We start from the raw sequence: 72,089 nt of genomic DNA on the forward strand, positions 1-72,089 counted from the left end.
TTTCTCTAAACCACCATATCCATTTCATACTATCTGTATGGATTTCATAGAGTTGAATAAATGTGAAAATAAGAAGTATTGTCTTGTCATTGTAGATATGTTTTCTAGATGGGTGGAAGCCTTTCCGACTAAAAATCCAGATGCTATGACTGTGGCCAAAGTTCTTGTTAAAGAAATCATCCCTGGATTTGGCATTCTGGGAAGGATCTACAGTGACAATAGCACACACTTCGTAAATCAGACCATACAACAGTTAAGTAGACATTTGGGTATTTCTCTAAAAAATCATTGTGCGTATCACCCTCAATCTGCACGGCTAGTAGAGAGGCATAATGAGATTTTAAAAAGTAAGCTAAGAAAATTAATAACGAAAACACAGAGAAATTGGGTGTACTGTCTGCCCCTGGCACTATTGAGCATGAGAACTGTTCCAAATGCAAAAGGATTGACTTCCTTCGAAAAACTCTTTGGAAGGGCTTATTATATACCTCAGTGGAAATCTCTCATGCCTGCAGACCAGGAAGCTGTCATTGCATTAGCTGAGTATAAGCAAAATCTTTTAAATTCTAAACATTTGCTGCAGTTAACTTTTGTTTCAGATAAAGAACGAACCAGACCGTCAGAAGTGGCAGTGCCCCCTGGAGCATGGATCTGGCTGAAGATAATTAAGATAAAGAATTGGGCGTCTCCAAAGTGGGAAGGTCCATACCAAGTGCTTTTGTCAACACCCACTGCAGTCAAAATTGCAGAGCGTGCCTCCTGGATCCACCTGACACACTGTAAATTAGTAAAAAACTTTGAACTGGACAAAAATCTTGTTACATGCCAAGAGTAAAAATGATAGAGTCCAGAAGAAACAGGAATGCAGAACAACCCTTTCCTCAGAAGTATTGCATAATCATCCTGTTAACTGTACTAGTGACAATAATCTTTTTGTTGTGGCCTTTTCTTTTCCCAGCCACACAGACTGAACTGAATAAACATGAAGCGTTACTCATAGACTGGCACCCAAACTTCAACACTTACCAGGCAATCAAACATGTGTATGCTGAGACTTTCAATGTTTCAAATTGCTGGATTTGCAGATCTTTGCCGACAGCATACAGGGGGGTTATTAATGACTACAGTCCCCCTAGGGGTCAGTGAGACCTGGGAGAACTTGATTTGTGATACCTCAACCATTACAGCACAAAATAAAATAGCATTGCACTTGTCTGTTCCACAAAAGGGAACTGTGTGTTTTTATAAAAATGATACTGTTCAGGTGGGTTGGAGCAATTGCAATGTGACTGTTCCTTATAGATGTTACACTAAGGGTAACAATGTAGATCTTTATTGTAATACAAACTATGATTCATTTCTTGAATCGATGCACAAAACACTTGATGAAGTAAAACATAATTCTGTTCTTTATAAACAACTGTCTATAATTGATGGAAAAATGTTTCATGTAGGGCGAGTGTATATTCATAGCAAAGTTACTACTAAAGTAAAGGACTGTTATTTTGTGTGTGGCAGAAAGGCATACAAATGGTTACCTGAGAATTGGTCCGGCAGTTGTTTTTTGGGTTACCTGGTTCTGGCCATACAACAAACTGCAGTTTTACCTCAAGGAAAAATTTGGAATGTCCGAGAGGTCAACAAGAAACCTGCAGAAAGTCTGTAAATCCAGTAGGGCAAATCGATGTGCGTTGGAAAAACTATCAAGCTGTGGGCGATGGACTGACACACATGGACTTGAGTGATACTGTTATATGGTGGGCAGGCATATTACCAGCATATGGAGTGACGAAATCGATCTGGGAGCTGAGAAAACTGTCTAAACTTCTCGAAGTTATGAGTAATGCAACTTTTTACGCCCTTGAATTGGTGACTGATGAACTGAATGCCATGAGAACTGTAGTGTTACAAAACCGCATGGCTCTTGACTTCACCCTAGCGGCGAAAGGTGGTACTTGCGTTTTAATCCAAGAAGAATGCTGTTCGTATATTCCTGACCATAAACACGAGATAGACAATCACCTTGAGGTAATTCAGCAAGTGTCTGCCATGACCAAACCAGGCCCAAACCCACTGACGGACATTTTCCAGAAATGGTTTGGGGGGTGGGGTACCATCCTAGTGAACATCCTGATTGCCATTTGTGTAGGAATGCTCCTACTGGGAGTATGTGTTTGCTGTGGCATCCCCTGTATGAAAAGACTGATAAAATACTTTATGGATAGGTCAGTTTCTGAAACCTTATATCAAAGTACTGAGCTTGAAGAACTGTTAAAAGACTGAAAATGCTTTCATAAGTTTAAACTGAATGACTCTCTTGACTGCAAATCCTGAGTGGAAGAGGTTAGGAGAAGAAAACAAACTGTTTATGCTTATTTTGAAAGTAGAATAAAAGTATTAATAGGGGGGAAATGTTAGAAAAATATGTATTAATGTGTGTATTGGTAATATGCTTAGTGCATTTAGAGCTTGAAAAGGGTTAAGACATTTATTCTATTTCATATTGCATAAATCTGTACAAACTGCATATGCTTTCTGACCTTGTATTATTAGCTAAAATCTTGCTTGTGCCTTGGAAATTTACTGAGAAGCAGGTGATTTCTGCTTGCATTAGGAAAATAATGAATAGAACAATACTACTTGTATGAAACTTAGACAAGAAGTTCCGATTATGGTGTGAGAAAATACACAGCTGTAGAAGTTAGAGATAATTAGGACAAAGCCTGTTTGAAAATATGAACTGCAATCAGCATTTGCTTGTATCTGAATTAGAAGAGTACCTTGAAAAGTAACACTGTACAATAGAGGCTTGTAAACGGATTGATGGTCACCAAGGCCAGGTTGTTTTTTTCAAAAGTTTCTCACAAATCTAGTCATGTCAGCAGAAAATCTGAGTAACATCTGCTGTAGAACAATACTGAAAGTTGTGTTTGATTACGTCAGCTTAGAAGGCCATGTCTTGTAAAATAGTAAAAGAATGAACATACTTCCTGTTAATAGTTAGACAAATCCTTGTATTTGCATGTTTTTGTCTCCTTGCGGCGAGTAAATTAAAAGTGCCTTAACTGAACCTTACATGTATTGGTCTTTGATGTTTTTTCCTTTGACACCAACCCACCTCCATATCATTTCCTTTATACCTATCCACCTAATCCCTTCCTCCTCTAACTCCACCCGTTCCTGTCTGCTATAACATTCTAAACACTTTACTCTCCCCTAGTTATCACTTCATAGTTTAGTCTGCTGCAAATCCTCCTCCTTTCTATATATCCCCTTCTCCCCCTACAGGTTGTTTCACTTAAATTTTACTTCAACTCTCTAACAGGTCCAACAATGTACTTTTCCTAGTCACTTATCCACTCCTCACTCCATCCCAATCCTACTTCCCCACCTTAGGCCATGGCTTTTGCAACCCTCTCCATTTTCTTCTTGCCTCCATTACTTCTCCTTCTCAATCTTACATCTTGTACTATTCCATTACCACCTGTCCCTAGAGATCCCACTAATCACCATACTAACTGCTTCTCATCTCTGCAGTACTCTATTACAATCTCCTCCTCTATCTTTTTCATGAACATCCCTCTGCCTAAAATCAAACTTCCTCCCCCCTCACTCTCTAGCATCTAAAACCAAGACTAAGTACTTACAACCCATTTAATTTCGAACTTTACCAACTTCATGTAGCCCTGCTTCTATCGTGAGACATACATCCAAATCCTGGGCCCATCCATCACCCCACCATGCATAACTCTACCTTTCCCAACTTAATAAACTTATGCTATCCAAACAAACATATTTCCTTTTACTCTATGAATGCCTGTAGTAAGTGAAATCCATGCCTGGATAGCCTTCTACACCACTGATGTCATCACCCTAACAGAGACCTGGCTAAAACCCCAAACCTCTGCTAAAGACATTCTCCCCCCTCGTAATATACTCCGCATAGATCGCCAAAACAAAAAGTGGGTGGTGTTGCCATCCTCTACTCCAACCACCTCACCATTACAAGTATTATGAAACCTATCCCATCCTTTTCTTGTGCTGAACTACTTACAGCTAACCTTAAAATAAATGACCACTCCACTATCACAGTAGCAGCCATCTATATTCCTCCAGCAGACAACATTTCTCTGCTCAAAAGTATTCTTTCATACTTTTATCAACACATCCCCAATGAAACTATTCTCCTTGGGGATGTCAGCATTAACTGGTTAACTCTCAGTAATCCAAACTCAAATACTCATATTAATTTATATGGCTTTACACAGCTAATCTCCCAACCTACCCATACAAACAACTCTCATACATCTTGTACTCATTGACTGGGTACTTGTATCTAATCCTTCCAAATATCATAACCCTGAAACCCTACCAAACACCCTGAGCGATCACTGCCCTATAAAAGTGCTTAGGTTCACTCTCCATTATCAAACCTCCTAAATGTGTCACTTGTCGTAAAATCTCTAACTTCCATCAAGAAACCTTTAATGCCCTCCTCTCTAAAGTAAACTGGAAATTCCTTACCCAACTCCCACTAGAAGAAGCAGTCCTAGCTTTCAACTCCACCTTCCTTAGCATCTTAGACTCGCTTGCTTCCCCTTGGAAAGTCCGAATTAAGTCCACCATATCTCCATGGCTTTCAAAAGCCACTCATAACCTTATGATAACTAGAGACAAATTATGGAAAAAATGGTCCCAAACTAAGCTCTCTGCAGACTTACAAAAATGTAAAGAACTCAGAAATCTGACAAAAAAACACATAAACAAAGATAAAAAGTACTTCTATAACAAACCTCCCACAGCCCTAAAATCTAATCCTAAAAAATTCTGCAACTCTATTAACCAAATATTACATCCTGGTGATCTTAGCTCCTCCAATCCATGCTCAGACAAGACACCTGAATAAACTGCCACTATCTTCAATACCTGTTTTATCGATTCAATATCTAAGCTACTGACCCCTAACCCAAACTCCTCTACTACTAACATCTCCAACTTTTCGAAACCTATTTCTAATACTATCTCCTCAAATACCTTCTCCCTCAAACCTGTATCTACTAGCTACATCAAAACTCTACTCTCTAAACTAAAACCATGCTCAGCATCAGCTGAAAACATTCCTTCCACTTTTCTTATACTAGCAGCTGATTCTCTTGCTCTCCCTGTATCTATCCTGATTAATCACTCTGTCTCTGAATCTAAAGTCCCTTCCATCTGGAAACAATGCTACACTCTACCTATACACAAAGGAGGTAACTCCTCTGATATCTCCAACTTTAGATCTATTGCTATCCTCTCCCCCCTCTCTAAAGTACTAGAAAAATGTATTCAAAAACAAGTTATGCAGTATCTAATACAGGAAACTCTGCTTAAACCCACTCAACATGGCTTCAGACCCAAACATAGCACCACTACACCTCTATTATCCTTCCTCAACACAGTCTCTATAGCCATGGACGACCATAAACTTATTTCTTGCCTATTCATGTACTCTCAAAAGCTTTTGACACTGTCTTACACTCTCTTCTGCTGCACAAACTGCATAACCTCAACTTCTCCTCTGATACTGTTGCATGGTTCTCCAGCTACCTTACTGAAAGATCTCAGTTAGTGAGATGGCACTGTGCACTCTTCCTGTCACAATTGGTGTACCTCAAGGGTCTATCCTAGAGCCTTTACTTTTTAATATCTTTACTAATCAGCTCTATGCCTCCTGTCCTCAGTCATCTTTAGTGCAATACGTAGATGACTCTACAGTCATCACCACATCCAACTCTCCCTCTAAGCTCTTCTCAGCTACTCAAGCATCTTTTAACTTAGTTGAAACATGGCTCTCCAACAACCAGCTCATCCTTAACCTCTAAAAAAAAAAGCTGTTACTCTTCCTAGCTAAAATGTTCATAAATATTAAACCCTCCTTCTCCATACAGTCCCTTAATAACACTCCCATTCCGGTAGAATCCAGTACTAAGCTCTTAGGTGTAATCATCAATGATCAGCTTAAATCTGACTTGCATGTTAATAGCTGTATCAAAAAGATGCATTCAAAACTAGGGCTCTTTTACCGTAACAAAAAATTCCTTACCTCTGAAGCCAAGATTACTCTCTCTCTTACCTACCTTCTACCCAGCCTAATGTACAATTCTCAAATTCTCACAAATCTTAACTCAGCACTCCTGACCAAACTCGAATCTACCTACAACAAGGTAGCTAGATTTGCTGCCCAATAAACCTACAAATCCCATCACTGTCTCTCTCTAAAACACCTAAACTGGCTTGAATTACCCCACCAGCTTCTTCTCTCTCAGCTCCAGATCATCCATTGTATCCTATACCAGCCTTCCTACTGCCTAGCACTATCACCTCTCATCTCCCATTATTCTCCCTCCAGACCTCTCCGAAGCTTTAACCAAGACCTACTACAAATCTACAAACCCGAGTCTGAATTTGGACGCAACATGTACAGCTATCATCCCACTATTGCCTGTAATAGGCTCCCATTAGAAATCAGGACCCTTACACATCCTAAACAATTTAAGACAGCCACCAAAGAGCACTTTAAAAGTCATTGGTTCTGCCACTGCACTTTCTCTCTTTAAACATCCCCTACTTTTCATACCTTAATCTGCTTTCTGCCCTTAACTCACTCTTCTCACTAGCTCTCTCTAATCTTCCTTGACTACTCTTTCTACTGTCTTCTAAAACCTATTAAGCAAATTGCCTCAGAGAAACATTCTATTGTAATTGTCTTGTCTTCATGCATCTACATCGTGATAAAACTCTTTTTCTTTAACCACTTACCTCAAAAACTATACTCATCTTAATGGCATATTTCTTTTTGTACATCTTGAAATAGTTACGCTATACTCCTGATTATTGACACTGTATAACATTGTATTGCTACTTAATACCTTGTAATAATCCTGTAACATTGTTGTTTAATGTTAATTTATAATGAAAATTGTACAATATGTTGGAGCTTTTCTCCCCTGGCCTCTGCTGAAAAAGGACTATTCAACTCAGTCAGACAATCCCGGTCAACAAATGTAAAATAAATAAATAAAGAATTCTTACAGTAATTAGCCTGCTCACATGACTTTAATTGCTAGTTACTTTATTATGCAAGAAAGTAGCCTAGAGATTTAAATTGAGGGAAGTTATTTTTTCAGTGAAGGAGCATTGTTCAAATCCACTTAAAAGAATGGAAGCATGGAATGAGACTAAGTCCATTTGGGGTTAATACACAGCCTGTTGACTATATTTGTGATTTGTTTGTGAATATAAAAGCAGAATCTGGGAGAGGCCTACAGCCTTGGATGTTCATGAGGCCTGTGCGATGTCTACAGCTGGGGACTCTCTTTTTGGTTGTGAGACATTCTGTATCCTGGAAGGGATGTGCATACCTGATACTTTTATAAAGTTTTATTTTGAGATGATATTTATTTATTTGCATTTATTTACTGGGAAAGTTTGACAGGGCATGATAACCCATTTTCAGTGGGAGCATGGGGAGAAAAGCTAAATTTATTACAGTTATAAATAAAAGTGATCTTGATCAAATTGATGTGTCACAATACATTACAAAGTCAAATGGGCTAATATTTCAGTTGAGGAAGTTAAATAAAAAGGAGTTTTGTATGTGTCCTGCATCCAGTGTCTGCTTGCATCCTTCATTGTTGTTTTTATGGCTGGGACATTTGGGTGCAACTGTTCATTTCTAAAGTCCCCAACCTGTTATCAACAAGTTAGTGCCACTGCTCAAACATAAGAGAGAGAACATTTGTAGAGTGGAAGTAGTATTAACTTTTGTTCATTGAGAAAGTGCTGAGGAATGTTGCTTTTGTTGATCAGTATGTTCCTGTTTATGGCTGAGACATTGTTTTTTTTTTTCATTTGGATGACTACAGATGTGTTCCTGTCAACCAAACTCTTTGCTGTACTTCTGGCAATTTGCAGTCAGTTTACTACTGATACCAGTCACTGTGGGATTTGATATGGAATATGATATAGTAGTAAGAAGAGGTTTTTCCTTCATTTCATAAGGTGTGGGAGACTTGTGAAATGAAAGAGAGAATCCATTAGGGTTAGTTGTTATACAGCTAGACATACACATGTGTACCAAAAATGGAAAACAGTTACAAAACTCAGTGGCATAAAGCCATGTCCAACCCGGAATTAATGGACATGCTGCACCTCAGAAAATCCAATACCATCGAGCTGTCCTACCGAGACTTGAACCTCAGCACTGAAATAAATAGGACATGCTGGAGGGACAGATTCATAACCCAGAGGCTACCTTCACTCTGGAATAAAATCCCAGTCCAGGTTAGGCAGAGTCCCTCATTGACTCTCTTCAAGAGGAATCTTGATGAGTGGATGGGAGATCGTAGGTTTACCCCGGGTATCACATAGCAAAATAAATTTAAAATGGGTGGCGAAAGCCAAACACATTCTGGCTAGGCTTATAAATGCCCTAGGGCAGATAGCCTAGTATGAACCTATGAACCTATAAAAGTCTGTTACTAAGAAATTGAACAGATCAGTGCGTATACTGAAGTGTGTAACCTACCTTAGCATACAGGTTGAAACCAGCTCTGAAGAAACACTGTTAGATGCATTATTTCTAATATTTAATGGTACTAGCAAGGAAACAGAAGACCAATAGGCTGTATTTAAAGACTCATATGCCCATAAATAGTATGGGCTGGAGAGACAATCTAGTACCTTATTAGAAATGCTCACTCAGTTTTAGTGTAGTAACGCAGACTGACTCAGTAGCTACTCTTACTTTCAGTGCAGTACATAGAACAGTGAAACAGTTTCACTTAGTAGCAAATACATCCAACCATCCATAACCCTTTTTATCCTATTTTTGCACATGGGGTTGGGTGTTACTTGGGTTCATAGGTGTGTACAAGGCTAATGGCCCTGGGGCCTTTACAAGCCTAGCCATAGGATTACCCTGGTGTCATGCCACCCAACCTTAGTTCCCAGTGCCTCTGTCGAGTAGAGCCGCTGAAGTTATCCCTGGGGTGAATTTGCTATTTCCCATCCACTCATCAAGATTTCTCTTGAAGAGGGTCAGCGAGGTGCTCTGCTTGACATGTATGAGAAGTCTATTCCATAGCATGGGCAGTCTCTGGGTTATGAACCTGCCCTTCCAGTAAGTTCTGTTGATTGTGGTAATGACGTTGAGGTCTTTGGAGCATGTTGTGCGGAGCAATTAGGATTTTTTTAGATGTAGAATTTCTAACAGTGCTGGGTCAGACATGGCTTTGTAAGTCAAGCAGAGATCGCCTATAAGCAGGCGATATGAAACAGAGAATAGTTGGAGTTTTTTTAGTCTGTCCATACAGGACAAGTGTTTAAGGCCTAGGATCCTCTTTGTGAAGTAGTTTTGCCACCTCTCCAGTTGTTGCAGGTGTCTAGTGAGGTACATGCCAAATGGTGCATTGTACTCAATGATTGGCCTAATGAGGGAAGAGTAGAGGGAGACAATGACCCCTTTCTTCCTGGATGCAAAACCCTTAGTAATGAAATGTGCCACATAGAAGGACTTTCTGACAACAGTGGCAATGTGGTGATCAAAAGAGATGGCAATGTGGTAATCAAAAGAGAGGTTGCTGTCCACCTGTGTTCCCAGATCTCTTATAACACCTTCTGTGTTCAGTGGACTACAATCGATGTGGTAATTCATGGGAACTGGGTTTTTCCCAAAGGGGACAACGACACATTTTTTGGCATTGAGCTTAAGGCCATGGTTTTGACACCAGTCGTTGGTCTCAGTGAGGCCATTCTGTAGGATGTCAACATCACTTGGGAGTTAATAATAGCTCCCAACTTGCAATTGCCTACAAACTTTGTCAGCCAGAGTCTCTTCATGTTGGCCTGGACTTCAGAGAAGTACATACCAAACAGGATAGGACCCAGGACCAAACCCTGTGGGACTCCACTTGTGACTACTCAGCTACTTTCACACTGTGAGTTTTATCTGTGAGCCAATTTGCAACCCACGTAGTGATATAGGGGTTGATGCCTAGCTTAGTGAGTTTTTCTATGATTCCTGAGTGGGGAATGGTATCAAAGGCCTTGGCCAGATCATGGTAGGCTGTATGAACCACCTTCCCTTCATCCACAGCTCTGGTGATTGACTCAAAGAAATCGACCAAGTTGAGCAGGCATGATCTACCCTTCACAAAACCAAACTGTATAGGATCCAGAGTTTGGAGATTCCCTATATCCTTGTTTATTAGGTCCATGATGATGCACTCCATAGCTTTGCATATCAGACTCATCAGGCTAATGGGGCCAGTAGTTCCCAGGGTCTGTAGTCACTACTCCTTTGTGAAGAGGGATCAAGAGTTTGACTCTCTTGAACTACTCCATGTTCAATTAGCTATAGGCAAAATACCCTAGCACATCACTGCCAGCTATAGGTTCCCCACCATTAACCAAGAAAAGCACATTGCCTATCTGGACTTACTGGAGTCACTTGCCATACAGCCCAACACCTTATTCATGGGAGATTTCAGCTATCTTTCCATCGACTGGGTGACATACATGAGCATGAACATGCTCCCTCAGAGGTTCCAGGTCTTTGTTAATACAAATGCTCTGGAACAGATAGTCTGCACCTGCACATGGGCCTCAAATGTCCTAGACATAGTACTCACCAACATGGCAGGGGTCACTGCACTTCCCCCTGTGTGATGCCCTCCCTGATAAGGTCAGACCATAAATCAGTCTCATTCGAAGTACCTAATAAACCTGTCACCACCACAGGAGCAAAAAAAAAAAACTTTTCCAAAGCAAACTACAGCCTACTAAGTGATGGTATGCAATGTTTTATACCCCCTGCAATCACAGACAATGACTCCTATGCAGAGGTGTACACAAATGCCATGTATAAACACTTTAACAACTGCATAGACTCAAGTGTGCCTGACTGGATTAAAACCAGGTCCTCACGAAAAAAAATCGCCACCCTGGTGGACTTCAAGTATAAGCAGGTTGTATAACAAAAGGAAGAAACTGATGTCTAAGAACAAGAGGGAACAGACTGAGTAGAAGATGAATTCCCTCTGCAGCTTGAACAAGCAAGTCAGAAATCTTGTAAAGTCCTCTAAAGCTAATTATTAAGCTAAAATAGCATTCCCAGCTAAGGATAATCATAAGGCCTTCTTTAACGATGTCTGAAATTTAAAAGGGAATGCCCAGCTATGTGCCAAACTGGCAGTAGATGGTACCACTCATACTATACCAGAGGAAATTGCCAACCTGCTAGGTGACAAATTTGGTGACATCCCCTGTCCCCACCAGTCATAACTCAAAGAATACCTGACACCAGTCCTCTGCCTAGTATTTCTAGAGATCAGGTCATATCTGTGCTCTCCAAGGCCAATAATACGGCCTTAGTGAGACCAGATAACATCCCAGGTTTCTTATTACGCAGTCTAAAACAGGACCTAGTGGACCCACTTGGCATTCTCTTTAACCATAGCCTGAGAACTGGCTTTTTTCCAGTGGAGTGGAGAATAGCAACAATAATCCCCTTGCACAAAGGGGAGGCATCAACCGACCCAGGGAACTGTATACCTGTAAGTTTAACCAGCTTTATCTGCAAGGCCATGGAAAGAATTATAAAGGACCTTATCAACAAGGACATAGGTGACCTCCATACTCTAGACCCAGCCCAGTTTGGCTTTGTTAGGTGTAGATCATGCTTACTAAACCTAATAAACTTCTTTGAGAAAGCCACCAAAGCCCTGCATGAAGGTAAGACAATGCATGCTGCCTGTCTTGACCTAGCCAAGGTTTTTGACACAATCCACCACTCAGGTATCATTGAGAAACTTTCCCAGCTGGGGATTAACCCTTAGACAACTAGTTTGGGTTTGTGAAGGGCCAATTTTGTCTCCTGAACCTGATTGACTTCTTCAGATCAGTCTCTAGAGCCATGGACAAGGGTAAGACGGTCCACACAGCCTATCTGGACCTCGCCAAGGCCTTTGACACCATCCCCCCACTCTGGAATCATAGCTAAACATACTAAGCTGGGTATTAATCCCTACTTCACGCGATGGGTTGCCAAGTGGCTTACTGAAAGAACCCACACTATAAAAGTAGCTGACTCCAAATCTAGTTCCAGACAAGTGACAAGTGGAGTACCTCAGGGTTCAGTCCTGGGACCACTCTTGTTTGGCATCTACTTCTCTGAAGTACAGGCCAACACTAAGGGACACTGGCTAACAAAGTTCACAGATGACTGCAAACTGGGAGCCATTATTGAATCCCTAAATGATGTGGATACTCTACAAAAGGGCCATACAGAAACAGATGCTTGGTGCCAGAGCCATGGGCTCAAGCTCAGTGCCAAGAAATGTATAGTTATCCCTTTGGGGAAAATCACATACCCATGAATTACCACATATGTGGCAGTGCACTAAACATGGAAAGTGTGATAAGAGACTTGGGTACACACATGGACGGTGGTCTCACCTTCGATAACCACATCGCCACAACAGTCAGGAAATCCTTCTATGTGGCACACCGCATCACTAAGGGCTTTTATCCAGAAAAAAGGAGGTCATTGTCCCACTGTACTCATCCCTCATTAGACCCATTATAGAATACAAAGCCCCATTTGGTATGTACCTCTCAAAAAACATCTACAACAACTGGAAAGGCCACAGAAATGCCTCACTAAAAGAATCACAGGCCTAAAGCAGATGCCCTATGCTGACCGCCTTAAAAAACTCCAGCTATACTCTGTCGCATATTGTCTACTCAGAGGCGATCTCTGCTTAACATACAAGGCCATGTCAAACCCAGAGCTGTTGGACATGCTACACTTAAAGAAATCCCAATCCCGCAGAGCCACACGCTCCAGGGATCTAAACCTTGTCATCACAATAAACAAAACATGCTGGAGAGATAGGTTTCTGACCCAGAGACTCCCCAGACTCTAGAAAAGACTGCCCATACATGTCAAGCAGAGCACCTCTTTGGCCCTCTTCAAAAGGAACCTTGACGATTGGACGGGAGAAAGGAAATTCATCCCAGCAATCATGTCAGTCACCCTGCTAGACAGGGGTTCAGGGAAGTAAATAGTGTGGGAAGAAATAGCCAAGAAATTATTATGGCTAAGCTTGTATAGGCCCTAGAGCCAATAGCCTAGTACCAACCTATGAACCTATAAGATGGGTAGCCAAGTGGTGGGAAAGAGCACATGCTGTCAAAGTTGGTGACTCCACCTTTACCAGTAGACCAGTCACCAGTGGCATACCACAAGGATATGTGCTGGGCCCTTTACTGTTTGGAATCTGTTTCTCAGAAGTGCAGGCTAAAGTAGATGGCTTTTGGCTTACCAAGTTCTCTGATGTTGGCAAATTGGATGCAATCATTGAGTCCCCCAATGATATTAACATATTATGGGAGGAGTCAACACAGATAAATGACTGGTGCCAAAAGCATAGTCTAAAACTAAACACAAAATAGTGCATTATTATCCCCTTCAGCAAAGCAGAATTCCCTGCTTATTACAGTATTGACAGCACCACCCCCAAGTTCAAATCTGGGAACACAGGTAGATAGCAATCTGAAATTTGACCACCAAGTTTACACAGTGATAAGGAAAGCCTTCTGCATTGCACATCTCCTAAACAAGGGCATCGCATCCAGGTCTAAAGATGTTATAACTCCACTGTACGTGACCCTCATCAGACCATTAATCGAGTACAGCATCCTGTTCTGCATATATCTCACCAGACACCTGCAGCAGCTAGACAGACTACAGAGGTTTCTCACCAAAAAATACAGGGCCTCCAAACCATTATTTATGTGCATAGACTGAAAGCCCTGTCACTGCACTGTGTATCATACAGGCTGAAAGGCAACTTGTGCCTGGCCTACAGGGCAGTCTCTGACCCTGCTCTGATAGATATGCTGCACATCCGCAAGTCAAATGACACAGGAGTCTTTCTTTCTAGAGATCTTAACCTAGCCTATGGCATTAACAGAATATGCTTGAGAGACAGAAATATCTCCCAGAGATTGCCTCTACTCTGGAATAAACTTCCTATTCACATGAATCAGAGCTCCTTACTGATCTCTATTCAAACGCAACCTGGACAAATGGATGGGAGACCTATAATTCAATGATACCCATGTCCCTCATGGATAGGGGTAGTCAGTGTTTATCATGGACTCTCTCTGTGAATTATGTCCATCTAACCAAGGACAATTGAGGCAACTCGGGATTAACATGGCTCTAGGGCTGCTAGCCTAGTAACCTCCTATGAGCCTATGAAGAGTGGCAACCATCTAGATCCAAGGTGCAACATACTGGTGTAGTGGATAGAGTGGTCCCCTCACAGTAAGACTTCCTCTGGTTTGATTTTTGGCAGGGGTACTTTCTGTGCAGAGTCTGCATGTCCACCATGTTTATTTGGGTTTCCTCAGCATGCCCTGATTTCCTCCAACATTCCAAAGACATAGAGTAGGTGGCTTGGACATACTAAATTAGTCTCAGTTGTGTGTGTGCATATGTGTGATGGAAGAACAACTGCATTAGGGCTAGCCACCCAGTGGTGTAAACCTCGGCTGTCAGTAGCAAATAACACCTAAGAATGGTAAAAATGAAGACTGGAATACTGTCTGGATTCCTTGAAAATGCAGAAAGGGATTTTAAAGGGAGTAGAACTGCACCAGTAGAGAAGTTTATTCTAGAAGAAGAAAAAAATGTGTCTGTAAAAGTAATGGTTTGAGCATCAAATATTACAGTTTACAGAAGTAAAGCAGGACCTGTAGAAGAGAAAGACACTATTTTATTTTCTTCTTTAATAATAATCAAATGTTTGCTTAACCATGAGCCCAGTCCAAGCTTATACTTATGTTTGAGCTTGGGTTGAGACAACTCTTGCTCACGCACCCTTAGCTATAAGTAATGAAACAATGGTAGATTAAATGTGTTCTCAGATAATCGTTTTAGAGGGATATAGTGAAGAAAAAGTATATAAGAGGGTAGTTATCATCAATCCTCAAACAGAAGTGAAAGCAATTCAAAGAAGAAAAAGAAATAGAGGGAGAGCAAGAAAAAAGAAGATGGTAGTAAATACTGAGGGGCAAGGTAACCTTGAACAGAGCTCTAGTGAAATTCCTGTTGAGCTAAAACATAGGAGCCCTAGGTAGGTTATTAAAGGAAGGGAAACAGAGAGAGAACAAGGGAACTCTTAAGGAAAAAAAAAAAGAGTTCTACCTATCAAGTTAGTAAAGAGAAGGAAGTAATAAATAAATAATAGGTCGAATAAGGAGAAAGTAACAGTCAGCTGCCTGTCAGGTGCCAGGATCTATCACATGAACACATGCACTTAGGTCCATCAATAACAGATACAAATATGACTCTGTCATTGTACATGTGGGTGTGAATGATCTGAGACGTACATCCCTGAAGTACATGAAAAGAGACATGGAGGAGCTCTCGGATTATGTAGGCCAGGCAGGTATGACCCTAGCCCTGAGCAGCATCGTACCATCACCCAGAATGATACCACAGTACAAACAAAAATTGATTGATTTCAACAATTGGCTAAGTTTCTGCTGTCATTCTAAGGGGATCCAACATCTGTCTGCCTGGGATGACATGATTGACAGACCTCGATGCTTTGCCAGAGATGGCCTGCATCTGTCACCCCTGGGCTTCTGGATACTGGCCAAGCCTCTTTCCACAACTATAGTGCCTTTTTTTAGGTGGTGTTCCAAAGACAAAATTACCACCATAACAGCTACAGACAAATGCAATCTGAGAGTCATGCTGTTCAACGCTTGAAGTCTAAATCTCAAAATGCACTCACTCGAAGCACTCCTTAAAACGGAGAACATCGGCATTTGTGCTGTAACAGAGACCTGGTTCAAGGCAGCAGAAAGCACCCCTGCACTGCCAGGCTATAACTCATTCCACACCTTTCGGCCCCAGAACTTGGACTGAAGCTCCAAAGGTGGTGGTGTCTCCATATTCATAAAGGATGTGCACACCTCCAGACTGGTAGCCCAACATAGCACATCAGAGATACTTCAGGTGCAGCTAACATTGGGTAAGACAGCAATTCAGGCCTGCTATAGGTCCCCAACCATATCCCAAGACTCGCACTCCATGTTCCTAAGCACCCTGCAGAATATTAGGGTCCAGCCTAACACACTGTTACTAGGTGACTTCTACTACCCCTCTTATTATAATGAACTGAAAACAACACAGCAACTACAATAGTTCACTGTTTTGCTGTCATACATCCAAGACGGATACATTCTTGTTAAGCATATAAACAAATACTTGCTTGGCAAAGAAATTCTTGGCACATTTATCTGATGGTGTTAGCTTTCTGAGCTTCAGCAATCATGCTTTCAGGAAAGGTAACTGTGATCAATAGAGTGGATGAGCCTACCTCTCACCTACAAGAGAAACTACTGTATAAATATCTATAGAGAGTCACCCTTGTGATATCATAGATAATCCCATTCACTGCATTTCATGTGGAAACTGGACATTTTACACTCTGGTACAGTTGACTAGGCTAGTCTTGCAAATAAAGCTACTACCTATGAGGCTTTGAAAGAAAGCTTGCATTTTTAGCCGGTAAATTGTTTCACTCAGGAAGTATGTAAACCATCTAAATTAGTCCCCCAAGATACTTATGGTTCCATAATAGCACTTTATGTCACTGTCCTCAATCACTGAACTCAGTCTCAAGTACAAATTGGTGAAACATGTCTGAAAAGCTATATAGGTGTTGTTTTATGCCCCCTTAAATACAAAGATACAAGTTCCACAGTGTGAAAATAAATTTCTATGGGCAGCAAAGCAGGACTCTGGCAGTTGTTCCTGAAGTCCCTCACTGTATAATGTGGATGTCCAGGGGTCCCCCTTCATATCAAGACAGATCATTTTTGTGTGTTTGTGTTTCTTTAGTTACTTCTATATCCTTATTTCTGTCTCTTGTCCATTACACACCTAAAGGTGTAATCAGTGATCTCTTTGTATTGTTGTTACTTTTTCTCCCAGCCCCTTACATAACCTTACAATCACATTGCTTTTTATACTACAGTGACTATGGTTGCTTTTGTTTTTCTACTCACAGGAGCATCATCTTGCAGTTTGGCTTGCTTCATCATCATCAGCCCCCCTGTTCCCACTTTTTTGTACATGGGGTTGGGGTATCGTGTTAACTATCGCCAACTCTCTTCATTCAGTGCCACACTCCTTCCTTCTTCAACATTCATGCCTGACTGTTGCAGATCTTCTTTTACACAATCAATCCACCTCTTTGCTGGATGTCCTCGCCTCCTCTTACCTTCTTCCTGTCTGTCCCAAGTCTTCCTCATCAGATTGTCTTCTGCTTTTCTGCACATATGTCCAAATCACCATAATCTATTCTCTTTGATCTATTCTGCAATTGGAGCTACCTTGGCTTCTGCTCTTCTTTGTTTGTCCCACAGTGTGTATTCTACTACCCTTCTCAGGCACTTCATTTCCATCACCTCTAGCTTCTTCAACTGTTCTGCGTTTACTGCCCAGATTTCTGTACCATACAGTAGTACTGGTTGCACCACTGTCTTGAACATCTTACTTTTCAGCCTTTTTGGCATTCTTCTGTCATAGACTACACTAGACACTCTATGCCAGATGGCTGCAACCCCTCGGATTCTAGCTTTGACCTCTTCATTCAGACTTCCCTTCTCCTCAACCACCCCTCCCAGATACTTGAAACTGTTTACCTGTTCCACTATCTTCCCTTCTATCTCTATTCTCAGCTGCTTCTGATTTCCCCAATTTGCTGCCATTACCACTGGCTTATCTGTGCTTAGTTTCATCCCAAGTGCCTTCAGTTTTGCATTCCATTCTCCTATCCTTTGCTGAAGTTCTAGTTCAGAGTCTGCCTGTAATGCCACATCGTCTGCATACAGCAACTTTGTTGCTCTGTCCCCTCTGACCTGTTTGCTAATGTAGTTCATCACCAGCATGAACAGCAGTGAGCTCAGAGCGAAACCCTGATGTACACCCACTCCAACTGGAACCCCTCTGTGAGGTCAAACACTGTTCGTACTTGAGTTATTGGGTCCTTGTATATAGCCTGCACTAATTTTACCAATGTTTCTGGAACTTCAAACCACCGCAGTACTCCCCAGATCAGCTTTCTTGGGACCTTGTCATATGCTTTCTCAAAGTCTAGGAATGCCCAAATGGAGACTCTCCTAATCTATAGCTTCTTCTCATGTATCTGTCTCACTGCAAAGATTGGATCAGTTGTGTTGCATCCTGATCCAAATCCATACTGCTCATCTCCCATTTTACATTCTACTACTCTGCATATCGATTTATCAATCACCCTCTCCAGAACTTTCATGCAATGTGATAGGAGTTTGATGCCTCTGTACTGCCCACAGTTGTGGATGTCCCCTTTGTTCTTGTACACTGGCAGTAGTATGCTTATTCTGCAGTCATCTGGGATACACCTTTCTCTCCACACTGCTATGAGTACCCTCAGGAGCCATTTCTCCGCTATCTCACCCAGCATCTTTATCATATCTGCTGTGACCTCATCTGAGTCTGCTGCTTTCCCTGACTTCATTTTGCTCAGTTTTGTTCTTACTCCTTCTAGGGTGGGCTGTTCTTCTTCTTCTCTCATCGTAGGCTGCTTCTGGGGCAGTACAGCTTCTGTGGAATTTTCTTCATTCAGAAGCTGCTGGAAATATTCCTTCCATCTGCCTTTGATGTCCTGTAGACTGGTGAGCAGATTGTTGTTGGCATCCCTCATGAAGGGTGTCTGACTATCTTCTTTATATTTGCCTTGCAACCTGATATAGTTTCTTTGTGCCACTTACTGAGTCACTTTCCAGAAGTTGGTGGAGTGCCTTCGATGCCCTATTCTTTGCTATTGCAACTTCTTTCTTAGCTGTTTTGTTATCCAACCAGTAGTCCTTCCTAGCCTGGTCATTTTTTTCTATCTCCCACTTCTTCCTGCACTCCTTTCTTTTGATGACTTCCTCGACTTCTGCATTCCATCACCAGCTTTCCTTATGTACCATATTTCCATACATGGCACGGCCAGGTATATTTTCTGTAGTCCTAACACATGCTGTTTTTAGGTGCTGTAATTCATCTTCAACTCCACCTATTTCCTCCTCTTCTTGGGGTGCCAGAGCCCTGAGTAATTCCTTGAACTGTTGCACTTTCACTCCAGTCAATTTCCAGGTCTTCAGCTTGTTCTCTGTTGACCTTAGAGCCTTCTCTGACCATTGCTTGCAGCTGATTATGGCAACTAGTGGTTTATGCTGTGGGCCAACTGTTTCACTGGGGATGACTTTGCAATCGTGGATTCTACCCCAGTGCCTTTTCCTTACCAGGAGGAAGTCTACCTGAGTTGCATGCTGGCTACTCTTGTATGTGATCTTGTGATTGTCTCTCTTTCTGAACCATGTGTTGGCTACTATCAAGCCATTTGCCAGACAGAAGTCTAGAATGGCTTCTCCTTCTTTATTCCTGTTGCCCCACCCATGTAGACTCAGGCAGTCCTCATATCCTGTTCTGTCTGTCCCGATATGTGCATTCAAGTCACCCATTATCAACACAAATTCATGTTGGTCTGCTTTATCTAGTAGGTCCTGCAACTGCTGTCTGAATGCACTCTTTTCTTCACTATCACAGCCCTGCTGTGGGGCATAGGCTGAGATTATGAATACTGCCCTATCATTATACTGGAGTCCGATTGCCATGAGTCTGTCATTAATTCTGATGATATCCCTCACTGCCTTCTGAAGCCTCTCTCTCACCACAATTCCTACACCATTTCTAGTCTGTCTCCCTCCTGAGTAGTAGAGTCTGGATCCCAAGCCAAGTGGCTTTGCTGCACTGCCCTTCCATCTCATCTCTTGGATACATAGGGTGTCTAGCCTCCTCCATATCATCATGTCATCTACTTCCAAGCTGCATCCTGTCAGTGAACATACATTAAGTGTAGCAATTCTCAGTTCATGTTTGGCAGGTTGGTTGGTTTTACATCCAGCTTTTGCTCAACAGAGCTATCCCAGGTAACCCAATCTGGGCAACTAGATACCAGCTGGCTAGTAGCTTATTGACCCAGGACTGCTGGCCTTTATGGCGGACACACACTAGCCAATAGGGGCACATATACCCCTCCCACCGTTAACAAGGGTCCCTGGCATATCCTCTTAAATTGATTTGGGAATCTCTCCCCAATACACCATTGTCCTGTTATTACTTGCAGCTGCCCCTCTCTCTGCGTCACATGCTGTGGACATTTGAAATATGGGGACTCCTCTTCTTGGCCACAGTCTGCTGCACTTTGCTATGCATTGGCTTTAGAAGTCTAGCAATACAGAGTCAGTACCCTTTTGGAAAGCATCAGCTGCAGTCATCTCATACAAAGAATAGTTAGTAAAATTCATTGGATCCATATAATTGGATTTTATGCAATCCCATTATCCATCATTGCCTTTGCTTTATCTGTTTGGGAGGTACAATGTTCGGGCATACTGCTCCATATCATACTATACTGCATCTTCACTATTTTGGACTATTTATATGGGTGAGGTGACTACTCATTGCTCATTTGGACTGAGGTAGAGATGACATGGCAGTGGATATGCTCAAGTTTGCTACCCCAATCATTTTGGTATCTGATGCATTCAGGAAGAAGTTGTCATTTTTTTGACTCATGGTGGGGGTAGGTGCTGGTACATGAGATACTGCTGGGTAGTAGGATGATGCACTTTTATGGATAGTATGCAGGAAGAAGGTGCACTACCATAGGCTGTTTATCCAGTATTAGTAATCTAACCACAATACTGCAGACAGTAGGTACTCATTGATATGATTAATGTATACCTAGTTTTGATCCCTTTCAATGAAGGCTTGGTGGGCCAGACCTAGGATGTATTTATGATTGCCTATTCATTCATCAAGATTATGCTTAAAGATGGTCAGGGAGCTACTTTGCTTTACATCCAAAGGAAGCCTATTCAGTAAAAGTAGAATTCTCTGATATATGTAATCACCAGCAGGTCTTTTTCTGTTTTGGTGAAAATTAATATCTCTTGAGTCAGTACTGAGGGTATTATTAGTTTTGCAGATGTGCCTGAAGACTAGATCATTGAAGCTCTGTAAGCTAGTAGAGGTCACATCTCAAGAGTTTGTAGGAAACAGAAAAGAGAGAAAAAAAGAAAGAAAATGCTTTAAAGTGGACTGGGTAGCTGAAGGAAGATGTGCCTTTGATAATCTTAGTGAAGAAATGTTGCAATCTCTCAAGCTGGATGATATGCTAGACAGGTACACACCAGAAAGGCCATTATACTCTGTCATGTACCTGATGAGAAGGGAGTAGAGACAAAGAGAGATGATAACTTCCTTAGGTCGGAAATAAATATCCTGGTGATTAGGCTGGCAAGATAAAAGGATATCCTAACATTAGTGGACATATGGTGAACAAAGGATGGTTTGTTCTCAATGAAAGTGGCTAGGTCTCTAATAGATTAGTCAACTTTAATAGGAGTATCACCTATGTGGTAGGTGTATGGGTGCCCAGTTTTGCTTAAGGAAACTCTACTGTATTTCTTGACATTTAGTTTTAGGCTGCAATCCAGGCACCACTTATTGATGTGTGTTACTCCCTCCCTAACCATTTGAAAGTCAGATGGGGGAGTTAATGACTGGTCCAATTTTGCAGTTATCTGCAGAAGTAAATACCAAAGCAAAGTGGGGAACACTACTCTTTTCAAAGAGAGTGTGCCTCTCACACTAATAGATTAGGATCTGTTAGTTAGGCAGTTTGCTATCCAGTGGGTAATATAAGGTTTACATTTAATTTAATTAGCTTGTTCATAATGCCAGAATGTGAGATGGTATCAAAGGCCTTGGCCAAGTTCAGGTGGGCAGTGTGAGCCAATCAGCAGCAGTGACATGTTCAAAAAAGTCCACCAAGTTCAAGAGGCAGGAACTGTCTTTAACAAACTCAAACTGGCTTGGGTCCTGGGCTTGTAGACTGTACATGTCCTTGTTAATAAGTTCAAAAGTGATTCATTCCATTGCCTTATAGGAAAGGCTGGTTAGGCTTGTAGGTCAGCAGTTTCCTGGATCAGTACTGGATACCCCGTTGTGGAGTGGAATGTAGATTGCAGTTCTACATCCCTGTGGTGAAAATCCATGGTGAAGCTGAGGTTGAATAGGCTCAGTAGTGATTCTACTAGACATTGTCTGGTGCTAACAGGAAGGCAGCCTGGCACATTATCAGGATTCATGGACCATGTGTTTTTGACCTTGGAGAGAACATTCAGGATCTGATTGGAAGTGATAAAAGGGAGTGGTGTGGGTGAACTAATAAGATGTGGAAGATTTAGGGAAATAATGTTAGATTTGAATACATTCACTAGTATGTTGGCTATGTCCTCAGGGAATAAGTAACTGTTGTTTTTCTGCATTAGCTCTGAGCATTGCTAGGTATTACCACTAAAGTTTCCTGGTATAGTTGACGACAGTTTTGTGGTTGTCCTTAACACAAGTAGCAACTCGCAGTTCATACTTATTTTTTATGGTTTTGTTTATGAGATCTTTGTTGATCTTTCTGAGTTCATCTTTAGATAATGGGGTAATAATTTTGATTTTTATAGGCTGTGTGTTTCTTCCTCTTATTGCATAATTTGTTTTTATTAGGGTTCTACCATAGGAGTTTATTCTGTATTTGGCTCTTTTGAGAACACCTGCCTTGATGTTTGCTTTAAGGTAGACACAGAAATTTTCCACAAATTAATTATGCACAAATGTGTCAGCATGTTTGTTAAAGTCATCGATAAAAGAGAGTACTTAACATTTCATAAGGTCATCAGTTAGATGAATTAGGTTTGTGTTTCTTGCAGTCTTTAAAGACAGAGGTTTATTGTAGTAGGTCAGATGTTATGCTCATAGTGAGTGTTACCAAATGCTGATTGGGTTTGATCAGTGATTACGGTAACTGTAGGTGTTGAGCATAATGTGGCAATATTTGTGAGACCTAGGTCCAAAGTATTTAAACCCCTAGTTGAGACTTGAAAAAGTTGGTCTAGGGACCTAACAGTAATGCCATTTTTGAATCTTTGTGTATATTTATTTGAGGTGGTTTAGGTTTCCCAGTTAATTGAGAGATAGTTAAAGTCTCCAAAGTAAATAGTGTTAAGTTCGAGGGTGATGGATGTCAGTTTGTTTAGATATGCCTCACAGGCAGCAGGTAATATGGAGCGGGGGTACAGTTGCTGACTACAATATGGTATGGAGTTCTATTTTCCATTAAAAAGGATACAGAGTTCAAGGTGATGCTCCTGACTTAAGAGTCTGCAGGTAACAAAAGCTGCTAAGGAATACACCCTATATAGATATCAATGCTTAAATATGGAAATTTCAGATATAACTATAGCTTATGATCATGGCTTCCTGCATTTATATGCAGTACTGTCATTGTTTTATCATGGTTTCTCTTGATTAGCAGTGGTGATCTTATCACAAGCATGTCGCTCTGACAATGTCGTAATGTCCATAATAAGTTGGATTTTGCATTATGGTCTTACAGGGCAAGATAGTTTATTAAATAGAACTCTGGGAGTGAAAGTGAGTACTCAAAGCCATTGCTTCTTTGTAAAGGCTAATCCTACTATATGACACCTTACTGACATGGACCGATATGGCTTTCTGAAACTGGTTTCATTATTTTTTTATTTCAAATGGATGCTTCAACATTTTAACTAACCCTAATCTTACAGTAATAATATGCCAAAGAAGATACATTTTGCTTGGGAAAATAGATAATTTTCAAGTGGTAAAAGGATTTTGGCTTGTATAAAATGATAGCTTACTAAAAAATCCACATGCTAGCTGATGAAGTACACATTTAGAACCATTTTTTTTTTAAATCGAGCCAACATGGTTTGTAAGGTTTATTTGGTTAGCTTCTGTAAACTGATTTGAAAGAAAGTCAATCTGCAATGAATTTAGATGCTTTCTCTGTAGAGTGCTGTGAATTTTTTACATGTACTCATTAAGTTTAACTTTAAGCTGGAATGCTTTTGAATGACTGCTATTTTAATTAAATAACATGTGGTCTGTAGATAGAAATTCCACAGTTCCTTGCCAATCTTTGCAATCCTCTAGGGGGTGTATATCACAGATGGGCTAATTGCATACTATTCCTTCTGCATCTACAAGTCAATTTACATTTTGAGCTGCTTTGTAAAATAAGGATGTCTGCTGAATGTCCTTATATAAGAAAAGCTAAAGTTAGAAACACTAAAGAAGAAAGAAAAGGAGTGACATTTCCTTTGAGCCATATATATTTTCTGTTTTTAAATGTTTGTTTGATTGTGCTGTTGCTAAGTATAGTAGAATATATTCCTCAAGAATGTGATAATTGGCTGACGCAGCATTGCTCTTCAATTACTTTATAGATGCAGCTAAGTAAACGATAATGACTTTTGGAATGTAAAGCTAATGATAGCTATGGATAAGCAAGCTGGTAGGCATGATCACACACACACACACACACACACACACACACACACACACACACACACACACACAAAGATGAAGAGAAGAGAGGTGCAGACAAGACAGATGTTGATTATGTGTCTTTCGTATTTATTATCTAGCATCAGAAAGCCTGGACCAAAGCAATTTTCAGAATATATGGCAGGAGTTTAGTCAGACAGCTTGCATATATCACAGTATGAGAGACAAAGCTGGAGATCAATGTTTTTCAAACATAGATCCTCTGAAAGATAGCACCTGAAGCAAAATCTCCAATGCATTTCTTCCTGAATGTTTTAATATTGTTTTGATTGTGCTGTGAGATCACAGCTGTGATGTGTGTTTCACCATTAATAGGCGTTTTCTCTTTCCCCAATGGTTCTGTGAAAGTCTAGTTAGTATGTTTCAGTTAAGTGGGGCAAAATTCTTAACTTTGGGAACATGGGGTGGGGGATCTTAACCTCCAGCAGAAAATGTTTTATGATTTCCCCAAATGTTCAGTGGATAAACATTTGGGGAGTTTGCTGAAGTGTAAATTTGGCTTCTTGTAGTGCAGCCATCTGAAACCAAACTAGGTAGAGAGGTGTTAAGTTTACATGGCACTAAAACACATTATATAGTACCTTTATATATTTATTTAGTTTTTATTTACTTACTTTATTTTCAGTAGTTTACCAGTATATTCAAACTAAGCTTCTAAGAGCCCTTTTTAGTGAAGGACTGGGCTAAAAGCTCCACATTCATGTTGCAAGGAGACACAAGAATAACTATTGTCCATACTAACATGTCATACAGTGTTATCAAAAATTCTAGAACAATACAAATATGACATATTATGTTTGTCAATTAAGTGATTTACAGAAATCATACGGAAAGTATCAATATACAGTTATTTATTTATTATTTATTTATTTAAATTTGTTGACCGGGAGTGTCCAACTGGACGTAGGTCCATTTTCAGTGGAAAATAAACAGACAGTATATACATTGGATTACATAGCAATTAACAATTTTTACAACATATTTACAGATGAAGAACATAGTACATCAGTAGACAACTAGAATCTTTATCTGTAACAAATGTTACAAGAAGAAGAAGTTTGTGCTGTATAATAAGTACTGGCTTATGAGCATCTTAGCTTGCTATAATCAAGGGAGTTAGTGGAGTGGAAAGAAAGGTAGTGGTTGCATGGGGTGGATGATAGGAGTGGTTGCAAGGGCATAGCCAGCATGTATGTTTTAGTTGCACTTTTAGTAAAGTTTTGAAGTGGGTGCATGATGGTATGGAGGTAATTGTGGGTGGGAGTGAGTTCCATAATTTGGCTATCAGCAGAGTTATTGGCTTTAGTGATCTGCAAGTGATTTTACTGCTGGATCTTAGTGGTCTAGTGGTGCTGATAGGGTTGGAGTAGATTCTGGAGGGATGGGACATTTAGTGGATGGTTTACTAGTTTGTGGGCGAGTGAGAGTTGATACCACTGAAGGAGGTGAGGGAGTTCAAGCCAGCCCAGTTCAGCAAGTGAGAGACAGTGGTGACTACGGTAGGGATGCCTGTGTGGCCGTTTTTATTTTTGTTGTAGCTAGCTCTCTAGCTTGTTTAGACTACCTTAGTTTGGTATATATTAAAGTAGGGTGGAGATAAGGTGGGAATTTGCTATTGAATCTTTTTTTGCTTTGGTGAGAAATTGCTTATTTCTGTATAATGCTCCTAGTTTTTGTGGACTTTTTACAGTCATGGATATGTGAATGTCAAATTTTAGTTTATTGTCTATTTAATTTGGTGTGTTCAGTTGGGTATATAGTGGTGTTGTCTTTTGCCGTGATGTTAAAGTGAGAGTTGTTTTGTGTATGTTTGATGATGGTCGAGTCATCTCTGTATTTGTATGAGTGTGCCATGTTTGGTTGGCAGAGGCTAGATTATTGGTGTAAACTCAGACAGGTAACTCTGAAACCAGGTGGTGACCGATTGTGAGAAGGATAGGTTATTGAGGACAGAGATAAGTTGTTTGTGTGGGACCATGTCAAATGCTTTAGATAGGTCTGGGAAAGTAGCAGAGGAGAGATAGCCATTGTTAGTTTGACATTGACAGTTTTAATGTACATGTAAGTTACAGGTCAAAGCAGACAATGAATAAATTCAGCACATTGAAATTGATGTAGATTAAAGAGAGGGTCGTAAGACTGAGCTTAGCTTGACAAGGAATTATCAGTGGTATAGATTGGAGAGCATGAAAAAAGCTGTAGTAAAATAAATATTTCCCTCAAAAAGTTATGGTAAAATAGAGTGGAAATATCTTTATAAGATGCTCGTATGTTGCTAAATGTAGGTTATTATAAAACAGAGCAGTTTTGTATGACTATATCCACTGCTTTATGAATCATAGCAATACAATTCTGTGCTGATTCAATAGAATAATATCATACCAGATTGCTTTAAAGACAGTTATACTACTAGTCAGGGCCAGCCTTAGCAACTGTGGGGCCCAAGATGGACCATTTTGGTGGGACCCTTCATCTGGTTGGCAATCAAGCACTTCACCCAGCCCCTCCACTTGCTTGCTTCTTGAACGTAAGACAATTTTAGATTAGATATCAAGAATGTGTATTACTGTGTATTAAAATAGACATGTTAAAATAGCTGTACACTACTGGACTTGTGTATTACTCTTCACCACCACAATCTAACATCTTTTGTAGTTAGTTCCTCTTTCAGGGTCTGCTTAACTTACTCAGGCACGCTGTAAGGGCTGGTTTAACAGGCCACTGAGGTCCTGTCTCAACATGGTGTGTTACCAGATGGGTGCACCCTGGCTTAACTGTAAACATGTTCCCAGTCTCCTGTCGTACTGCATGTATCTCCTCAACCTGGACAGAACATAGCTCCACATGTTTCCCTTGTTCTACCTGCGTTTTTTATTTTATTTTATTTTTCCTGCCTTCCTCTCAATTGACTCCTGACTTACTGTTCTTCGCATTCCATGCCCAACAATTGCACATACCGAATATTGTATATTATTTTCTTCACAGAGACATTATACTATATGGTGTTATGACAGTGTACAGGTACTCTTCTTATCTATTTTATAACTTATTTTACTGACTAAATTATTGTATCACATCTATTAAATTGTGTTCACTTATGCTGCATGCTTTCCTGACTTACACTTTTTTCCATGCTTGCTCTTACATTACCACTATTGTTTTTCCTTTGTTTTCTGCTGTGTTACTGTTTAAACAATTTCAGCAAAGTGAATATTTTTTTTTATTCACTTCTGCCTCCCACCACTCAGCACTTACACCTCACATTTCACTTGTCTGGGAATATTGTCCTCTTATCTTTGACTGTAAAACGTATTTCTGTGCCATGTTTCTGAATTGGTAGCATTCTGTCACAAGTCATAGTGATCAGAAGTTTCCTCTCATCACAGTATCTGCATGTTTTATGCTTAATAGTGTTTGCTTTCATGCTGTCTGAGACTGACTATTCTATAATCATTCCTGGTAACTTTATTCATTAACATCCATTCATAAATACTATTTCAGGAAGAGAAGCAAAATAAAAAGGTATGCAGTCATCTTACACAGTAACTTTTGTCATACACAAAACCAGATGGTTCATCCAACCAGTTTTTGGTTGAAAACCCTGTTGACCTCTTGGGTCTACTTCACATTGTCGTAAGCTGACAATATCGAATGCGATATTGTCAGCACAACAATGTCAAAAGTTCAGAACATTGCGCAGGTAAACGGAAATCTCCGTAAGGGGGAGATTTCCATTTACTTCAATGTAGTGTGCTCTCGGAGTTGGAATATTTAAGTAGGGGGGATGTTGGGGGTGCTTTAGTTTATTTTAATTGATTTATTTATTTTTTTTACATTATTCGATATTTTACTACTTCGATCAATAAAGTTTGACCTTTATTGATTCGATGTAGTAAGATTTCGATAATGTGATATAGACGCGACCTCTTAGCAACTGACTGCTAAGGGAGTATGATCTGCAAGCACTGCCAGTCATACAAGTGGCATGGAGCTGCAGTTACTAATGATACTAGACTAGAAACTAGAGCAATGCATGATGGGAAATTCCCACACCATTAATGAGGCTGCGACTCTACTATGGGAGCAAGACTACAGTAGGAAAATGATTTGTATATTCTGCTGTTGTTTTTCTTAGACAAATTGCTGGATCATTTAAGGCATAATGACCTAGCTATAGCCCACTTCAGGGTCCCCTGATGGGGCAGGGCCCTATTGGATCAATATGGTCAAATTGGCCTAAGGCCAGCCCTGCTCCTAATATGTAAAAATTCTCAAATATTGCATTTGTGTTTGTGATTCCTTGTCATATTTTGCATGGTATTACAGTGCCATGAGTGAATGAATGTTGTGGAAATACTTCTGGAAATGTCTGTAAAAGCCATGCAGCTTCTTGCTGTGCTACATGAATGCTGTGGAGCTACACTGAAAAGTGTATTTAGAATCCATGTAGCTTTGTGCTGTGCTAGATGAATATTGTGGAGCTAAATCTAGACATGCATCTAAAATCAATGCATCTTTTTGCCATTCTACATGAATGTTGTGGAGCTACATCTAGAAGTGTATCTTGAATCAATACATTTCGCTGTGCTACATGAATGTTGTGGAGCTACATCCACAGGTATATTCCCTACCATTTGAGGTGAGCCCAGTTGCTGCCTCAAAGTTGGGAGGATGGTTGTAGTATCTGACTGCCAACATATCACTGAGGTAGTTAAAGGTCACTGCTCACAAGATGGGCAAACAGCAAGGAAGGCATTGATGTTCTTCATCTCACATTGCTGCAGTCCTTACACTTGGGTAGTCCGCTGTCCTCGGTCGGCCCGAATATCAAAGTATAAGGCTGACGTCGGTCAAGGCGCATTTGACTGACATCAGGACGTCAGGGTACAAATGCGCATGACCGACGTCATATCCTCAGTCTTTTTTGCCGCATGGTCCGATGCAGAAGCAGCGTTGCAAGTGCCGGTTGGCGTTCTGAAATTGTTCGATTTCGGAGTTTCAGACCGAGTCAAAGTTGGCTAAGTACCCTGTTGGGGAATATTTTAGTTTTTTCTTGCCTCAGTGGTTTACCGGATGTCAGAAAAAGTGAATAATTGTATTTCTTGTGGGAAACAGATACCGCATAGAGACTACCATACTTTGTGTATTCCTTGTTTAGGGCCTGAGCACGACGTTGTTGGGTGTCGCTCTTGTGCTAGATTCAATAAGCGCACTATAAAGAGAAGGTTAGATTGTGCCAGGTTAGTCTTCGGGAAGCGGTGCAATTATAAAATGCCGTTGGATGCTCCGACGCCCGCTTCTTCGAAGAAGTGCAAGGACAAAGCAGTTAAGCCTAGGCTAGAAGAACCGTCTGTACCGGACGCCGGTTCTTTAGAGGCGTCGGTGGAGCCGGTGGTTCCACCGGAGGTTTCTTTGGGATCCCAGGGAGAGACTTTGTTATTGCAAGATGTGGCCTCTCAGGAGGCAGGTCAGGCTGATGGGGCCTCTCAGGTTACTATTCTCCCCTCCCTGCCTAGGGTGGTTAGGCCCTCTCCTTCTGTTTCCAAGGCTTCTCCCAGAGGCAGGCCAGGTTTAGCTTCAGTTGGTGTCACCCCTAGTTCTTCAGGAACTGTGCCCAAGAAGCATATGCTTAAAATGGCAGAAGATTTGATTACTTTGATTAGGGGTTCTTTGCTCCCTCCTGATAAGAGACCTAGGGTGGAGCCTGAGCTAGGGAGTGTTGAGCAGGCTTCGGATGTTTCAGAGTCTTGACTGAAGACTTGCAGGAGTACTCTCCTTATTCTGATTCTGATGTGGATGATTCTACTCCTTCTGCTTCTCCTCCTGAGGATTTTTCTTTTCAGAAACTCTTCATTCCATGAGGGAGCATTTTAAGTGGGAAGGTCAGGACTTCTCTGATTCCAGGAAAAGGCTTAGGGAATTTTGTTTTACCCCAGCATAGGCCTTTGGCTATACCTCCTGTTTTGGATGTAGTGGAAGATGTTTTACAGAGGCTTCTCTTAATCCTGATTCTTTGCCTCCTGCTCCTGTTAAACCGGATAGGTATTACAGGGTGCCTGAAGCTCATAAGTATCTTTTAAGAGTCCTAGGGCAGACCCAGAAACTGTTAGCCAGGGGCCTAAAGGTGTTAAGGCTTCTGTTGTCAATAATCCGGTTCCTGCAGATAAAGAGGCCAGGGCCTTGGATAGATGGGGAAAGAAAGTTTATACTTCTTCCACTCTAGCTATGAGGGCTTTGAATTGCCAGTTTCACATGTTGAAATACCAAAACTATCTCCTTTCACAATTGAAGTCTAAGGTTGATGCTCTGGCGGAAGGTATTGATTGTAAAGAGTTACAAGATTTAGTACATGTTTCTGAACAGGTGGGTAAGCATTCTTTGCAATGTGGTTTTGATGCTGTACAGGCCTCGTCTAGGGTGGCTGCTACTGGGTCAGTTCTTCGCAGGCATGCCTGGCTGAGGGATCAAAATTTATCTGACCATGTTAAAACAAGGATTTTAGATGCTCCTTTACAATCTGATGTGTTGTTTGGTTCTCCTGTTGAGGCAGTTTTAAAGAAAATGGAAGACAAGGCTAAGTCTATGCAGACTGTTAAGGATTTTTTGCAGGTTCAGCCTCCAAAGTTTAGTAGAAATTGGCCTACTAAGGGGTGGACGTATCCTTCTTATGATTCCCAGTCTAGGGGTAGATCTAGACATGGTAGGGGCAGAGCTCAGGGCTCTTTCAGGCCTAGAACAGGGAGTTCTCCTGCACAGTCTTCGGGTGAGGGCAGGGTCAGTCCTTTCATAAACAGACCCAATGACCTACCTTTTCAGCTGCCAGAGCCTTCTCGTCTGGCAGCACCTTTGGGAGGAAGGTTGGCACTGTTCAAAGAAAATTGGAGTTTAATTACCCAAGACAGATGGGTATTGGATATCATACACCACGGTTACAGGTTTTATTTCCATACCTTGCCTCCTTTCAAAGGCATGCCAGACGTTCCTCCTCAGCAAAGAATAGAGGCTCACAAGCAAATTTCTCTGTTACTCCAAATAGGGGCCATACAGCCGGTCCCTATGCCAGAAGTGGGCCTAGGATTTTATTCTCGCCTGTTCCTAGTACCAAAGAAGGGGAACACGTGGAGACCAATTTTGGATTTATCTATCCTCAACACTTATCTGGACATTCCCAAGTTCAAAATGTTGACGTTACAGCAGCTTTTACCTCTGCTGGGCAAAGATCATTGGATGGTAACTTTGGATCTCAAGGAGGCTTACCTTCATGTTCCTATCAGACTAAGTTGCAGGAAGTATCTGCGTTTTCGAGCTGGGACTTCTCACTATCAGTTCTCTGCATTGCCCTTTGGCTTATCTACTGCGCCCAGAGTGTTCACGAAAGTTCTGGCTCCAGTGATAGCTTTCTTCAGGCTAAAAGGAATACAGATCTATCCTTATTTGGACGACTGCCTGATTCTGGCTCAAGGAAGGGAAGAGCTTCTTCATCATTTGGAATATGTGATAGCAGTGCTAAGATGCCTGGGGTATTCTGTGAACGAAATAAAGTCCAGTCTAGTACCCTCTCAGGACATGTGCTTTCTGGGAGTAAGACTGAATACAGCATCCCAGATGGCCTTTTTAACCCCGGACAAACAAAAGAGTCTTTCCCTTTACTTCCATCAACTATCTCATCAGTCCGGGCTGACTGCAAGGACAGTCCTTCAAGCCTTAGGGTTCATGGCATCTTATATTCTGGTGCTTCCCAATGCCAAACTGCATATGAGGAAGCTGCAATGGTATCTCAAAAATGTATGGACACAGCACTGCCAGGATCTGGACACTGTCATTCAAATAATACCTTGCATTCAAAAGGAATTTTTGTGGTGGGCTCAGGAATGTCACCTAAACAAGGGACTCTCTGTGACCCGGCCAGAGGCGAGTCCGATTTTAACGACAGATGCCTCAGACAAAGCTTGGGGAGCTCATCTAAATGGAAAGTGGATACAAGACAAGTGGCCTGCCAGACTACAACATCTACATATCAACCTGAAGGAGATGTTAGCAGTCCAGTTTGCATTAATAGCTTTCAAGGATTTACTTCTTCCAGGGCAGGTGTTGATTCTAACAGACAACACAACTGTCATGTGGTACATCAACAAGCAAGGGGGAACACATTCTTATCCTCTATGCAGGCAAGCAATGATTTTGTGGGAGACTGCTCTCAGTTTACAGCTCAATCTTCAGGCAAGGTTTCTGCCAGGAGCACAGAACTCCTTAGCAGATGTGTTGAGCAGACAATTATGGATCCCCACGAGTGGAAATTGGATCCTCATGTATTTCAGAAATTGACAGTGTCATGGGGAACTCCAGACATAGATCTGTTCGCTTCTCCACTAAACCATCAGCTGCCAAAGTTTTGCACAAAAGGTTTCATCCCACAGCTTGGAAAGTGGATGCTCTTTCTTTCAATTGGAGCAATCTTCATGTGTATGCCTTTCCACCTCTGCCTCTCCTCCCAAAGGTACTTCTAAAGGTCAGACAGGACAAGCCAAGGATGATTTTAATAGCTCCAGATTGGCCTCGACAGCACTGGTACCCATTACTGAGAAGTCTGGCACGGAAGCCTCCATGGCCTTTGCCTTCGATTCCACACCTGTTGTCACAGGAGGACAGCCATTTGCTCAATGTCAAACTTCACTCTCTTCACCTAACAGCCTGGCATATTCTGTTTTGAACCATAGAGGGTCTCAACTTCCACAACAAGTTTTGAATGTGATTTTGGAAGCTAGAAGGCCTAGTACAAGGAAAGTGTACGCAGATAAATGGAAGAGATTTTTATTTTGGAGTAGCAAAGGATTTGATGTTTCTGAGCCTAATTTAAGTGTGGCTCTTCAATATCTTACTGAGTTACTGGACAAAGGTTTGTCCTTCTCTTCTATTAAGGTTCATGCTGCAGCAATTTCAGCTCACTATGAATGTGACCCTCCATTGTTTTCTCATCCTTTGTTCAAGCAATTTCTTAGAGGGGCAAAGAATATAAGAACCCCACGTAGAGCTCCTACTCCTGCTTGGGATCTCAATTTTGTGTTGGAGAAACTCACTACTTCTGAGTTGAAATATTTATCATGGAAGACTGCCTTTTTGTTGGCCATTACCTCTGCAAGAAGGGTTTCTGAATTACAGGCCCTTATGGCGGTTGAGCCTTTCTTGATTTTCCATAAGGATAGGGTATCTTTGCGTACTAATCCTTCCTTTATGCCTAAGGTGGTTTCTAGTGCGGCTTTAAACCAAACTATTCATTTGCCTACTTTTTATGCAAATCCTCAAAATAAAGGGGAAAAGATTTTGCACACTTTAGATGTACACAGGCAGTTGCGATATTATTTGGACAGAACTAAAGGGTTCAGGCAGTCTCAGCAGTTGTTTGTTTCTTTTGCTTTGAGTTCCCAGGGCAAGCCTGTGTCAAAACAAACTATTTCTAAGTGGATTGGGTTTTGCATTGCTTTCTGTTATTCCCATCATGGCAAGGAGATTCCGGCTGGGATTAGGCCTCATTCCACTAGGGCTACTGCCACTTCGACAGCCTTTTTGAGGGGAGTGGCAACCAAGGATATTTTGGAGGCAGCTACTTGGAGTTCAGTGCATACTTTCTCTAGGCATTATCACCTGCCACTTTACTCTAAATCCAGGGCTGGTTTTGCCACTGCTGTTTTGCAAGGCATTTTGGCAGCTCCTGCTTCCTTGTAGTTTGGCCATCCTCCCTTACCTCTGCTTTGGGATTCTACCCAAGTGTAAGGACTGCAGCAATGTGAGATGAAGAACATAGTACAGTTTTGTACCTACCATAAATGTAGATGTTTGAAGATCCACATTGCTGCAGTCCAATTTACCCTCCCTCCTTCCCCTCTGTAGTTAGAGGTGGTTGTGTGGGTTGGGTTGTAAATATTGTGTATATTGTATATATTGTACATATAATTAGTGCAAGGGTGGTTGGTTGTTTGTTTGCTGTCTTTTGGTTTTGACCTTTATTTTTAGGGTCTTCTGACATCTGGGGCAAGAAAAGACTGAGGATATGACGTCGGTCATGCGCATTTGTACCCTGACGTCCTGATGTCAGTCAAATGCGCCTTGACCGACGTCAGCCTTATACTTTGATATTCGGGCTGACCGAGGACAGCGGACTACCCAAGTGTAAGGACTGCAGCAATGTGGATCTTCGAACATCTACATTTATGGTAGGTACAAAACTGTACTTTTCTAAATGGAATGGTGAGGGGATTGGTAAGGGATATTGACAGTTGATAAAGATAGTGAGTATGGAGACATGGCACTCTGATTGTTGGCAGGTCTGAACAGAGCATAGGCAGAATACTGTATTCATGCTCAGGGTGTGAGATAAGACAGGCAGGAGACACCACATGGCACTGGATTGTGTGGTGGTGGGTGCTACCCGATGTATAACAAGCATGCAGAATATATGACTGAGCTCCACAGAGCACTACAAAGGCATAAGTACATTAGTTATTGATGCTTTTTAAGATAAGGCAGTGAGAAAACATTGCAGTTAGAATGGAGATGGATGCTGCCACTGAGTGCCATCAAGATGGTGAGGGGAAAAGAGGTGGTATCAATTGTCAATCTTCATGGCAGAATGAGTGATCTCATAATGATATCAGGCTGAAGAGTTGCACTGCTGTTTGTGAAGGATCTGTGTATTATCTTTTTAGGTGTACTGTGCCAGACCTTAGTGCTACAGTAGTGCTGTGGTTAGTTTTTCTGCTTAAGATGGTCAAATCACTTGTTTAATTCCCAGCTGGGATGGCCACTGTGTGCAACATTTATATGTTGCGGTTTCCTCCAACATTCAAAAGACATGCAGGTATGAATTGTTAGTCCATCATATAGGTTGTAGGTGCATTTTTGTGTGTGGGTCTGTGGATGCATTTGTGTGTTTGTGTGCATGCATGCACAAGGAGATACATGATTAATTGGCATCCCTTCCTGGATTTGCTCTCTGCCTTACATCCACAGGCTCTAACTCTCTTGTAGCTCTGAAGGGGTATAAAGCATGTATCAGAAAATGAATCAGTATTCCAGATCTTTCTGCAGCAGCTCTTCACACATGTCCACATGAAACAGGGACTTAAGTATAATGAGCATATTGTTAGGGTAGTGATGGAAGGTGCAGGGGTATATGAAATCTCTTGCATTTCAAACATGGAGCAAAAGCCTCACAACAGGTGCAAGATGTTCCTGAATCCCACTTTATGTCCTTATTTTTTATAAAATAAAAAATTTGAAATAATACATTGAAGAGGATGAACCATATGTCACTGAAGGACACTAGTCAGTACAAATATACAGCCACAATTCTGAACTGCATTAGTTCCTATGGGGCCCTATGAAGAGCTGCTGCTTTCCAAGGAAATTACTAGACAAGCAGGGAACAGATGTAGATTACCTTTCTTCCATGTCACACACATACATGTATAAACAATTAGATTTAAGAACTTGTCTACCGCATGTCTTTTGGAGGTATGTGGCATCTGAAATACCCAGAGAAAATCCACGCTGACACAAGGATGACAAGCAGAGTTCACGCTGAAGGCATCCTAGTTAAAAATCAAACCAGATAAGGTCTTGTTTTAGACATCAGTGCTACTCTCTATGTCAGTGTGGCACCCCAGTGTAAAAATACTATCTATATAATGTGCTCTTTCAGGTCACATATCATGTCAGGCTCTACATTATAGATTATTTGTATCTCAAAAGTTGTATCACTGCTACATATACCACTTGATATATAAGGCAGTACCTCTATGAATGGCTATGTCTGCATCCATGTTTAAACAGAAATGTCTAAACATACAACATATATCTAAATCTACATCTGCATCTCTATTTATATATCTGTGGTTCTGCCTAATATACCCAGAAATGATCTGTTGAAAACCACAATTTATTGAATCAAAAATCTCATCTGTTGAAACCAAGACTGGAATAGATAACATATATCAACCAAGACTGGAATAGATAACATATATCAACCAGATAGTGATCAAAGCTATAAGAAAAAAGGTCCAAAAATGCCCACACCCATCTCATTTATATACTAAATCTGTGGTTGCACTGCTTTGACAACAGCGGAGACTGCTTTCTTGCAGTACAAAATAAGTTAGTTACTATTCCATTATGAATTAAGCATGAGCTTTGCATTATAATACAGGCTAGAAAAGTATTATTTAAGTTATGCTAGCTACTTGCTGTTGAATTCTAGCAGGTTCATTTTCATAGTTTTGTTTTGGTACACACTGTCTAAAATTCTGTCATTTCATCATTACTGCATCAGTCTGGTAAAGCAGGCACAATAGACCAAATTATAAGGATGTGATAAACATGCTTTATATGAGCTATGGTATAAGCTATTTTATTTATCTCCATTCTACCAGAACTATCACAAATGTATCACTATTCTACCAGCATTACCATAAAATCTGTTTCTGCCCTACAAGCATGATACAGTGCTCTTGAACCGTATCTTCAGATTCTAAAAAAATTTAAATATTTACAGTTAGATCTACATTTCTCAACAATACTGTTATTACTGCAGTGTTCACTGTATTCAAGGGAAAATAACTTTCAAACTGAATCAGGCATATACGTTCTTAAGTACAATGTTCAGTGTTAAAGCCCGCCAAATAATTTTTTTATGTGATAGATGTTTTTTATTTGTAAACAGGTTTTCAATGAAGATCAGAAAAAAATATTTTTTATATTTAACAAAGGCTCATAACTTTAATACTTTAAAGTATCATGGGAGTAAAACTTGCTCATCATCCAAATTGCTATAGAATATGCAGTGTTTTGTGTATCTAAATATTCAGCTTTTTTATTGATGAGTGAAAGAGATGTTAGAAGTAATTTTCCACATCTGATTGCAAACTAATATGAATAACTTTAAAGTAAACATTATCAGCAAGTTAAAATGCATGTTTTTTTCATATGCATTGTTTTTTCTGAAAAAAATATTTGATTATTTATTTATTGTGATTTCTTTACCAGGGTAGTCCACTGGGCTATTATGAACCCATTTTCAATGGAGGCCTGGGGAGAAAAGCTCCACAAATAACAAGAAACATATACAAGGAGAGAATATATATGAAATGAGTACATTACAATAAGTATATTCAGTAATGTTACCATCTGGAATGAGTGCATTACAAGAGTATGTACAGAAAAGGTAACATACTTAAAAAAATTGTTGAATTACTAATATACTAGCAAATTGACAAATGTCAGCATGAACAGAGGTAAATAGATTAACTTTAGATACATATTTTTGACAGTAGAAATAGTAAAGCTATGTGAAAGGTATGAAAAAATTCTCATATGTTACACATACTGTTTAATACAAATACAGCATTTTCTTACAAAACATCTAATTCCCCCAAATTGGGAGGGTAGCCTAATGGTTAAGGTGTTTGCCTTACAAACACAAGGTGCAGGGTTTGAATCTCACAAGGGATAATTGGCTAGGCTTAAAATGGCTCACAAGGGCAGTTAGCTTAGTACTAATCTATGGATCTATGAATCTATGAATAAATAGCATAATAGAATGGGTGAGGTATGCTGTTACTATTAGGAATAATATCTTCTAGGATTAATAAGTTACTATTGTGTTAGTAACTTACAAGAAATACAGAAGTTTGTATAGTCACTGCTGCAAACATCACTTCTAGGATTCATGTCTGCAGAGTCCCATGTCTTGCCTGACTTCCGGTGCTCTACCTTCCTGCACTTGGGCTCTACCAAATCATTCTGACTTGTATACCGAGACATTGGTGGTATAACAGGATCATCAGCTGATAAAACATTCAGATGTTTCTTGCCCTGGCTTGACAAGTGCACTAGTGGACCTAGGAAGTACAACCCCAGGGGACAACCCACCCAACTCCATTATTCTCAGGTAAAATAGCAGAGGAGATGGAGAATAGGGACAGCAACAGTGAATATACTTGAATATATACATTTTTTGTTTGTTTCTAACATAACTGCAATGCCTTAATCATAATATACAATGTTTTATTCATTTCTAAAAAGATTCCCAGTGCATATGAATCAGAAGTTGGCAGACCCAGATGGGTTACTAGAAAAGCAAACCCTGGGTGACAAAGCCTGCCCCTGATCTAGATTTGAAACCTAAATTATGGTAATAGAAGGCATGTGGACAGACAGCCAAGTTGGTGTTTCCAAAAATGGATTAGCTCTTACAAAAGAATGGTGTGGTGACTGTCATGTCTGTCATGGAAATTAGCTTGATATGACCCGGCTCATGGTTTCTATGGAAGTGGAAGCAAGCAGAAATACAGATACTAAGCCCTTTTGATTGGGTTTGTTTATTAGTAGGCTTTCCCTCCATGCATGTTGCAAAGGTAACAAACAATTAATGTGACTGACTTTCTGATTTCTTTACATCTGTAACAAATACAAAAAGGAGATGTAGGCAAAATGATGAAAGCTAGTAACCACAATGAAATCTTGCCTAGGACACCACGATGGAAACCCGCAGTCCAAGTAACACAGTTTATTGGTAGAAATAACACAAAATAACGCTGAACAATCCACAATGCGTTTTCGATCAAACAATCTTCTTCAGCAAAAACTGGATCAAACAATCTTCTTCAGCAAAAACTGAAACACTGAATAGTGCTTCACTCCTGATTAAATACCCTGCCCTGTTGTCTGTCCAATTATACAAATTGCTAATTAGTTTAAAAACATCAACTAATTTAAAGTACCAGTATGAAAGAAAAATTTTGTTTTTAACTTAACACACTGTGTTTTAGTCAAATAGTTTTAAAATAAATAAATAATTGTTTACATAGTTAGAATATGAAATGACTTGAACATATTCTGATTAAAAAACATGTATAGTGTTGTAAAACTTCACATTAAAACAACTTTGTTGTTTAAAAACCTTTTTAAACTGATTTTTAAACTAATTAGCAATTTGTGTAATTGGACAGACAACAGGGCAGGGTATTTAATCAGGAGTGAAGCACTATTCAGTATTTCAGTTTTTGCTGAAGAAGATTGTTTGATCCAGTTTTTGCTGAAGAAGATTGTTTGATCGAAAACGCATTGTGGATTGTTCAGCGTTATTTTGTGTTATTTCTACCAATAAACTGTGTTACTTGGACTGCGGGTTTCCATCGTGGTGTCCTAGGCAAGATTTCTTTACATCTGTCCAAGGAAAATCTTAGTTGCCTATGTGCATCCAAAGAAAGAATATTTCTTTCTCCCTTCTTCTGAGGATTTAAGATGACAGAGAAGTGAAAAGCCTGATTAAAAGATATTTCTGTCTCCATCTTAGGCATAAAAGTAGGGTTAGTAAATAGGGTGGCTGATTTCTTTTTGAAAAATCAAAAAAGAGTCTTTGTTTAAGGTTTGTAGCTCAGATATCATCTTTCAGGAAAGAAACTTGAGCTGTGTTGAAGAATCTGGTTTAGAAGGTGTCAAGGTAAGTTTTTCCAATAAATAATTTTGTTTCCATGGTTGACTAGTGTCCCATTCTGAACCCTGCATACCTAGACTGCTTTACAACCAATAGGTTAATAAGTCCTGAACAAGGATTCACCCGCAGGGGATCCAGCAGTAATCAGACGGAACCCTGTGTGTAGTCCGTTAGCAAGGATTCTGAACCCTGCGTTCCTGGACTGCTTTACAATCATTAGGTTAATAAGGCCTGAACATGGATTCACCCACAGAGGATCCAGCAGTAATCAGCTGGAACCCTGTGTGTACTCCCTTAGCAAAGATTCTGAACCCTGTGTACCTGGACTGCTTTACAACCAGTGTATGTTACACTGTACTAATTGTATCCCATCACTTGTAATAGGGCTACTTGCACATCATATGGATTGTTTCTAACAACCCTTCCCATACTACTCCACTGACTGCCCTCTTAGTAATTTTACAACCCTCTCATGACACTAGCTTTACTGTCTATAGTAGCTTTTACCCCTTTTGTTTAAAATTCTACAAGTCCAATAGGACTTTGTTAAGCAGCAAGTCTTTGTTTAAGCTATTTAGCCTGAGCTACCTATGACAGTCAGTCCTGTAGAACAAGAAACTGACTGTTTCTTTAGCTTATTTTCTCAGTCAGCCATCCTTGGCTCTACCCGCTCAGCTTGCGCCGCTCCCTAGCCTACCCCCATTCCCAACCACCCCCAGTTTAATTTGATTTATACCCACAGACCACACCTCTCCATTAGCAAAAGCCACCACCCTATCACAATCCATTACCCATCCAACCCCTTAACAGATCTGCTACTAACCTCACCACAAAAGATACCTAATTCTGCACATACTACAATAACTCTCCCTAATACAATTAAGCAATGTTCCACCTACTACAGAGTCATGCCAAAACCCCTACTTTGTATAATCTCAATTTCTACCCTGCTTCTACTCTCAGCCTCAACCACCTATCATATCCAACTTCAGTACAATAGGACCCCCCCCCCAGGGCAAGCTACAACCCCATAGCTATAATTCAGCCCCACCAAACATCCAAGTAGCACCATACCTCTTCCAATCTGCCCACACAGACTATCACCTACACAAACTACTATCACATACCTCCCTGAAACACATTAAGATTATCCTCAAGCTTAATAAACTCTACTTACATATGCTTTGTTATTACTCATGACAGAACATGTTTTGACAAAAAATTTTTTTTACTACCAGGGCAAATGTGTTTGGCAAACTAGGGGTATGGCTATGGGGGCATCTTTTGCCCCCATTTATGCTGATTTATTCGTGGCATATGTAGAACAACATATATATGACCCCTCACACAATTTGTTTCTGCCAGAAATGGATATCTGGCGATGTTATCTGGATGACTGTTGGCTCATTTGGAAGGGGGATTTGGAATATCTTTGAAAATTTGTGGAATACCTGAATGAAACAAATGGGGTATTGAATTCACCTGTACACATGATTTAAATCAAATCAAGTTTTTGGATGTTTTCATTACCAAAAATGTGGATGGTACTGTAGATACACAGGTATTCCGCAAATTTTCTGAATACAATTCCCTCTTACATGTGTCTAGCTATCACCTGCCACATGTCATTCAGAATATACCCAAATCTCAGTTCATGAGAATCAAACAAATTTGTTCTGGTAGTGATAAATATGAACATCATAAAATGGATATGTTCAGGAGATTTAAGGAACATGGGTATAAACCAGGTGTGATTGCTTGTAGGGAGGTTAGTGATATGGCCAGACAGGATTTGTTAGAATATAAATGTAAGGTTAATGAGCCAGCCCCTATTAGATTAATAACTAAATATGGGTGCAACACAGGCATTTTCTGTTTTGTGGTACAACAAAACTGGAACATCCTACAGGCAGATGAAAAAATCAGGAGGATGATTGAGGATAGATGCCAATTTGGATTTAGGAGGGGTAGGACATTGTCATCCCACTTTAATCATTATAAGTTGGGAACCCGGGTGGTGGCCCCCAATATACAGTCTATTCTTATGGGTGATGTACTTCAGTGTTGTTACAGTTGTGGCCATTGTGTACATTGTAATAGACTAAATCAGACCAAAATGTTTAGTAGCCGTAATATCAGTCAGGTTTATGACATAAAATTCTTTGCTAATTTTTCATCTGACTGGGTAATACATTTAGCTACTTGTTCATGTTTGGCCTTTTATGTGGGTCAAATGTCTAGGCCTGTTAAGTTTAGGATTAGCCAGCATTTAAGTGACATCAAACTAAAGAAGTACACAAATGCATTATATAAACATGTGGTCAATCACCCTTCAACATATTTTAGATTTACTGTCATTGATATTATTAAGGGGGACAGAACAAATAAAATTGGCTGGCACAACATATGAAATAATAAAGAAAAAAAGATGGATTATAAAGTTAGGTGCTTTAATTTCACCTGGGCTAAATGAAGTATTGTGAGCAGCCAATGGGTATTCCTTTTTCATGGATAGGTGGGTATATAAGGAGAGTGGGAGATCTTTTTTGGTTACACTGAGGAAGGCTTGAAATTTATGCCGAAACCCATCTGTTTGGGATAACTTTATAATAAAAGTTACACTTCATACACCTGGGTGCTGGCTTTTTGGTATTTGGATGACTGTCTCTTTAAGCCGTGCACTGCTGTACTTGCAGGGGATTTTTTCTGGATACATATGCTAAAAAACTTACAAGTTTTGGTGACATACACACCAACCCAGGCCCAGGCACACTAACCACCCCAAATCCAGACCAGCTTAGTCCCCTACTCCATAGACAAAATGCCTATCTTCTTTCTCTCAACATGAATGTGAGAAGTATCCTTAATAAGGTCCATGACCTACATACCCTACTAGCCCTTTATAAGCCTGACATTATCTTACTAACTGATACATGGCTAAAACCAGAAATCCACGATAAGGAAATTACAGCACCAGGCTATAATATCATTCATACAGACAGAGTAGGCAGAAGGAGTGGGGATAGCAATACTGTTCAAAAACTGCCTTATACTTGAACAACTTGATATTAACACACCAGACATCAGTAATGTAGAACTCATCTTTGCCAAATTAAAACTGAACACCAATAAAAACATAAATATCATTGGTTGCTTCTTTCCTCCAGGAAACATTCCAATCATGGAAAACCTACTAGAATGGGTCTCAAACTCCCTGCCTTAGGAAAATATTTTGCTAGGTGACTTTACTATAGATTGTCTTAACTGTTCTAGCCACAATTCATCTACCCACATTAACCTCCATGGGTTTACCCACCTTATCACATCCCCCACCAGAATTGATAAAATATCCAAACGCCTATCCATATTGGACTGGATTATTATTTCTCATCCATCCCACACATCCCAAGCTGGCTGTCTGTCAGACAGTCTCAGTAACCACCAGTCAGCTTACATTCTGAGAACCAAAACTTCCCATTTAAGCCAGATAACCCAAAGAGATGTCATAAACAAAAAGAACTTTAACACTAATGACCTTATCCGTGACTTAAAATGTTGTAATTGGGCTCCTCTAAAACAATTACCGCTTGAAGATGCTGCACACTACTTTAACTCAACTTTCTTAAAAATATTAAACCATCATGCTCCCTCCAGAACCACAAGAATAAAAGCAAAATATGCTCCCTGGCTATCTAAGGCTACCAAATCTATTCTCAAAGAAAGGGATAAAGCATGGATAAAATTCCACAAAAACAAAACGCAATCAACAAAACAAACCCACTTAGAACTTTGTAACAAAGCCAAGAAACTCATTAAAGTAGACAAAATCAGCTATTACCAAACTCTACAGGTAAAACATGCTAACAACTCTCAACAGTTCTGGGCCGCAATAAACACTATATTGCAACCAGGGAAAACTACTACCCCTACACCAACAGCAGGAAACAACCATGACAACATCCCCACTCAGTTTAATAAATATTTTATTGAAAGAATCCAGACCCTAGCTAATAATTAAATTAACACCAGTTACCTCGCTCCAACAACCCCACAAACTAGCAAAGAAACACAAGATAATATCTCCCAATACAGTCTACACCCTGTGTCAATCAAAACCATTCTAAAACTCCTCAAGAAACTTAAACCAACCACCCTGGGCACTGATAATCTACCAGGAGAATACCTCCAGATAGCTGCAATAGCTATAGCCTATCCTGTTGCAATCCTCATTAATAGATCTATCTCGGAGTGTAAACTACTCTCTATATGGAAAACCTCCCACATCATACCACTACACAAAGGAGGCAACTCCTTAGAACTCAATAACTACCACCCTGTCGCTATTTTATCACCGTTATCAAAGATATTAGAAAGAGTTGAACACACTCAGCTCTTGGACTACCTTCAAAAAAACAATCTAACTAAAAATCAGCATGGTTTTAGACCCTTCCACAGCACTTATCTCTTTCACCAATAGCATTAATCACCACAGAAATAATGGACAGCTAGTCTCAGTCATATTTTAGACTTATCTAAAGCTTTCAGTATGGTAAACCACAATATACTCCTTAATACACTCTCTACCTAAACCTTTGCATCTCTTCTATCTCATGGTTTAAAAGCTACCTATCAGGTTGTGAGCAGGCAGTAAAATGGCAAAACCAGTTATCCTCCCTGTTGTGCCAGTATCTTTAGGAGTCCTGCAAGGCTCCATCCTAGGCCCATTGCTCTTCTCTCTATTTACCAATCTGCTCTCATCGTCCACACCCAAAGCATTGGTTGTCCATTACAGACGACACCATCCTCATATGTGCCGCCCCCACACTAGATGACCTCCACTCCTAAACACAGCACTGCTTTTCACTAGTTTAATCCTGGTTCATTAACTGCCAGCTTATTCTTAACCCAAATAAAACTACAGCTTTTCAGTCCATGTCGACCCCCACAACTGATAACTTTACTATCATCTCTAATAACAAAACTGTGATCACGCCAATCAACCACACCAAACTTTTAGGTGTTGAAATAGACAACAACCTAAGATTTGACTTACACATTGCCTAAACTATCAAGAAAGTTCACAAGAAACTAGGACTGCTCTATCACAACAAGCAATTTCTCTCAAAGCACACTTAAAGCACTATAGCTAGGACACATCTGTACCTCTCAACTGTACAGATTTTTGCAGAATGTCCAGATTTTTGCCTTATATTTTTGGTCCATTGTTCATAAAATTGTGGCTTTCTGGCAAATTAGTGGCAAATCAGTAAAGACTGAAGTTATAAAATAGTGGCAGACATTTGAGTTTCAGACTTCATACCCTTCAGAAAAGCCATGCTAATGCAAAACCTGTTATATCAACTTTTTAAGTTTGTAAGATCAATATTTCAAAATTGTCCCTATTTGTACCACTTTTGTAATTGCTTTGTCCAGATTTCTTACTCTAGGAGGTTGAGAGATATTATCTACCCTCCTCTACGCATCCTCAGTACTAACTAACCTTCATGAAACTGACCTAAATAAACTAGAATCTTGTTATAATAACATTGCTAGATTTGCTACAGAATCTTTATTTAGAACATATCACTGCGATTCTCTCAGAAAGCTAAACTGGCTGGAGTTACCTCTGCTACTTCAACTCAATCAATTGTCACTAGCACACAAGTTATACTACTACGCTGGGAAAATACCAGCACTCCAAAATCGTATAACTCCTTACACCACAACAAAACCCTTGAGATCTAGCACCCAAGACCTCCTAGAAGCCACCAAACATAAAAACAATGCAGGAAAATCTCTCTTAAGCTACTCTATTTCTAAACTTTGGAATACCATACCTGGCCACCTAACATCTAACAATGCCACCACACAATTTAAAAAATCTCCTAAAATCCCACCTCATGAACAATTGGCTAAGCTCCTGTGTCACCCCTTGGTAAACACAGACATACAATCAATAAGACAACCATATGTGAAGGCTAGTTATTTTCCCAGTTTAAAATATAGACATGACTAACTCCTCTTCAGTCCCTGGTTCAAGTCTGACCTCAAGATATTGAATGTATATGTTTGCAAAAGTACTGCATGCTTTAAAGATGAGACATGCCTCAGAACGGTTCTGTCATATCCTGAAACTGTAACTATCTACTGTCTGATTTTATCATACCCTGAATTAGTAACTATGTATTCTCTGATTTTTGCTAATACTGTTTAATGTATGTATACATCATCGTCCTTAACTGACTCATTATGTATTTATTCTGGAGCTTTTCTCCCTGTGCCAACACTGAAAATGGATGTGTCCAGTCGGACTTTCCCGGTAAACAAATGTAAAATAAATAAATATTTGAGTAGCCTGAGAAGAAGTACCATACTGGGAAATGAGAATATAGAGGGCTTGTGGAGACAGGCAAGCTGAGACAGTTGAATCATGTACCTTCAAAGAGGCATTAGATAGTCCTCTACAGATAATCAAGAACTAGAAACACTTGAGCCAAATGTGGACTTTGGTTTCTAGCAAACCATCACATGGAGAATCTATTTCACTTTGCTAGGTGAGACTACCTTGTGTTTGATTTCCAGGCTTTCCCCAAAATGGATCTATATTAGAACACCGAACTTTCAAAATTTCGAGTGCGCTAATATCAAACCCTATTAATCGAAAATTTAAAACATTGAACATACAGAACAGCGAATTTTTTCCTAGGGAAAAAAATTGCTGTTCCAAAACACATAAACACAATACAAGCACACCAAACAAACAGCAATCCACACACATACACCTAAACTCTTACACCTAACCCTACACTAAACTATACATACACCACTAACTATCCACTTACCTTAACCCAAACCCAACCCTAAGGTCCGTCGCTATTGCACAGTCACCTCACCTGCGCCCTAACCCTAACTCACCTACCCCACCCTAACCCTCACGTCCACACAATCGTACACTTACCTGAACCCGACCCGCAACTTTCCACCACAGTGCTGAAAATACCGAAGCAACAGAAACGGACAACTGAATTCTTTCCCTAGGAAAAAATTTGTTTTTCTGTTTCTTTGATATTTTCAGCATTCGCTGAAAAAGTGTCGATATTAGAACACTCAACATTTTGAAAGTTCATTGTTCTGATATAGACCCCCGCAAAATATATAGATTATCCTCAAAGTTAAATCAGACTGCTAGTGGTGTCTTAATGCAGATGCAGGTCGCTACACTGGAAGTGCAGTAGGGGTTGCATCCCCCCCAAAATTATCATGTCAAGCATATTCAATAAAAATAAAAGAATAAAATTACACATGCGCACACACATTTATATGCATGTGTACATGGATTCAGTTTAGAACATAGAAAGCCCATAACATTGAAATTCAAAACACTGAAATCTCAAAACATTGAATCCCATAACATTGAAAATACATAGGAAAGCAGCATGTACTATATTCCAACACAACTACATACAGAAACAAATAAAAAACAAACCCTATTACACTTCTGCAACTATAAGAAAGGGGGCAAGCCCCCCAACGGCCCCCCAAATCCCCTGCTACTTAAATATATCAACTCCGAGATTGCACTAGACAGAACAAAATGGCAAACATCATTCCACGCTTTGTGATTGCCTGTTTAAATTGTAAAAAAATATCCAATACCTTCTCTTAGAAACACTGCTTCACTGTTAAAACATTACACATTACTGTATATCTCTCTGATATTTACCGGACTTTCATAGGTAACCTCGGTCATGTTCCCTTCTTACTTGCTATACTGCAACACAACACATCTTAGTGAAGTGTAGTGCAATCTCAGAGTTGATATATTTAAGTAGCAGGGGGTGTGGGGGGTGCAGGGGAGCTTGCCCCTCAGTTTATAGTTGGTGTAATATGCTTTGTTTTTATTTGTTTCTGTATGTAGTTGTGCTGGCATATATTAAATATTGGTTCAGTACGTATTTTTACTGTTATGAGATTCAATGTTTTGAGTTTTCAGTGTTTGAATTTTCAAGATTGTGGTCTAAATGTTTTGAATTTCAATGTTATGTGCTTTTGATGTTCTAAAGCAAATCTTTGTAAATAGATGTGTGTGTATATATAATAACTGTACACACACACACACACACACACACACACACACACACACACACACACACACACACACACACACACACACACACACACACACACACACTCCTGCACACAAACCATATTAGCTTATGGATTTCTGAGCACTAAAGTTTGGATATGATAATACCTGGAATTCACAGTGGGTTGCCTGGAAGCCCAATTAAGCCTTGCTAGTATAGCCAGAATGCTGTAGAGTTCTGCCTCTTTTCTGTTTAAATTATTTTTGAGCCACCTGCTTCCTGCCAACCATTATCACTTAAGATGAAAGCAGATTAGCCCACATATGCCACCACGGAAAGCTATCACCCTGGCTGCCATCAAGGGATTGTCTGTTTGCCCTAACTTCCTGATCCCTGTGGCAACTGATGGAAACAGCATGTAATACAAGACAATATACATATACACCGTTGTGCTTGCCCAGTTCTGACTACAGTGTGCACTATTTGCAGGCACACCTTCCATGATGGTCCAATTGCTACTACTTTCTGTACTTGGAAACACCCATCATCCACTAGGTGACAGGAGAAGAGCTGTTTTTCCTACATGCATATATAAATCAAACACAAGAATTATACTTGTATTTCTTATTGGAAATTATATTTATGAGATGGGGCAACATAATGTTTGGCCTGCATTAGTATAGCAGCACTGATAGATGGGTAAGTATCATTCAGCTTATTCAAGGCAGTCTCACAAACAGTGTTGAACTTTTCTAATGATGATTTTGCATTTTTAGCCTTTTTGTAGGTGAATAATGGGCTGCTACTAACCACCTAAAACAGGCCCGTATAACCCTTTAAAATGGTTCAGTTATAAATCGGTATTTTTCTGATGCTTTGAATGTCAGCTCTATATTCAAGTACAAAGACTCTTTTTCTCACTCATTATACCCCTGCTGGGAGTATAATCAGTAGTAGTGCCTAGAAATGGAGCAAATCTCAAATACCCATGCTCTTCTATCCCATTAAAGAAAGAAATACTTAGGTTCATAGGTGTATACTAGGCTAACAACCACCAGGGCCTTTGTAAACTTAGTCTGCAAACCAACCCAATTGTGTCCCTATTTATCATGGGTGTTTATTAAGAGGTGGTATATTAGTACGTTTCTAGAGGTTAGGGAGGTATGTTAGTTTAGGCATTGTTATTTGCCACTGTGCATGGGGGCCAGACCTGGGGTGAATTTCCAATTTCCCATCCATTTGTCAAAGTTACACTTAAATAGGGTTAGGGATGGGCTATGCTTCACATGGATGGGGGACCCTTTTCCAGAGCATGGTGATCCTTTGAGAGACATATCTGTCTCACCAACATGTTTTATTTATATTACAAGCAAATTTTAAATCCTTGGATCTAGTGGTTTTGATGCTGTTCATTTTGTGAATGTGCAAAACTCAGAACTGGATCTGAGGATACTTTGTATGCCAGGCATACATTACCTCTCAGTAACCTGTAGGAGACAGAGTTTAGATATAGGGCTTTAAGTCAACCTTTATAGGACAGTGTGTTTACAGCCTGGATTCACCTGGTAAGGAACCTTTGTGGGCATTCCAACTACTGTCTATGTCTGGTTAGGTACATGACAAAGGGGACACTATACTCAATGTTGATTTTAATGATGGCTAAATAAAGTAGCATTATGACTTTCCTGGACCTTGATGTCTTACCCTTGATTATAAGTTAAGTGACATAGAATGATTTAATAACTACTTTGGTCACATGTTGGTCAATGGCCAAATTACTGTCTACATATGTTCACAGATCCCTGACTACCAGGTCAACTCTTACTGATGTCTTATTGATGGAGTAATTAGCCTGGGTGACAGTTTTTCCTAAAGGTACTATTTCTAGCATTGAGTTTTAATCCTTGACTTTGGCACCAGTCATTTATCTGTTAGACCTTCTTGTAAGATGTTTGGGTCTTGGGGGGAATCTACAATAGCTCTCAGTTTGCAGTAATCTGCAAACTTGGTCAGCAAAAGGCCCTTGACATTAGTCTTTATCTCTGAGAGGTAGATGCCAAATAGGAGTGGTCCCAGCTCAGAACCCTGAGGTACCCCGCTGGTGACCAGTCTTGGTACAAGTAGGCAGTGTGCACCATTTTCCTGTCATCCATTGCCTAAGTCCCCTTCTCAAAGAAGTCTGCCTGATTTAGTAGGCAAGACCTTCCCTTGATAAAGCCTAACTGGGTTGGGTCTAGTGTCTGAAGGTTGCCAATATCTTTGTTGATCATTTTCATGATAATTCATTCCATGGCTTTGCATATTAGACTAGTCAGACTAATAGGTCTGTAGTTTCCAGTGTTGTTTGATGGCCCACCCTTGTGAAGTGGGATAACCATTGCAGTCCTCTATTCTCACTGTACAAAGATTGTTTTGGGGCTGTAATTGAAAGGCAACTCAAGTGGTCCTGATAGGTCATATTTCAAGCTATTTAGTGGGCATCCTGGGATATTATCTGGGCTCATTGAGGCTGTGTTTTTGGCCTTAATGAGCACACCAGAGCCTGCTCCCTGATAATATCTGGGGGGGGGTATTTTAGTAGGTATTTCATGGGGGAGGCAGGGGAAAGTGAACTGTGAAGTTTGAGCTGAATTTGCACCAAGCAAATTTGCTGTGCCACTTTGCTCAGTAAACATGGCACCACTGATCACCAGTTTGGCACACTGATGATGTGTGCTGCCTTTGAGGTTTCTTGACCTTGTAGTTGGTCTTGTTGGACTTTATTCCTCTTAGTTTCCTGTCTAGTCTAATTAGAGACCTCCTGTCATTATGGAAGCTGCTCTTACTGATTCCAGTCATGATTTTTTTTTTTATATACCCTATTAAGGTTAGGAATCCACCTCTGTAGTTTGTTCATAGATTTTCTTTTGGGCTTACTTCTTGTAGGTCTGTGAACAATTTTGCATAGGTTGCTATTAATTCAGGGTTGAGAGGGGCATTGAATTATGATAAACTATCACTTAATAGGATGAAGCTTGTGTTGAAACAGTTCTTAACTGTTACATGATTTGTTGGAATTAGAGAGTTGATTTTTATTTTGAAGGAGACAGCTTTATGGTCTGACCCCACCTTTGAGGGCATTATGCTGGGGGGGGGGGGGTTGTTACAGTGACATCCCATATTGGTGAGTACTAGGCCCAATGTGCCTGAACATGTGGTAGGTGTGCACACTATCTGGTCAAGAGTGTTTGAGTTAATAATGTCCAGAAATCATTCTACCTGTGAATATGAGGCACTGTGTGTTTCTCAGTCTACAGAGGGTAGATAAAGTCTCCCACAAATGGGGTATTTAGTTTAATGGTGTGTGTCTCCAGTAGGTATAGATATGAGCTGCAGGATTATAGGGGTATAGAGGGTAGCCTATAACTTGTTAAGATATGGTATAGGCCTTTGTCTATGGCAATTTGCATGTGGATAAATTCAAGGGCATTATCATGTTTACCCATTGAAGAATTATGTTTGTTGCTAATATAGACTGAATAAACTAAGAAAACATCTAAGACACTTTGAGAAAGGACACTGGAACTGCAATTATTTATCACTTTCATTCTTTATTTAGTAGAACTTCATCAGAAAATGATAAATTGAGAGACACGTGGAATAAATAACATTTAGAGACTCTACAACTGCGAAAAACATTTTAAAATGATTCGTTGACATTAATTAATAGAAAGTAACCAAGAAGAGTGACATGAATAATAAGGCATTGAATATATGGGTGCATATTAAAATAGAGATTGTGATACAGTAATCAGGATGCTCAAGACCAAACGCATTCACCAATGAAAACTCTTGCTAGAGAACTTAAAAAAAGGAACAGGAACTTAGCTAAAGCTGATTGTTGAAACCTTAACAAATTGTTAGACCTGTGGTACTGCTAAAACGTGTTGCGTAAACAATGTTGGGTGATGGTTTCTATCTGTACCATCTAAGCCTGCATTTTAAGTGCATGTTTTCATTGAGTCCCAGCGTTGCTTCTGCATTGAGCAGAAGTTGCCATTTGAGTTCTTTAACTTCTAATAAGGTACTGAAGTCTCCAACAAAGGTATAATCTGTTCGAGTACAAAGAATTTGAATGAACCATTGTTGCACACTGTGCTATGTTTGGCAAGAGCATTCTTGTAATACATGGGTCTTATTGCTCTTGTGTGTTCATTGAGCTGGTCTGGTAATTATCTATGTCTCCTGCCAGTGTAGAAATTGTGACGTGTGCAGAAACACACATAAACAACATTGGTGCTATGACAATTGAAGCTACCTGGAACTTTAATGGTAATTTTACAATGAGCTTGGTAAATATGTTTATGATATGCATGAGCCACAGGCTGACATACCTTTATTACCTGGGCTAACAGTAAATACCAGCTGTAATAGGTCATGGTAGGGCTTTTCAAATGAAAACCTAAGTAATTTGGTGCTTTTGTAGGTAAAGATGGGATGGTTGCCTAGCTTTTCGGAGAGTTCTTTTATTTCTAAGTATAACATCCTAGTTACGGTAAAGAATGTTCCATAAATGAAGCATATCCCTACTAAGTGGGAGGGGGAAACTAAGGGTGAAATTGTTTCTTGTGGGGACTTTGGGCTTACTAGTAAAGGCGGCACAAAGAATCAGCTTGAATTTGGTGGTCTGCACTTGGCTCACCTCATGGATGGTGTTTTCAAGTAGTGTTATGGGGTAATTCCTAGCTGTGAAGATGTGCTGTAAAAAAAGTGCATTCTTCTAGAAATACTGAATCATCGCTAATGATTCTGGGCAAGTGAATGAACTGACCACAAATAATATTGGCTTTCTTGAAAGGGGGTGTTGGCTTGTGTACTCCAGGAAATTATTCCTGTAGGTTTTCTTCCTGTAAATAGTGGAGCTGAAGATCAGTATCTTTGGGTTAAGTGAGATGGAAATTCAAGGGATTGGACCTGTGTGCCTATGCTTGAAACACAGAAGGATAAGAATTCAATACTGCTGGACATGCCATAAATAAAAATATCTAACTCTGAATGAGACCCTTGCCAGATGAAAAAAAAAATCATCAATAAAGCAATGGTACAATCCCATTTGTTTGAAACCTGGGATATGTGCTAGAGTCTCCATTTCCATTGCACTGAGCACTATATTGGCAATGTCAGTTGTCTTTTGTTCAAACTGCGGCATCATCTTTGGTAAAGGTAGACTGTTGTTCAATGCAAGGCATATACCTGCCTGAGACACATTCAGAGAGATCAACAATGTCTTTCTCCATGTAGTCCAAGGAAGTATTTCTCAGATCATTAATGCCCTCATCGACTATGATGGAGTCATACTGGTACCTGTGGCGTAATGAATTGATTGCATGTGTAACTGTTGTCTTCTCCTTGCTTGTTGAGTCTGGTGAGTGGAGCATCAGTGTGTTATACAACAGAGTCTGCTATGACAAGACTCCTGGATAATGTGTTTACTTGCCTTATCAGATTTCCTTTTTGCGCTCCACTGGGTGTAGGTATATGTGTGGTGTTTGTTGTTGCTTTTGGTGAGTGCTTTAGTGATTACTGAGGATAGGCGTTGGTGTTTATAGGCTTAGTAGGTCTTTCAGGTTTGGGAAGATTACTTTTTAGTGCCTCAACATAAGTTGGTGTGTTTGTATGATGTGTGTGTTCTTGACAACCTTTTTTGTATGCAAGATTTCTGCCTCCAGTGAAATTGTGTATGTATGTGCATCTCTAGCATACTGTGCTTGCTTCCTTAAGGATTAAATGGTTACCTGTGAACATCAGGCAATTGCTACATTGTCTCAAAATGCCCACATCTACCAAACTGGCTATGGTGACATTTGGAAATTGTATGTCCATGTTGTCTGAACCTGTATTTAAGTGGGCTACTGTAGGTCATGGACTGGGTTATACAGAGGTCCTTGGGTGATCTCTGGGGATTGACATTAGACTGTACTAAGATGCATTTGTGAACATTGTACTTCCTTTGCAGAAATAACATGTTTAAATCAGCTAGCTCATTTTCACACAAATTATCCTGTGATGCCATTTTGGAAACTCTGACTGATGAACTTTAGAAGACATTATGTTTAATAAACATTGAGGATGTAAGTAAGTATTCTTCAAAGTGGTCTTGCATCTTTACTAATCATTCCATCAAGGAAGAGGATATTAATGTTAGTCCAACTGGCTGTATGTTTAAGGAAAGTGATACTGCAGTTCAGATAATCAATAAACCCAATAAATTTTACTTTAGAATCTCCCCAAGCTAAAAACATGTCATCTATTAATGTCCATAAAAGTGCAGGAAATGTTTAAATTCATTTTTAAGGACAAACTTCCTTTGTCTTCCTCTCTAAATACTGTATTCACTTAGGCTGGTTCCATTATTTCATCCTTAGCAACATTATTAATCTGACAGTAATACTGATTGTTAAAGATAAAATAGATATTTAGCAGAACCAATTCCAAAACACAGGCCAAGTTGTCATTTGCTTCACCACTAATAGCTTCTGTTATAAGCAAATGCCATATCAATCCCTTCTGTACATGGAATCACAGTGTACAAATATTTACATCTATTGTAACTAAAATTATCTTCAAAGTCCAGATTGCTTAATTTATGCCAAAGTGTCATAAATCTGTAAGAAACATTGTAGTCTCTGTTGCTACCTTGTTCTTAGAGTTGATCAGATGGAAGAAAGCTACCTGGAATAGTCTTATTCATTTTCTACAGTTTTATAGGTTAAAGTGAGACTGCAGTTCTGTCTGTCATTTTGCAATATTACTCATCCCACTTCCTGATAAGGATATTTCTCTAACTGTATTTTCAGAAGAGATTAATTTTAGCTGTTGCATATCTTTTTAGCACTGTGCTGACCTCATGAAGGTATAGTATTAGGATATAAAATGTTTGGTCCATGACTAACAGTGAATAAAGAAAGTGTATTGTGTTCTCTATTACATTCAAGCTGAGCAAAATTTCTTTCTGAAACAATACAAGATTCGACTAGGAAAAAAGACAATGGGACATTCATGATCTACTGCAGAGAATGGAAATGATGGAAATGAGAAGTACCTAAGAGATATACTGAAAAAAAATAACTCAAAGAAATAATATTGAATGCACCTAAGGGTAGAACTATCCATTAAGGTTTTACATCTCTGTGATGATCACTATTTTATGCTGGAATTTATTTATTTTTTCTTCTTAGACTGGCAGGAAATGGTTGTAATGCAAGAGCACTTTTACTTGCTCCAAGAAAATCACCCTGTTGTAGACTGAGGATAAAATGTGAATAACCACTAGGCTGATAATCAATTTTCATACCCAAGTACCCACAAGAAACAAGATAATTGTTGCTAAAATTAAACCTTGTAAAAACATAGGTGCTAATTGTCAGCCAGCTCTGTTTCTTTTTTTAATATTTCTTTTTTGTTTTATATGTTTTATGATAAAATATGAATTACATTACCTTCAGAATTAGAAACTAAGTAGAGTCCTGCATGAGCAGCTTAGTTAGGCCTCAAGCAGCTTTTACTGTGTGCTATCCCTGAAATAGTCCAGAAATATTTAACTGCAGTGAAATATAGAAATATACAAAAATTATTCAGCTTGTGGAAGTTAATGCTTTCAGAAAGTAAACAGTTCAGCATTGCATCATGTGGCTCTGGAGTCTGCGACTGCATTGTATGTGACTACAAATAAGAGATGTGAAAGGGTTTGACTTAAATCACTATTGCTCTGGGGTATTACAGTAAAAGGTGGGGGTATATATAAAGTCAGCAATGTGCTGTGAGCAGTGGCTCTTAGTACATGTTCTCAACCCCAGGCTTCCAGGGCCTTTAAGCTTTCTCTGTAAGTCCACCCCCCCAGCCAGGCTTCCTTTCTTCATACCCCAGCCTCCACCACATTTCTGTGCCACTACTGGCTTTGCTGTATGTCCTCACATGAGCAGCAAGACAGGAAATATCATGATGGCCTTGTCTGGCATTAAGGTAAACAGTTAACTTATTTGTGCCATGATGCACAACCAGGTCCTTGTAAGCTTATACAGAACTACATAAACCAAGGTCTATAGGCACAAGATTCTTCTGAGTCCCAGGAAAGCTATGTTTACATTGTGCATGATACTTTGTGTATCAGATAAGATTACCACAGACAGCGAAGTCTTAGTCTATAATTCAGGTATTCATGAGGCATATCTGTCTATGCATGCATATATATATATATATATATATATATATATATATATATATTCACTTCATAACACTGAAAGCTCAAAACTCTGAAACTACAAAATCTTGAAAACTCAAAACACTGAAAACACATATCATACATATACTGAGTTTAAACAACAGAAATCATAGCACTTTCCACCAAGTGTAAGCAGGGGGGCAAGCCACCCTGCACCCCCCATGTGGGGGGCTGCACCCCCCACACCCTCTGCTACTTATATATATCAACTCCAAGATTGCACATCACTACACTAAGAGCAATCTTGGAGTTGATATATTTAAGCAGCAGGGGGTGTGGGGAGGCGCAAGGGGGCTTGCCCCCCTGCTTACACTTGGTGGTATGTGCTATGATTTATGTTGTTTAAACTCAATATCTGTATATTTGTTTTCAGTGTTTTGAAGTTTCAGTGTTTTGATCTTCTATATTATGAAGTTTTTTCATTTTCAGTGTTTTGAGCTTTCAGTGTTATGAAGTGAATCCATAAATATATATATATATATATATATATATATATATATATATATATATATATATATATATATATATATTTATATAGTTATATATATATTTAGTTTAGAGGCAGTGAAGCCCTGTCATTACCAGTTTTTATGAAGTTGTATTCATGGTGATGGAGATCTTGAAGCTGACAAAGCTTCTGTCAAAATTAAGACCTCACTGGTGGCATAGAGGGGTAAAGCCCTGGTTATGGTCCAAGTGACCCAAGTTTGATTAGTGGCTTGGGCACTTGACAGTGAGATAGAGAGGCTGGGCATGTCTGTCCTGTGTGGGTGGTGTCTTATGTGTCAGACATCACTCTGTGGTCTCTGGTGGATGCTGGAGCATGAAGAAAGGATGCTGGGGTGGGGGCATGGGTGGACTGAGAAAGCTTAAAGGCCCCGGAAGACTGGGGTTGAGAACATGGACTAATACCCTCTCCTTATTGCCTGCCCCAGCCTGATGATGTCATTGTTGACAAGGTGGGGGAGGGAGATAAGGCTTAGCAAGAAGCCTGGCTATAAGCAGGTTGATTCTCCTGGTGCATGTAAACTCTACTCTCAAGATGCCACTCTTCCATCCATTCCCCTTTTTACTCCACTGGTGGTCCTGTTTCAAAGATACTGCCTTTGCAACACTGCACTCCCTCTCTGTTTCTTTCCATGCCAGATGCCATAGAACCAGGGGGGTAGTACCAGGATCGAGAGTTAGACCATAGGGGCAGTTCCAGGTAGCTGATGATCAAGAGCTGCATCTCTGACCCCCCCCCCCAGAAAAAGCTTTGATGAAAATGAAATGTTACATTGACAAAACCTGAGCAAAGCTTCCTCCTCAACAACAACCCCTCCCAAAATCTTCTCCCTGAAGCCCATCTCTACAACTTACATTCAAACCCTACTCTCCAAACTAAAACCCTGCTCAGTATCTGCTGATAACATCCCATCATACTTTCTTCAGACAGCTGCCCACTCACTTGCCCTTCCCATCTCTGTCATCATAAACTGCTCAACCTCTGAATCCAAAGTACCATCCATCTGGAAACATTTCTACACCCTGCCTATCCACAAAGTTGGCAACTCCACTGAAATCTCTAACTTTAAACCTAGTGCCATCCTCTCCCCTCTGTCAAAAGTTCTTGAAAAGTGTATATATACTCAAGTCATGGATCATCTCTCTCAGGATAACCTACTTACACCAACACAACATGGTTTCCGACCAAAGCATGGCACATATACTGCACTTCTATCCTTTCTCAATACCATCTCCCTGGCCAGAGATGACCATAAACTTATCTCCTGTCTCTTCCTTGATCTCGCAAAGGCCTTTGATACTGTTTCTCATGCTCTACTATTAAACAAACTGTCTAACCTTAACTTCTCTCCTGATACAGTGGCTTGGTTTGAAAGCTACCCAAAAGATAGACTTCAATCAGTAAAATGGGACACTGCTTTATCTACTCCCCTTCCAATATAAATGGGAGTCCCACAAGGATCCATTCTAGGGCCACTGCTTTTCAACATCTTCACAAACCTGCTCTGTACCTCCTGCCCACATTCCTCTATTATCCAATACACTGATGACTCTACAGTCATTACAATAGCTAACTCTCCCTCTGAACTATCAGCTACCCAAACATCCTTTAATTCTATTGAAACATGGCTCTCAAACAACAAACTCATCCTCAACCCTAAGAAAACAAAGCTCCTACTTTTCCCAAAACATCCAACCATATAAAATCCCCTTTTACTATCCAGTCACTTAATAACACTTCCATTGTAGTTGAATCTAGCTCTAAACTCTTTGGAATCACAATCGATGATCAACTAAAATTCGACCTCCACATAAACAACTGTATAAAGAATATTCACCTTAAATTAGGCCTACTTTATAGAAATAAAAGATTTCTCACACAGGAAGCTAGAATAGTCCTCACTCATGCCTACCTTTTTCCCTGCCTAACATATTGTTCACCAATCCTTACTAACCTAAACTCCTCTCTCCTCACTAGACTTGAGGCCACATACCATAAAAGTAGTGAGATTTTTGCAACAACTATCCTACTCTCTCTCACCACTCTCTCTCTCTAAGATATTTAAACTTGAGTTTGCCCCTACTCCTTCCTTCTTTCCTCTAAGCTATAAGCTATATTCTCTCTCAACCATCATCTCTCTGTCAGCCTTACACACCATCATTCTCCAGGAAGCCTCCGAAGCTCCTCCCAAGACCTCTTAAAAATCTATAAGCCAAAATCTAAAGCAGGATGTAGCCTATACAGCTATCATACCTTTATCAAATGGAACAAACTTCCCTTCGAAATTCGAACACTCACACATCCCAAACAATTTAAACTAACTCTAAAAGAATATTTCAACAGGAAATGGATCTGCCAGTGCTCAAACCCACCTTGAAAACCCTCTATTTCTCTTCACTAATCAGTAGCTTTTTCTTCTCTCTCTGAAACTTTTATTCCATCCTGATTGTTTTAATTGTAAAATTAGCATTCTACTCCTATGTTGCTCTTCTGCTCTAACTACTACTTTCAAAAAAAGTGCTCTGACTATTATCTACCTGTTTTTTTTTACATTATTCTATATATTATACTTGTATTTATGACAAAATATAATCTATATATTCTCAAACATTATCTTGTAGCCTGCTAGCTGATTGCCTTATTCCCCCTGTATAATATCCGTTAATAATGACAAAATGTTATATCTATTTACTGGAGCTTTTCTCCCCGGGTCTCTGCTGAAAAAGGGCTTTGGCTCAGTCAGACATTCCCAGTCAACAAATGTAAAATAAATAAATAAAGTAGTAACTAGGCTTCTCAAATTACTGTTAAATGTTAATATCAACCATTCCATTCTAGTGCATTTACTGAATTTGTGTCATTTAACTTTAATAGAATAAAACAATTACTTTATTGTGGGGAAAAGTTACAATCCATTAAAATTACAACTCAGAAAGATTCACATCTTGCTCTTTTGAAAATAACGAGCCTTCAGTTTTGTGGCAAACAGCCTCAGGCATAATTGTGTTCCAGTACAACGCATATGCTGTGTTACATTATTTATGCATTCATCCTCTGCTTGCAGCTGCCTAGTCAGAGGATCACTTTATAATTTGTCATAACATTTATACATTTGTTATATATTTTTTTTCTATCATATTCTTGATAAAGCAGCTGAATATTCCTTCACAATTGTGGGTGCAGTTCTAATGAGTGGGACATGTAAGATTCTTACAGCTGCTGTCATCCAAACACAATGTGCATTATCTGATGATTAGCAGCTGTACGCAAATAGCTGAAGATAAGAGAATAAAGCACAATGTAAACTAATTTTAGCCATATACAAAGAAATGCAGATCACAGTGTTTCAGGTTGCATTAGTGTTCATTTACTGGTAAAAAGATATGCACACATTAGAAAAGGAAATGCTGATTATGCTTATGATAACATTACCATAACATTGTAACAGTAACAAGCTATAATGGCTGAAAGCATTTTTCCCCAATCTTTTTACTAAATAACAATAGTGTAATTCATTCCACTTTGTTATTGTTAGCTTTCTGCCTGGCATTACAAGCCAAAGGTAAATTTGACATCAGCCATTACTGTACTGCATAGTTTATTATTTTATTTTTTTATGCCTTGAAATGTTATAAGCAGCAGGTGCAGGACAAATAATGGATGAGCAGAAAAACTTGCATTAAATCATAATGCATCCTAGTTGACTATCTGTAAACAGAGTGATGACCTATAAGAGAAAGACCAGACCATAGCAATATGATTGAAACACTGCTCAAATGTAAGTAATGAAAAGAAATCTGAATAGCAATGTTTTGAAACAGTGTGCACTTACATACCTCTCAACCTCTTAGCACAAGAAATCTAGACAAAGCCTAAAATAATGGGGGAAGACAAGACCCAATGTTTGGGACGCAACTAAATATCATTCCTCTAAAATAACAGTGTGTGTGTTAACATGCATTTTCTGAAGGATATAAAGTCAGAAACTGAAATGTATAAACTTTATAAGGAACAGACAAAAAATATGAGGCAAAAATCTGGATAGTTGAGAAATATGATGCACTAAACCTGCAAAACTTATCAAAGCTTGTGAGGGCTTGTGATGTAAAGGCTGTTTTTTGACAACATAAAACTCTTTATTGGAATACACTTTGTAAAGTGGTTTCTAGTTTTGTGCAGCCTACAGTTCAAAAATGACATTTATGAAACAGAGCTAGAAGTTACTAATAATTTATGCTAGATATTAGTATCAAGACTGTAATGTTGGTAGTTTGTTCTTCTTCTTTCGGCTTTTCCCAGTTAGGGATCGCCACAGCGGATCACTGTCCGCTCATGATTGGCAGTGGAGTTTTTTACAGTGTTGAGTTGCCAGCCCAGCGCCCAACCTTCCACAGAATGCACACACTCACACCTAGGGCCAATTTAGTGTGTCCAATCCACCTACAGCATGTCTTTGGGATGTGGGAGGAAACCGGAGCACCCGGTGGAAACCCACGCAACCACAGGGAGGACATGCAGACTCTGCACAGAAGGCACCCGAGCCAAGGATCGAACCGGAGAACCTCTTGCTGTGAGGCAGCAACTCTAACCACTGCAAGCAATGGGTACATAGTAATGATCAAAAAATAACTCTTCAGTGACTAAATATTTTATTATTTCAAATGCTATGAAACTTAGTCTAGGGCAGTGAGTTTGCAGAGTTACTATTATTTTACATTAAAACTTCAATAATTTAATGACATCTGTTAAAAGATGTTAAATGAATTTATTTGCTTCTTAGAACAGCAACATGTTGGTTCACAAATATTATTTCAGTTTTTTTTTTCTCAAGATAAGCTTCAACAAAGCAGTGATGTGTAAAGGCCAAGAGGTACCATGGGGCAGCATGTCAATTGCTTCTCCGTGTCTGAAAACACAAAGCACCTCTCACATATTAGTTTTGTAGGCAAGAGTAAACAAGGAAACAAATAATGTAATGAGAATTCGATTTCTAATGTACACACAAGCAGCACATTGCTGAGCAAATCAATGCAATCTGATTAAATTTTAAGAGCAGTTAATCTATTTTGCTGAGGCTCATTAACAGTTTTCTTTAGACGCAACAGTTGACACCAAAGAAAATGCACATCATGCTGTTGTTGACAGCATATTTTTAAGTATGAGATTGATAAGTGTAATCACTTGTCATTAAAGAATAATAGACTGCAATTACATGTATAATCCACACCTGTTTGAGAAGGGTAATCAGAAACAAAGTAGAAAGTATCATTGTGTAAGTTAAACTTACAATAACAGCAATTGCGCAAATGATCCCTGCTGCAACAGCTTTAGTTATATATCCAAGGATATAAGAGCCAGCCAGCTTATAGTGCTTTAGGTAATCTTCCATGAACCCAAACTATCAACAGCTCAAACTGAGCTGACTAAAAGACAAGTTTCAATGCAAAGCCCTTCAGAGCATTCCTGACAGCCAGATTTCCTGGAGGCCTCCTATGCAAAAAAAAATCCTTTCAAGAATATTTTCACATAAGATTGCAATAACAGAGGATGATCCATGGGAAGACATGATGAAATGGCCATTAAATGAACCTTATTCAAGGAATAAGGAAGGCCAAGGGATAGTAACTCACACAAACAGTATAAAATCAGAGAACTAGCCCTAAATGACTGCTGGTTATGTTGCTGCCACCAATTAGAAAAACATGTCCATTTCCCATTAGTAGTACCTGCTGCATGTCCTTGGTAAACAGGAGCCTAAAAGGAATTAAGACCGTTATCCTGGCAATCAGCTGAAGATGACTGATGTTAGGGTATATCAAACATCCATGTTCTTGTGTAAGTAGCAACAGTCTGTGAAGACGCTTGTGGTAATTGCCCCTGGCCATTATTAAAACATGGTAGAACAACAGTTGCCTGGGCCATAAGGGATGCAATACAGTCATCATGGGGGATTCCTTCTGAATCTACAGAAGTACCATAGATATTAGTGGAAAGTGTGGAAAAGCATACAGGACATTCCTGTTGAAGGAAAAGAAAAGTCATCTGCCTTCCAGGCCTGCTTGCCAGTTGATTGTTCAGAGAGGAGGAAAAGACATCCACTTGAGGAACACCCCATTAATGGATCAAATCTTGAAAGATCGCCTGAGCTAGTTCCATCCATGAGGGTCTGTCCTGGTCCTGCTCAGTTTGTCTACTACATAGTTTAGCTCAGACATAATATAAGATGCCTATAGAGTGAGATTTTGCTGTGAAGCTGTATGCCAGTGTAATGGGTCTATATTATATGTTCGAAGTTTCAAAACTTCTAACCTTATATGTTAGACAACATATGAGCGAAGTTTGAAACATTAAAAATATAATAAAAAATTTTAAAAAAAACTTACCTCAACGCTCTGAGCAGGGGGGCAAGCCCCCCCCCAACTTAAATATATCAACTCCGAGATCGCACTCAGTGCAGAAAAGGGAAATTTTCCCATTCTGTGCCATACGGAGCTGTTGCTTTTCACCTTCAAACTTTTTAAAGTTCGATCATATGGTATCGACCATATGACATTCGAACTTTAAAACGTTTGAATAATTAATAGTGACCCAGTGTAACATGGATAGTCCACAAATTGCTTGTTGATGTACCACATCACTGTGGTATATACCACTCATCCTCTTAATGCAAAAAATCTGGACAAAGCTTGACAAAATGGGGGAATAAAGGCCCAAAAATAGGGACATATTTTAAATATTGCTCTTAGAAACTTAAAAAGTTGCTAGAATAACGGGGTTTGTTTTAACATACATTTTCTGAAGGATTTGAAGTCTGAAACTCAAGTGCATGTCATTATTTAGTGACTTCAGTCCTGAAATTATCCCAGTGATTTGGCAGAAAACCACATATTTTATGAACAAGCCAAAAATATGAACCAAAAATCTGGACATTCTGTGAAAATCTGTACAGTTGAGAGGTATGCTGTGGTATTGCCCATAACCAGTTAAAGCGGTCCCAGGGACCAAAGATGGTTCAGAGAATTGAATGTCTTGACCAGGACAAGCATCTCTTTAATATTGACATTCTTGCATCTGTCCTTGGTGCTCCAGACTCCCTGCACTTCATTCTCTCTTGCAGCTGCTCTTCAAACAAAGCCTGAAGGATCTGTGATGACTGACTGCTTTGGAGCAAGGAGGGAGAAGGTGAGACTTTGATTTAAAGATATCTCTTGTCTCCATCAAGTGATTTCTCTTCAGACAAACCCCAGTACATGGTATCTGAAAAAAAGTAAAGGGTGTTGATGCTGAGACCAAAGAGATTGCAAATACCACTGTATCTTTCTCGTGTGGAGTCTTGCCAGAGGTGTCATAAGAATCAGAGATGACACGATACTCAAAATCTTGAGGTATTCCCTTGCAGTGACTAAAGTCAGTGTGGAGAAACTCAGAAATAGATCTAAATAAAGACATTTTTTTTCCTGTGTAAGAAAAGTTCTTTGAACTGTGGTGTCTAGTTGATATCCCAGTAACTCAATTGTGTAAGGAGTCAAGAAAGATTTTTGAATGTTCTCTTGGAATTCCAGCTTGTGCAAGAGATCTCTCATCCAAAAGCAGTGGCGGCTGGTGACTTCAAATCAAAGGGGGGCTGCAAGAGACAGCTGAATGGGTGGGGTCAATGGGAAGGGGTAAGACCAACTAGAATGGGGAGGAACTATGCTCAAAACCACAAAAACTAACTTTAATTAAATACGCTGCCCTGGGTGCCAAACCGTCATTATGAGAGTCCAATCAAGACAAAAATAAAAGTGTAGAAGAATAAAAATATTTCAATGCATTGGCTGCATGACAGCTTACTTAATATCTAGATGGAAACAAAAGGTTGTGAGGCATGAAAAAATAAATTACTTTTTAAATACATTACTGGAATGCCAGTCAAAATCAAGTATAAGAAAAACAAGCAGCACTCAACTCAAACCACTTCTCCTTGCACTGCAGTTCTAATTATAATTTATATTCAGCTTTATTAAAGTACCAAGTAACATGCTGAAAGTAGAAATCTCTGTGATTCCCCCACTTGTAAAAATGTTTCTTATCCAAAAAAGACCTGCTGCCTGACAACTATCTACTTGTTTCATGGGGAAAACATGATCAAAGTAAAAAATGAAAAGCAAACAAGAAACAAGCTCAAGATACATTGCTTAAAGGATTACTGTACAGGTTATGGACCACACATGATTGACATTCTGTTTAGTTTATGAGTAAAACCTGTAGAGATGACTAGAAGTCTCCAACAAGTGTAATGAGCTTTTTAAAATAATGTAATCCTGTCCTTCAATACCCAAGGCTTATACATTATCTAGTTAAGTATTCTGTGCATGGCAACAACAGAAAGGATTTCAATGTTGGCAATTCTTTAACAGTATGCTTATTAAGGCTTACTTGCATCTTACGATCTCGGACAAGCTTATCTTATGGTCATTAAAGCATTGCTACTTAAACACAGAGCAACAGGCACTTTGAGTAATAAGCATAAATCAACAGTACAAAAATATGACAGAAACCAGACCATTCTGCAAAATCAAGGACAGATGAAAAGCCATTGTAGTACTTGTGTCTACCCTGGATGGGGGGGGGACACTCTGCACATGTTACACTGCATAACTACTCCTTGCTTTGCTCGGACACATCCAGAGTCACTACATGGGGGAGTGGGGTGCAACAAGTATGTCACAATTTGAAATGTCTCTAGCTGACTTTGATGGCCCTGACACATTTGTCCTACCTTTCACCCTCAGAGCAAGAAATCTGGACAAAGCCATACATGGAAGTGGGACAAAGGCCCAAAAATAAGGACAATTTTTAAATATTGCTCTTATAAACTTAGAAAGATAATAGAATAGGTCTTGAATTAGTATGAATTTTCTGAAGGGTATGAAATCTAAAACTCAATGTCTGTCATTATTTTCTAACTTCAGTCTTTAATGATTTGTCACTAATTTGCCCAAAAAAACACAATGTTATGAAAAATGGACCAAAAATGTGATGCAAAAATATAAAATAGCCACACAATACAGCTGGGAACCTGTCAAAGAAGGGACACTTTAATATTAGTACTGCTAACTTGAGCAGCTGACAAAATAAAAGAATCTACATGCATTTCAAGTAATCTATAACTTTGATTATTACAGTTATTAACTGTAAACCCTCCATGTTTTCTTCCAACATTGCTATTTTGCGGGGGGATTATTAGGGGGAAGAGCAACATTTTGAGCCAAAATCAGGGACAGTTGAGAGGCTGGCTATGCCTAATTCTATAAAGCATTTTATTTGCATGTACCTCTCAAACTGTTAATGCAATAAATCTGGACAAGGCCAAATATATTGGGGGAACATATAAATAGTACTAAAAATTGCTCTTGTATAAACTGAGATAGTTGATGGAATAACAGGTCTTACTTTAGCATGCATTTTTATGAAGGTTATGAAGTCTGAAACTCAGTGTATCATTATTTAGTGACTTAATTCCTAAATGATTTGCCAGAAAACTACAAATTTTATGAGGAACAAACCAAAAATAAGAAGCAAAAATCTATTCATTCTTTGAAAATCTGGACAGTTGGAAGGTATATTTCAGCTGAGCCTCTGAGTTTGCCACCCTTCCCCCTCACAAAATCATTGTCGAATGGAGCCTCTGCAGCCATTCCAATGATCCATTACTTGGCTATTTCACTCCATTTACCATAAACACTAATGTGCATACTGCTTTACTTCTATGATGATTTGGACTTCATTTGAAAGTTTTATTTTGCATTTTACAGCACAAACACTAAGACATCTGCTAAACAAAGCAATGCAGTCTCACAATGAAAACAGACTTAGCATTAAAACTTCTCTGCCCTTGAAACTCACATTCATTGAAACAGCATTGAAACCCACATTCAAAGAAAATACATTTTGCCAGTGGCAGATAAAGATTAATTTTGGGCTGTTTTCAAATCATAGGCCCCTTGCATATGAAACATACATGTGCTCTTTGATACACCTTCCTGATTGTACTAAATTATATTCCTTGTACAATACAGTACAGTTGTTAGAGGGCGTTTTAAATTTGTTTTGAACATTTTTCCAGTAAGCAATGAAACAAAATGCATGCACCCATAATGACAAAACTGCCCAGTTCAGAACATTTCCATCATAAATGTCTACTCAGACTTCTACAGTCCACCATTATCAGTAAATATGCACAATTCTACAGTCCACCATTATCAGTAAATATGCACAATTCTACAGTCCACCATTATTAGTAAATATGCACAATTCTACAGTCCACCATTATCAGTAAATATGTACAATTCTACAGTCCATTATCAGTAAATATGCATAATCTCCGAAGTAAAAGTCATCTAAATAATTCCACATTAAAGACATTTGTAACTAATGAAGAGGTTGCTATTAGCAAACACCTTTATATTTCATGGTTTTATCGAAAAATAGTGTCTGTTGCCCCTGAGGAATAAATTGCCTATATTACATTAAAAAAATGATAAGCTAGTAATATTGCAAGAGGAAATGGATGGCAAACTGATAACAGGCTCATAGTTAGTATCTTCACCAAGGAGGACATTCTCAGTACGGCAGCATCCACCCCTTGTGGGAGTAGAACCCACAGCCTTCTGCATCAACAGCAAGTACACAACCTGTTGTGCTATTAACAATGCAAGCCAACTCAGCATAAGCAGCACTAAACTTCTCTTCCCCTGCAGCTCTCAGCTCCTTGTAAAATCTACTCAATACTCAACTGCATCTCAACTTCGCAGCACAAGAAATCTGGAAAAAGCCAACATTTATGGGGGGGGGGGGTCAAAAGCCAGGGACACATTAAACATTGCTTGTATAATCTTGGAAAGTTGCTAGAATAAAATGCTGTGTTACCACCATACATTTTACTGCCAAGGTTCCTGTATACACACACACACACACACACACACACACACCTACCTCTTATCTTGTCGCTGAACAGCCCCAGCCCACCGACGAGCTAAATAACTGCTTTGGTTGCTGCCGACGAGATAAATAACTGCTTCCTGCTTCCCTTACTGCTTGGTTGCCTCCGCCGATATCAGAACAGCCCCTTACCTGTATTCCTTGTGCGATTGGTCCATCCCAAAGGATTCCCTGCAGTCCAAATCCGTGATTGGTCCTGCCTGCGACTGCTGCAGTCCGGAGTGCCTCCATGTCGTGATGTCATCGCTGCATAGACTTCTGGGCATCTTGCCTTTCCCCTTATCTAGACTCCTGAGAAAGCAGTCTGAGAGCGTGTACACATGCGTACATGTCTGGGAATTAATTTTGTGTTTCTCTGTTTGTTTTATTTTGTTTTGTAGGTGGGAGGGCTGCAGTCCAGCAGTCCTATGGCACGAGCCGCCCCTGCCCAAAAGAGAGATTCCTGACATTTTGAAAAAAAAAAATCTCTGCAAAATTATGTAAGTCATCTAAATATGTAAACATGTGGATACCCTGTAGCCTGCAGTGAGCTATAACTGGAGTTAGACACTTTGTGAACACTCTTGGTACAGTGGAAAGTTCAAAGAGTAAGACAGTGTAAGTGTATATGTGTAAGACAGAGAAGTGATAATGTGATCTAGATACACAAAACTTTAAGAAATGCCTGAAACCTGGATAAATAGGGATGTGATAATATAGCAGGTTGGCGTGGTTTGGTCGAGGACCAAACAAAGCCAACAAATAATGGCATAGTATAATGCCTGTTTACTGCCCTTCCAGATGTCTGGCATCCTGATGTACGTACATCAGGAGAAAGCAAGATCTCCGTTGCATGTTAAATGAGTTTAACATAGCGAGACAGTTTAAATAAGCAGCGGATGTCCGTTTTAAAATGTTAAACTCATTTAAGGTTTAACGATTTAACCATAGCGAACAATGTCCTGCACGAAGCGGATAATTAGGAAAAAAGTCCGATTTCCTTTTTCCATTATTAGTATAACGGATACAGGCGTCATGGTATAATAAGCATCTTTTAAGTCTAGTGTTACCAGGAAACTTTAAAGAGGAAGAAGAGGCAACAAGTTATGATGTGACATTATTTTGAACTTTGACATTATAACAAACAGGTTTAGGAAAGAAAGCAGGTCTCCAAATGTTTTGTTTCTTTGGTACTAGGAACACTTTTGAATAAAGCCCCTTCCCCACATAGGAAGGAGGAACTGGTTCTATCACTCCTTGGGTCAGCATGTGATGAAGAACAGGAAAAAACAAAAACAATTTGATCTATAAGAGAATGAAGGCCAGGGTAGGGAGGGGTTCACAAGTTCTCTTGAATAGTCATTAAGACTTGTTGGACTCTCCTTGGTTTTGGAAGGTTTGAGACTTCTTTTGGAACCTCCTTGCCACTTCTTCATAAATGTCTGTTTACCTGAATTCTGCTGAGACTGTTTATTCTTTTTTTTTTTTTTGCTGAAACTGGGTAAAATGAAAGAAAGAAAGAAAAAGAAATCCCGTGGACAATTTGAAAAAAGAGGACTGAAAAATCTTACAGATTCCCTGGATCAGCTTGCCCATTTCATCACACTTTTTGATCACCTTTCCAGCAGAGAGGCCAAACACTAATCTCTGTCCAAAGGAGAATTTTAAAATCTCATTTTTAACATCATCTAGAAGGTTCTGAAAATGCAGCCAAGTTGTTGTTTGTCTTTCGGCTTTTTCCCGGTAAGGGGTTGCCACAGCGGAACTCCGGTCCGCTAATGATTGGCAGTAGATTTTTACGAAACGCAGAGGTGCCAGCTCAATGCCCAGCCTTCAACAAAGGCACGCCCATTTACGCATGCATGTCTTTTGAACGCTACCCAACCGTGGGGAGGACATGCTGACTCCACACAGAAGGCCTTCCGAAGCCAAGCCGAGAATTGAACGGGAGAATCTCTTGCTGTGAGGTAACAAAAAAAAAATGCAGCCAGGTAACTTCTTAAAAACCATACCAGTGGCCATAGCCCTGGAAGAAGTATAAGAGAGTCATACTTACACTGCAAACAATGGCTAGTGACCTGTGCAGTAGAAGAAACTAAGTTATTCACAGCAGATTTTTCTTCACATTAGATAAAGCATTCCTCATGCTTTCACAATATGACAGAATAAACGTTAACATATGAGCCTGACAATTTAAGATTCTGAAATTCAGAGTTGCAGAATATATACTTTTTGACCCATAAGTATCATTAATTTTCTCATTTTTATTAGAAAGAGTAGGACTGGAATTGAGTGCTTAGCAGTAGAGGAGTCAACTTAGTATATAGCTGCTGGGTCAGGTTTGGGAATAGTGTATAAACATTTAAAAGAGTGAAGAACTTTATACATCCTATCTGCCTTTTTAGGGACGGCTGGCTGACAATCAGGAAAATTGCAGGTACTAAGACATATATCCTCTAAAGCAGGCATGACAGAAGGAATGGGTGTAGGGTCTGGAAAATCCTTCTGTAACATCTCATAGTGTTTTTTATGAGACTGAAAAACCTCAGTATTCCCCCACTGAAAACACTGGATATTCTAGCAATAGTCTCCGAGAAAGAGAAACCCCCGCAGGGAAAATCAGAGAGAGAGAGCTTTCTTCTGTTTCTGAATCAGAAAGCTGTGGACAAAACCCCAGATCTGTCCCTGCATCTTCCAGTTTAGATTCAAAATATTGAATCTTTTCAGGAAAGGTGGAACCCCTCTTTCTTTTACTGGAAACCACAAGAAGGATCAGTAGCCTGAATCAAACCCTGAGCCAATCCCAGTAAACTAATCCTGTCAAACGAAATTTGAGAAGGAGTAAATGCATGCTTGGTTTTCTATTTCTTTTTCACAGGAAAAATGGGGCCAACGGTGTTACTAATGGCAACCACAGCTTTCCCAGGGATGTGTGTAGCATTCTGACACAACAGGAAACCTTCTGTGTTCCCTGTCCTAGGACTGATGAGTGATTCTTTCTTGCCCAATAAGTGGACCCTCACAGCCGCAGAGGATGAGGCTAACCCATAGTCCATAGTGGCTAAAGGTGGAACACCACAGGGATCTGTGGTAAAAGATGAATGATCTGAGGCACAACAAATGGCCACAGAAGAGTCACCTAACTGTGGCTGAGGCAAATTGCTAGCCTGCCATGGTGGCAAAGGCTGTTGGGTTAACAACAACTTTTTGAAGTCCGAAGAAGGACCTAACATGAGAGTGACAATCTCTTCCATGGTCAAGCTAAAAATGGTGCCTCTGTCCTCGAGAAACCAAGCAACAATGCCAGTAAAACTACCAGTTCACAAACTTTACTTTTTTCTCCACAGAAAATAGTTTAGCAGTTACATAACACTACTTTTAAACTGATAGAAACAATGAGTGCTCCATTTAAAAGTATGTTTCAGTCTCAAGACAGTCCATTAAAATACAACACTCCTAGCTTTAAAATAACTTTCCTGAGGAGGAAAGTAGTACACCATCAGTAAAAATAATAAAATGGAACATTTTTCCCCAAAGGGAATGTATCGGCCCAGCAAAGGAAAGCACAAGCTGACTGTTGATCCTCATAAATCCTCAGAGGAGCGTACTCTTTGGCTGCAGTAAAGGTCTGAGGGGCTTTGCAACCAAACTAGTCTTTTAGTTAGCTTGGCTCAAGATGCTTAAGAGTTTGGGTATATGGAAGGTGTCCTGAAGCTGTCCATCTGTTATACCCTTGGCAGGATATAACCCATACATATATATATATATATATATATATATATATATATCTACTGCATCAGTGATCAGTATGAAGAACATCAAGAGATTCTGATCTGAAGGGTAAGTAATGACCCCTGGAAAGGAATAATTTCCTCCCACTGTGATCTGTAACCTTGATCAATGATTTTAAGAACCCATTTGTCTGAAACTATCTATTGCGAAAGAAAAAAGGGAGCTTCATACTTTCTGGAAGAAAAAAGGGGCCAGGGTGGGCCTTGAATAATCATTATGACTTGTTGGACTCTCCTTGTTATGGGAGGTTCAAGATTTATTTTTTGAACTACCTTGCCATCTCTTGTTAAATGTCTGTTTACCTATATTTTGTTGAGACTATTTACTCTGTTTTTTTTTTGTCAAAATAGATGACAAAGAAAATCCCTTTGAACATTTGGAAAAGGAGG

The sequence above is a fragment of the Protopterus annectens genome, chromosome 13.part0, assembly GCF_019279795.1.
Source record: "Protopterus annectens isolate FY-2018-M chromosome 13.part0, PAN1.0, whole genome shotgun sequence".
Taxonomy (NCBI): domain Eukaryota; kingdom Metazoa; phylum Chordata; order Ceratodontiformes; family Protopteridae; genus Protopterus; species Protopterus annectens.